A 72,089-nucleotide genomic window follows, 5' to 3' on the forward strand; every position below is an offset into this window, starting at 1 on the left:
GTCTTGACTGGGCGCCGTCATTTTGTTTGAAGCCAGTGCAAGAGATAGGAGAGGTGGAATATGATTGGTCAGTAGTGGGGACAAAGAAAGTACATAACTCATAAAAGCCACTGATGGCCCTACAATCGAGCCTGGAAATTCCATCCTGGTTCAAGGGTGGAAACTTGACTTTTAAAGTCAGTTAACTCCCTTACCTCAGGAAGATGTCAAGCAACATAAAAAAGTTGAAACATTATTGTGCAGATTTTGAAAACTTTGTGTACTACTGCACTAATACCTTCTAATATTGGTAATAAAACTCTGAATTTAAAACTTGAATTATTGATACTGAAGTTTGTGTTCTTTGGTGAAGTTGTCCACGTTTGACAAACACAGTTCATAATATGACTGTCACTTCAATACACATTTGGTGTATCGATGCAAGACAGAAATGGTGTGTATGTATGATTGCAGAATGGTGCATGGACACCCGCAATGATCACACCTGCATGATGACACCCCAAACAGTGTAGACTGCTTTCTGTAGTAGATCTTGTATGTATATCTAGTCAAGGAATGAAAGCCATTACCAGGTTTGTTTATTTATAATTGTATTTTTCTTTTTATTGCTTGTACCACCATGTTGGATTGTATTTTTGCTGTAGATGTTACTCTACAAAATGTAATAAATTATGGCTTGATGGCCTCAAGCTAAAAAATAAAATATCTTTCCACATTCTTGTTGTTTCATTCTCTTGAGGAGTTGAGGAATGTTGTTGAATGCAGCAGTCACAATGTTCCGGTCGGGGCCAGGCAAACCTGTGGTCAATATCAGGAGCAACGATCATATTGTCTGGGTATGATATATGAGGCATGTTCAACATCATGATGCCCCACTACGAGGATAAATACCTTTCTTATTTTTCTTATTTTCTTATTTGACAGAAAATCTGTCTTTGTATTTTTCTAATATTCTCTGTTTCATAACTTTCTGATTATTGGCTAAAGTTAAATGTTCAAGCTTAAATTATTCAAATGTGACCAAAGGTTGGGTGGTCGGGTAACCTAGTGGTTAAAGTGTTCGCTCGTCACGCTGAAGACCAGGGTTCGATTCCCGACATGGTTACAAAGTGTGAAGCCCATTTCTGGTGTCTCCCGCTGTGATATTGCTGGAATATTGCTAAAAGCGGCATAAAACCATACTCACTCACTCACTCCAACCTAACAATCAGTCAAGTGTTACCACAGTGTCTTTATTCTTATTGCTATATGTTGCAAGAGATTTCCCAAACTTTACACGCTAATTGTGCACGAGACAAATGGTGTATCTCTAGTCATGGATCTATGACATCATATGTGATGCGTTCGTGAGCGTCAGTTCACACAACATAACAGTATATTTGTTTGTGCAGTGAACCAATCTAATATATCTTGAATATGAGTAATTCTTCATATATTAACCAATATGTATAGTAGTTTCTTTTGTCAGTGGGTATACTTCTTAAAACTAGTTATGGGTCAAACAATATACTGATATAAGGCCAAACATAAAAGATCTGTTGATGCTAAAAAGAAGTGTAGAAAAAACATGATCTGAAAAGCACAATTGTTTTGTTCCCCACCATCTGAATGATCTGAAAACTGTCGTGTACATTGTACTGCAACAGAATTGTGCATACAGTATGTTGAGCTGTAAGGCAGACAAAACCTGCTTCACAAACACTCTAGCTTAAGAACAAAAAAGAAACCTGAAATGTCCTTATATTATTTTTTCCCTCCTACCAACCAGGGCTTCTCACAAATATATCCCCCAACGAAATTCTGTGTAAGTCTTGTGTGATTGTGTTGGGTCACAATGATGGGTAGAGAATATATTAATACTCATGACTGTTTAATATTTGTTTGTTTGTTGTTTAACGCTGCACTCAGCAATATTCCAGCTATATGACAGCGGTCTGTAAATAATCAGGTCTGGACCAGACAACCCAGTGATTAATATCATGAGCATCGATCCACGCAATTGGGATCAATGACATGCATCAACCAAGTCAGCGAGCCTGACCACCCGATCCTGTTAGTCACCTCTTACGACAAGCAGGGTCCCCTCTTACGGCAAGCATGGGTTGCTGAAGACCTATTCTACCCTGGAATCTTCACGAGTCGACTGTTTAATAAGTGACTACAGTGGAGTATTGAAGAATAGAGGGCTATTGCTCAAAGAAATGTGGCTATGAGACTGTGTGAATAACAGCATTATCAACAGACTGCGGAATCTGTATCTGGTGACGATTTCCAGTCTTCTACACCTGATTGACTGCATCCAACTGGAATGCAAATACTGACTGCATTTAATGCAAAATCATACACATATGGAACATAAATATGTACGTAGATTACAGCAATCAGTACACTCAGGTCTCCAGTCGGCTTAAAGCAGTTTGCATGGTTCAAGGATACTTCCAATACGAAAAAAAGAGCCTGTTCTGTTTTACCAATATTTGTGCTGCCACTTGTTTACAAAACATGAGTACATATCAACCTTTATCATGTTTATCCTTTAATACTGCAATGTATGCAACTGAACAGACACCTGCTTCACTTGCTACCCTGTATCAGCTTTAGTTCCAATCATCCTTGTCAGGATGTTTTGTAATCATGCAAGCGATGGACCTTGGCAAGCGTGCAACAGCAGCAGAGGACATTCTACAAGCATCACTCAAGGGCAACTCACAATAAACACAGGCTACAAAGAGTTCTGAGTCGCATTGCTTAGGCCTAGTGTTATCCATCGCTGTCCATTGCTGCGCTATACAACACCCCGCTGTGGCACAGTGCTGAAGAGCGAAAGTCAGGATCTTGGGGAGGTGCTTAGCAGTGCTGAGAGACCAAAACAAAAATGGCAACCAAAAGCACTGTAGGGAATAACAACAAAACACACTAAACTTTCTCTCATCTCAGAATGAAGGTGCCAATGTTCAAGCAGGCGAGGCTTACTCATTTATTACAATGCATCTGTTTCTGGTTGCTGTTTCAACTAAAATGTTTCAATAAGGAGTTAATAAAAGCAAAATATCCATCACTGATCAGCCCAGAAGATGCATATTGCTGTAGCCTACTTGTTTCACATCATCAGTGCGGTAAAATTATTTACATTTAATACACCAAAACATAACTATAAAAGGTCAAATGCTAAGTCCTGTATGGTATTCTGCTTCGTAACATACGCTGTACATCACGTATCTCTATGTGTGCAGATACAGCGAAATGAAACGTACTGGTGCATAGACTGCTTCCCAGCACTTCCAAGCACTGCCTAGCGCAAACCTCAGTTGCTGGCATAAACAATGATCCTCAGGTTTTTTAAAAATATTTTCCACTCAAGAATGTTTTTCTCAAAGTAGGGGTTTATCTTCGTAACTCTGAATTCCTTAAAAATAATTGGCCTCATCTCCATTATTTCTAAGAAATCTAGAGTTACTCGGACATTCGCCTCTCTACATAAATATATTATCATTTGATATTTTCCACAACTTGTCAATTACCTGCCATAAAACTTTATCTGACAACAGCCTGGGAACCTCGGACAGATAGCCTTAATATACCAAGCAAGATAAGCAAGAAAGAATCGCAAAATAGTATTTTGGAACCTTAACATGTTTTAAGTAGCATAATTGTATAAAACCTCTTACACCATACCCAGTAACACATGAAAAATAAATTCTATCCTGATTCTAAACACTCAATGACAAAGCAGGATCTCTGATATTTTGAAAATATTTTAATCATCATGATCATAATTGTCATAAGATAAGTGGCAATCCAGGCATGAACACAATCTTAGAATGATTTGTTGGCAAAGCTGAGAGGCAGATTCCATAACTTCCACTTAAAACCCAGAAGTGATGACACCGCCTTTTCCAACTGGGCTTCATTTTGCCCACTTTCTTTAAGCCACTGTACAAAGTCAGGTGTCATTGTGCTCTCTGCTCTCTTCCAGTCAAATTCATAAGACACATCATCTCTTATCACTCGCAGTTCTTGGAACTTCCTTGCATGCGCTAATAACAATACTGTTGTGCTTGACAGAGGAACATCAAAATGTATCCTTTGGAGTTTTAAACATTTCTTTGCAAAGCTTACCAAAGCAAATGGAAGTCTGGTATCTGAAGTTCGAGTTTGTTCATGTAGGAGATTTGTGTACTTAAAAACTTCCAGTGTATTCCAGTAATTGTTGGTAAAATGGTCCATCATTCCCTTTGTTAGACTGTTGGATATATCATTCAGTGATAGCTGTTTCAATGGTACTCGGGACGGAAACATAGTTTTCACAAGTATGATTCCATCAAATGTGATATTCACTTTCATGTCTGGTTTCAGTTTTAGAATCCTTTCCCAGTCATTATCATTAGGCTGGGAGATGTCAACATCAAACATTTCTTTTTCTTGGAAAATGTTTAGCTGTACCAAACTCTGCTTGGCTAAACCCAGAACAAGGGTCGAGTCAACATTACATTTCTGTAAACTCAGTTCTCTCAGATTAGGAAAATTAAGCAAACTGGACATTTGTCTTTCACTCATCGTCCAACTGATACTTGACAAATCTAAGGCTGTGACAAAGCTTGTCACACCCAGATTAATCAGCTGTAGCAACAGGAAGGGTTTGGGCTGAATCTCAGTCTCGCACGGGAGGAACAGGCTTACATTCTTCAAATCCTTACATGTCGTCAATATGGTCAGTGCTTCTTCCATGTCGCGGTTTGAAGTTGAATGTTGTCCATGACAAAAGCCATCACTACCTTGCTCCATGTGAAAACCACGCAGATGACGACAGTTTTCACCAACAAGTTTAAACATACTTGCATGTTCATTTGTCACTGAGTTGGTCTCCATGCAAGTCAAAGAACGAAATGTTCTAAAGAACTGTCCATATTCCTTGACACAGTTTTCTGCAGTCGTGGTGTAATCAGACTTTGTGACAGCGCTAGGTGCAAACTCAAAACAGGGCCATGCAGCAGACGTTCTAAGGTGATTCTCTATACAAGGAATGGCGCTTGTTAGAATAAGTTTATCTTCCCATTCAAGGTATGAAAGTACCTTAACAAGGACAACATCCGGTAGGTCTGTAATAAGCATGGTGCGCAAACAAGCTGATTGGTCTCAAGAATGTAAGTTTTCATAAAGCGCAAGCCTCTCCACTGACGAATGAGGCAGTGATGGAAGGACTTCAAGTTATAACAATGTGTATATCTAGTGGTAGACATTCAAACAAGTGCTCTTGGGTTACGTCCATCCCATAACGGCTCCTTTGCATTTACTTCATATCAAATAACTGGACAGTTATTAAAAAAAACAGACGTGACAACACTGTTCAACAAAAAGCCTCAAACAGAACTTCGCAGGAAAAGTGAAAATCCGGAAGTAGACACATCACAATCCTTGTACGGAAAACGTTCCACTTCATAACATAAACCGGCTTTCTACCTTGGTGAAATCTGCCACTTGCATTATTATTGGTATATTATTGAGTTATATTCTTTTGCAGTCATAATTTCCACTACATGGAAATAAAGAGAACGATAAATCTAACAGCGAAAATAATGTTGAACAAGGGGCGCATTTGATTGACGCCGTGTACGAACGGATCGGGGGTGGGAGCTAACAGAGTTGCGTCCCTTTCCATTTCGACACAACTGTGGACATGGATTAGACTTGGTCAAAGCAGAGACCATATATACCGATATATGGTCTCTGGTCAAAGTATAACGAATGTATTTTTCACTGAAGATTAGCCCTTATTCTGCGTGTAACGAAAGCATAATGGTGCCATTTTGGTAGCATTTATTTCTCGCTACTTCTAATTGTTCTCGTTACTTTGATTATTTTCATGTTATTTCAATTATTTTCTCAAAACAGAGACCATATACCGGTATATGGTCTCTGCTCAAAATAATTGAAATTATGAAAATATAATTGGTTGGTTTTAACCCGGGTCTTCACGGGTCTCTTAGTATTCTGTATTGAATGTGTTGCATAGGGCATTTTGAAGTAATTATTTTGTATTGAATACAACCATCTGAACGCAGTCTGTTTCAAATATTGGGTGTTCGAATACTTTTTAAATGAGCACATTACGTATAACTATACCTGTAGTCACTCATATATGTGTTGATTGATTGATCATTGCAAATCTTATAGGTTTTCGGGCAACTAGGCCCATTTACACCTTACCATAATAAAGGTTTGCTAACTTACTAGATTGCGTGAGTTGAGATTTAAAGTCATTAGGTACTAAGAATTGTCATAAAGTATAGCACAACTGCCACACGCTTTAATATAAGCAAGAATTACATTCTAAACTTCATGTCGAACGATATATTCCTAGACCACAATAGTCCAGCCAATGAGAGTTCAATGTGGAGAACTATACGCGACTCCACCACTGCCTTTCGTTGATTTACATATTTTGGAAATGTAGTAAATAATGGAGAAATTGTCTAGCTGACTACACACTGTACGATGTGCAGAAATGTCTTTATTAATAATATTAAGATATGCACCAAGACCACAAAGCCCAAGACGAAGTCTGTTTAAGAGAACCTCTTCTCTGTGATTGGTTCGTGATATTTTTAATTTAGTAATAAAAGGCTCGATAGGGAAGGTGATGCCCATCTCTGTGGTATCATTGTGTTTGTGGATGGATCTTACTGACAGTGCCTAATTCTGCAGGAGAAGGTAATAATGTCACATCTTGTTCTGAGTCACCAAAGTCTAATGCAGCCTTTGCCGATTTATCAGCCTTTTCATTTCTACGTACAACATGGACATCTACGCGTTGGTCAAGAATAGAAATACCTAAACAAATGCGCCCCGTGAACTACTTTCATGGTTAACGCACCGGTATTGTATTCTTACATCCATACACAACCAAGATGGGGGCTGGCGAGTATCCACCGGAGTACAATCCAAGAGTACATGGGCCTTATGTCCCTGGTCGCTTCTACGGGAAAAGTATGTTTACTGCAATATTACTGTATGTGTACATAATAATGCGTTTAAATGTGATCTTCTCGAATTTGTTGATGAAATTAAGTGCAGCACATGCAAGGTCATGCCGGTCGTCTTGTTTTGAGCCTAACCACATTCACCTTATAGCTAAACGTTGATGCATAGATGGAACTATTTGAGCGTATAAGCTGATTATCACGAATAAATTATTTGATATTCATGCTATTAACCATTTATCAGCGCATATGGTTTAGAAATGTACGTGAACCCCTTCTTTATATGTTGTCTAATGATGTTTGGAATCTAGAGACTAGACTAAGGAATGTTCCAAGTCTGTATGAATGAATGTCGGTAAGATCATTTCGTTGTCAACCGATCCCTCGTGGCATATGGTGAGAGGTAGCCTACCCTGTGTGTGAGCCTATGTACTCTGAGCGATTAGGCTCCGAGTAAATAGGCTCATTCATACACAATACCTCTGTGTGAGTCCATGTACCTAGGTTGGTTGACAACTTATAGTTTCCTACTGTGCACTAAGGGACTGTTGCAAAAAAATAATAGAAACAGTCATGCACTCATTTTCATACGTGGTGAAGGGGGCACGGGTGGCCCAGTCGTATATGGCGCCGCAGTTCGCTGTGCAGAGTTGCGTCCCTTGGCCACGCCAGAAACCTATGATCTTGAGCTCGAATCCCAGTTCGACCCAATTATGTTTCTAGATTTGTCAGCACCATACCTGTGCTCGTGGGTTTCACCGAAGTGGTAAACGTCTGAGACCTGCATCACTTCGGGCTTTCCTCCCACATTAAGTTGACACGCCGCAATATGACTGTAATACTGTTAAAAGCGGCATTAAACCCAACTCACTCACTCACCCATACGTGGTGAAATCTTCTCCTAGAACTCTTGAAATATATAATTAATGAGTGCACATGTTTAAGATCACTTACCCTTCATTGAGGAAGACACTAACCCTTCATCACATGTTTGCAGAGGATATACCTCTTGGGGATGTAAAGCTTGGAGAGGTTGGATCATGGATCTCCCGTCGCAGCTTCAGCCCACAAGGAATGTTTGCTGCCCTAAGCAGAGGTTGGTACAGTACCACTGGTATACTTTAGGGCTGGGACGGGTAACTCGGGTTCCTGAGTAGGACCCGGATACACACAGGACTACCCGGACCCGTGGTTAGTTACGTGATATATTGTTAAATGGCCAAAATTATCTAGAACTTAAGTGACTAATGTTCGCATCTCTTTCTGACTATGCATGCATTACTTCTGACTTTATATGTTTGAATAGAGATAAAACTTCAGTCAACATCAGTGAATGCCCGACCAGATCGTTCTATATGAGTATCTAAATACATTTTGCCAGGGCTACGATCAAACTATTCCCAATCGGACATTTGTACCTATCTCTTGAGACAAACAGCGGGGCCCCGGGTAGGGTCGGGTAATAGGGGGTTGGGTAAACGGGTAGTAAATGGGTAGTAAATTTGGATAGTCCCAGTCCTAGTAAGGAATGTTTGCTGCCTTAAGCAGAGGTTGGTATATTTCCACGGGTATATATAGAATAAAAAGGCAAATCACACAAACTCACCATGAACTTGCCTTGAAATGATGTTCGAAAATTAGTCATTAGAGATACAAAGTATTTCGGTCTTCCTATTACTGTATTGAAATTTCTTTTTTGTTATGATAACAGCCATGATATTAAGTATTTTAATGACTAAATCACACATTGATCACGTACGAGACGACTTAATGAATCATTCCTCATGGTGTCAATCACTGGATTGTATGGTCCAGACGTGTTTATTTATGGGTTGCCGCCTTTCAATGCAAATATTGATGATCAAGGACTTGATTCAAGGTATGGTTGCAGCCTGACATTTCCCTTAAGTGGAGGTTGTCAGTAGCATCCTACCATCAGATTGTCATGTCAGGGAATAGTACTTCACGGTCTGGTGTTACTATGACTGTATGGATCAAAGAATAAATTCTGTACTTGTACCCTTCTCAGCTGGCCTAGAAATAATCATATTGATAAAGTTTCAATATTTCTGAAATAGTGTTTTTTATATATAAGTGGAATCTGTCCAATTTAGACTCAGTTGGGACCTTTAAAAAAATTATGGTTTATGGCGAAGTCCGGATTACACAGTCTATTTGAGACACAAGTGATTTCAAGAGCAGCTTATGAAACTGTGCTTTGAACGCTGTAATAACTCATACAGTTATTGGCTGCATTACAGAGATGTAGTTGGGAGCTAAAATTCAATCTTCACGTTGCTCAATAGGGTGTTTGGATGAGATGGAGCATTATCTGTAAACAGAAGAATGTACTTTCTCTGTCTATGCATGTCTGTTCAAGTCATTCAGCAAATCAGACATTCAGTTTTATCCTAGCCTTCCAACTATTCGTCCACGTAACTGGGAGCAAATGATAATAACAAGCTGTGTTTACCACTCTTTATTGACGTGCTCATGACACTTGAGTTAATCTAATTAAGCTAGTTTCTCATGAACAAGTGAGTACTTGACAAAGTAGACAACGGTATAAGGATCTATACCTAAACATCGTCTTCACAGTAAATAAAGAAGTTGTAATCCATAAATTGTCTCTACTTTGAATTGTTTGATAGGCATTACTTAGAAGTTGACGGATGACAAAGTGTTACTTACTAGTATTACTGACCCGTGAAGATCGGGGGTAGAATAGGTAGGTCTTCATCAACCGATGCTTGCTGTAAAAAGCGACTTTGCTTGTCGTAAGAGGGGACAAACGGGATCAGGTGGTCAGGCTCGCGGACTTGGTTGATGAATGTCATCTTATCCCAATTGCCTAGATTGATGCTAATGATATCACTGGATTGTCTGGTCCAGACTTGATTATGTTCAAACCACCGTCATATAGCTGGAATATTGCTGATTGCGGCATTAAACAACAAACAATACTAGTTCTACTACATCGACCCCAGCACAAAAATGTCATTGTCTCAAGTTCATGTATTCCCCTTCCTCTTCAATACCAAACTTCAATTCAAAAGTGTTCTTGTCATTTGTGAAGCTACATTGAACCCCATCCTCAATACCAAACATGCTAAAGTATACATATCGTTTCTCCCTTCACTCCTAGATCTACTGATGGGAGGATTGATGGGGAGTTTGTTTCTTTTAATAGTTAGATGTTTTGTTAATTTTCATTTGGGGTGATTTTGACTGAAACAAGTATCAGTGATGTACATTTTAAGGGCAGACAAATGTGAACGTGTTGGAGAAGTGGTGCATTTTGATGATTAGACAGTTTAAAGGTTTTAAAGTTAAGAGCTGTTGTATCCATGACAATTAGAGAAAGATTGTTGGCCTGTTTTTATACTTTGCATGCTGCCAGTGGATATAGTAGTTGTTCCAATTCGTAAATTTAATCAAGGCAATGTTTAGGTATTAATATCAATGATTTTATCCTGATAGTGTTCCATATTTGTTGATTAGCTAACTGGCGCTGGGCTGAGAAGTACCTGCTTGTCAAGAGGGGTTCCGTGGCCCCATTGGTGCAAGTGTGTGTAGGGTTGTCTGTTTTCTACTACTTTCTACAGTACAGAGGCCACAGTGAGTATTGCATTTCTCACAATCGTCTTTCCATAGAAATATTGGGAATATATCTTTTTCTTGATGATGATATTGAGAATGTTCTGAAGAGAATGTCAGTCATCCTTGTTCATGCATCACTGCAAGTGTGAGATGTCAATTTGTGGAATTTAAGCAATTCCATGCATATTTGAAATATATTTTGATTTTATGCCTCCTTTTTTTCTTTAAAATTTTAAAATAACATGATTTAGTGTTAATTTTACACAGTGTATGCTAACAAATGTTATATTTTGGATAACACTTTCTTCGTAAAGTACAGATTTTAGCACTTCTTAGGGTTGAGTCCCATCCAGGATTCGAACCCCCACTGCCAGAGTGAGGCACCTATTCTTGTCTAGATCACATACTTTATGTAGCCCTCTGACGAGTGTAAATTGGCACGGCTCCCATGGCTGAAAGCTATGAACACATGAATGCCATTTAGAATGCGGTCAAATGTAACCAACCGCTAGTGTACACACAAGCCCACTCATCTGAAATTGATGATTAGCCCACGATGAGGACATAAATCTGCTTGAATATTTCATGATCTTAGTTTTAAAAATGTCCTTTGTTTCAGCAAATCACCGCCACACCAAGTACCATTAACTTCAAATGGCCCTAGCCCCATTGTGTGTTGAGAGGATATACTTGTAGCAGCCATGTTGGACAACAGTTCATTATTTCGGATGGCCTCAGTGTTATACAGTTGACCAAATGTAACTATAAAAAATAAATTTAAACTTTGATCTGATTTGTTTTCTTTTTTTCAATTCTTATAGAACTGGACCCGGTTGTATCAAAGCTCATTAACTAATGGCTACATCAAACCCTAATGATACATTAAATGCTTAATGCACCATTAATTAATGGCATCATTAAAATCGGTTGTATCAAACGTTTAACAGCATATCATTATCTAATGATGCCTTAATGTAAGTGTCTTCATTAACCTGTCATTAAATTCGGTGTTTCCCCTAAATATTTCCCATAATTCCTTGACGTAAACACGTACGCGTTACTTCCGGTCGTCTGTCAAAATGGCATCATATCCACCTAAACCTAGGAATAGAAACAAGAATTTCGACAGCTCCGAAATTCAGCTATTAGCCGAGTTGGTGGAGAAACACATCTCCATACTTAACAGTAAGTTGTGCAGCACCGTTACCCACGAAAGAAAGAAGGCTATTTGGGCAGAGATAACTTCCAAAGTTAGCGCTCTCGGTGTTTGTCATTAAGTAAAGTGTTAATGATTGAATATAAGAGGTGCATGCTTTAATTAATTAAAAGGTTCTTTTGGCAAGAATCGAACACGCAAAACTGTTCTCTTTAGTGTGCATGACACATTTAGTTTAAAGGGGAAGTGTACACGCAAAAAACACTTTGTCTTTTTCTAAACAAAACGCAATCTTAGAATTAGTTAGTATCTGTGTTTGAAAATATACACTCATTTTTTTTCTCAGTGAAAGTAGGAAGCTCACAATAGTGTGAAAGTGATATGCCGTTATGAGGCCTTCGTTTTACGAGCGAAATAGGCCTGAGTTATCCCCCTTAGATTATGACGTAATTGGTGCCAATTCAACTGGGTCCCTGTCTATTCTCAACGCAAAAGATATCAAGGACCAGTTTGCGGTAAAACAACATGGTCTACGACACACTCCGGGGCAGTGGTGACTCAGCATAACACAATTCTGGCTGGCATCTGAGATGCTAGAATCACAAAACTGTACCTACACCACGTGAAGCGGCTCTAACAAAGCATGATGACGTCATAATGTTTATCAATTGGCACCAATGACGTCATATTGCAAGGGACATAAGCCATGGTGTTTTTGTAATGGAAATAGAACACTTGGTAAATGTGAAAAATATAAATCGTTTTAGTGCAAAAAATATGTTAATTAAATATGATGTTTTTATATTTTTGTCTATGACACTTCTATGTTAACACTTTTAATGTGGAAAAAGTACAAGAAAAAAAGGTTCATTTCCGTGTGAACTTGCCCTTTAAGTCATTAGAGTAACTCCCCCTTATGAAATTGATCATGGCTGCCAATGCCAAGTTGAAAACGTATCTTTCAGTAGGCTGCATATATGACTTTACCAACACAGACCAGTGAGCTGACCCACGCAGAAGTGTGTATCATTCATTGTAAAGATTGCCGCTATAAATTTGCCCGTTGTGGCGCTATAATTATATGTTTATTTCAAACTAGCTGAGTTTCTAGTGACAACGTGTCAATTATCAAACTGTTACCTGTAGTTCAACACTAAGTGTGTGCGATCTTGTAGATTTGGGCTGTAATTCATCTCACAAGATCGCAGACATATCTGATGCTTGCCTTCCCAAAACAGTAGCGTGCCCTTACTTCTTATTCGCTCATGGATTGGAGGTGTTGAGTTCGTTTTCTGAAAACACGGACTTTCCTTGTGCGTCCTAAGTGTTCAAACAATATGTTCGCTGCCATGTTTGTTTTTAATGACACGCTAATGATGCCCCAGAACCTTCATTAAGTTAATGACGCGCTAATGACACCACAACATCATTAAAACGTTAGTACAACTGGATTTAATGATACATTAGTTAATGAAGGTTTAATGACATGTTAATGCATCATTAAAGTTTGATCCCCCTGGGTCCTGGTATTAGACCTCTTTAGTCAGGTTGTTTGTGTGTCATACTTCTCGAGTTATAAGTGATTTATTCTGCCTCTCAGAAATCCATGAGCAGCCTCTCTTGTCCGTGGCAGGGTATAAAGGATTTATTGATTTATTCTCCAGCTGAGAAATTTATTCCCCTCCAAGATGGGATACACAGTATTTTATTAAGATCAAATGGACCAATCAGATCTCATTATTCTGACATTGAGAGGGGGCACCACTGCAGTACTTTCCTGATGTGCATACATTCATAAAGAAATACTGAAAGTTATTACTAAAGCTCCAGAAACACAAACCCATTTATACTTAATATTAATGTGTTGCCATGGAAATGCAAAAATTAGTTTCTAAAAATTCTGATCAGCCAAGGGCACAGTTCAGAAGTTGCCTAATATGCATACAACATATCATGAGAAACAACAGTTTGAGTTTTGCGAGAGGAAGCAACATAGGACTGACAGAGTCAGTGTCGGATAAAGACCACTAGACACCAGCACGTCACATTGAATTTTATTGAGTCATTGAATAAAGATAAGAAAATATATTGCATTTTTATATAGGACCATACTTCACAAAATAAAGTTTCAGTATTGTTTACTTTGTCTTTGTTTACCTTGTCTACCTTGACAGAGTTGAAAATAGCAGCTTTGAACATGAAAGTCACATTATGTAAAGCTATTAAAATACTGCATAACTGGCTAAAATTGTGCAAATAGAAATATATTCACAAATTACACCAGACCATAATCACTTTATAGCCATCGTGTTCAACAAGCCCATGCTACCTGCGATTCAGGTTTATTCCCACCGGCCCATAGTACCACCACATCAAAGCCATGACAAGCATGTACGGTTGCAGGATGCCTTCTTCCAGTTGGCTTGGATGTTGTCCGGTTCTAACACTGAAGATGTCAGTAATATTAATAAAGTGTCCAACACTTCACACCTACCTTGAAAACACTTTTATGTTTAACTGTGAAGTCAATGGGCATTGTTGAATAGGGCTGTTACGATTCACTCGCGTATTTGGTGAATCAAACCATATCCATTCATGAATTGAATTTGTTATTCGTGGCCACTAGAATCGAATATTTATGAATATGCAATCATGTACATTTACATACCCTGTACCTAAAAATATCTATAAGAACATATTATTTGCATAGATTTCTCCAAAGACAACACTCTTATAATATATAATATGACAGTATTGTGGTCACTGGTCATTGTCATTTGAGCAGAAACTAGCACCTGGATAAGCTGAGTATATAAATGTATATTATATTAATAATTAACAAACCAAGTCAAATAATTATGTTGTTATTACTGTATTTCACTGAATATAACAATAATACATCAACTGTTGACTTCTTCTTGTATTCGTAAATTAATATACATATTCGTTACCCTATATTCGTGATATGAATTGTATTCGCCTCATAGTGTATTCGTTACAGCCCTATTGTTTGCCATGTATGTGAAGTCGGCTCAGATGATACATATTTGTACAAACTGGTAAAATGGTGCCCTGATTAACAAAATTGTAATTAACTTTATGACATCTTTTTCTACGATACTGCAGTGTAGAAGGTCATGACTTACAGTACCAGTGTTGACAGCAAGTACTATTCCTGTTATGGGGAAAAGGGGAAATTTTCAGAACATATTTGAACAAGTTCCTGCTTGTGAAGTGGCAGGTGACTATTTTGAACACTTTGATTACTATGTACATTTGTGAAACACAAAACATCAACAGCACATGGACAGCTATTTACACCAGTGTACAAGACAGTGAGGGACTGTAGGCAGGTTCATGTACAGTATATACATGCAGGTACATTGTAAGTTGTAGGAGACATGATACGATACGAAATATGTGCAAAAATATCTGAAACCCTGTTTGTTCGGACTGTATTATAATGCTTGAAATTGTGTGAATTAATCATTCTAACCATGACCAGACGTTACTGGTAGTGATTTCCTGGAAGGTGTTGTTTCGGTATTAACATATTAACTGTGTCCGGACAAACTAGGTTCCTCTGTATCATCAACAATTGGGGGTATTTTTCTTAAAACCCATCCACATTCATCCACAGTAAACTACGGTTGTAACGAACTCAAAGGAACACTAATTTTAGTTCATTATAACTGTAGTTCGTTATAAGCATTTCGACTGAATTTACTTACTGTAGGCGTCACATTTCAAATATTTTAGTCCAATCACTGTTTTACTGTTGTTAATTGAGGGTGTAAATTGATAACAAGGTGTCTGTACTTAATCCAGTTAATCACTTGCCTTAAGTTGTTAATTGCTGCTTTGATAGGCTGATTGGTGAGCAGTTTGTATCAACATAAACATTGTCGTTGACAGAGTACACACAAAGTGACTTTGCTATATCCGTTATTTCCTTATAAGCATGTTTGTTATTTTATATGATGAAATATACAGTTGGGACTGACAACACAGTTACATCCGCCAGTTCGTTATAAGCGAGTTAGTTATGAACGTAGTTTACTGTAGTAGCAAAGAGTAGCCGTCAAGTGCTTTGTTCCACAACTGGTGTAGTGCAATTACCTACAACTTCAGCTTGTACATGCTTGCTTGATGCACAGGTACACTCAAATAGTCACTCATGAAAATTGCAAGAACGGATTCATTATTAACATCAAATGCATTGTGATTTCCTTTGCCCGATGCTCACCAGAAATCACATCGATTTGCCACACTTATTCTATTATTCCTTGACAAACAATTTCCTGAAAGAGGTGTGGAGATGGAAAATGACACAAAATATTCATCTATGAAAAACAATTGAACTTATTAAATGAAATTATTCATATCTTTAGAAATTTGAAACAGCTAAAAGGTGAAATGATTATATCCACCATGAGAGAACGGAGGCTTTCTTGAATTTTTCTTGACTACTTTTCCAAATAATGGCATAAAATAAGTTGATGATATTGCTCCCATTTGCAACTATAACACTAAGACCTTTCATAGATCTTCACACACACGAGATGGACAAACTGAGCATATTTACATTACAAATATACACTGACTACAATGAAGATTCAGTAAGCTTACTTGTCATGAGAAGCATCACCATGGACGTAACAAACAGATCAGATCAACATCGACCCTTTCTAACAAACCATGAATCTCATACAACAAGTGCTCATACTTAAGACATGATACGAATAGATTGTGGTACAATACTGAAAACTGTTTAGCCAGAATCACAGGGTTGACACAAAAATCTCCCTTACCCATTAATAATTATAAATAGTACCCTTGCCAATTGATAATAGTAAACAAACTGCCCTTGCCCTGTAATTATACATACAATTTTATCTATGTTGATAAATATTCACTGAAAGAAAGCATTGCTCTGATGGCAAGAAAACAAGAATTGTACTATTTCTTATTCTATCGTTATCGCAAGAGGCAATGTCTGGAAATTGACAGTATTTGGTGGATGTCTTCCTTTGCCATACGATGAAACCTATTTGCAATATATATTTGTCTGCCTTGCATGAGCGGAGCAAAACTTTGCTAAGAGGACATGACCTAATCAAGGACTTAATTTCCAAAATATTTTTCAAAGATGGGTATGTTTTTGTCCTAAATATACGATGCCTCAATCATAACATGATTAATATTCAAACTTTGATGTCCCTGTTGTAACAAAACTACCCTTATTCAAACATCCCTATTAACCTATGTTTCTAAGTAAAACATCATTGGAATGTTTTGTATTGATAAATTGTGTTGACAAATTATGAAGATGGTTAGCAGGCATCATCATGTCATGTTACATACATTTGTAAGTGTCGTTAATCACTTCCAAGTACTTCAAAAACACCTTTCATAACACTGAAAAATACTGATGAAAACATTTTCCACTGACAACTGCACTGTTTACGGATCTGATCTTCTATTATTTGTTCATACGTCCCTGCATTAATAATTTTCTCAAAGATGTCACTCTGGTACTCAACTCAAGCCCTCATGGTATTCATTCTTTTGGAAGTTCTAACATCTAAGACCAAGAAGTAAATGGTTCCTGTTTCCTTAAGTTTTCATACTAGTAAATACCGACTTATGTCATAACAGAAGAAACACTGAGTACCTAGCAGTGACCTCTGGGATGAGAACATGCTGAGATCATGGGTATGACAATCTCTGTAAGTAGTATCAGCTGACAAGTGTTTGGTAAATCACTATCGTCTCTTGGACACCTTGTTGATGGCCACCAGTCTGTCGGCTAGCGCTTCATTCATCACTTCCCTCTTGTCCAATCTTCGACCATCAAGGGTTTCCACTTCTTTGAGAATTTTGTCCACAGACGGATCTACCTCTCGCTTGTTCCTCTTAAGGATCCCATCATTCACCAGACCCTGGTTAACAGGGACGTTCTGAGCATCTCCAACATTGTTCAGGTTCTGGACAGGCACGACCACATCGCCCTGTTGCCCAGCAACCTGCTTGACCTTGACCTTAGCCTGCTGTCCTTGTGACTGGATGTTCCCTGGTGCCTGCTGACCTTGACCTTGCTGGCCTTCTATGCCAAGGTTGTTTTGAGCCAGCTGTTGTCCCTGTAGCTGTTTACCTTGCAATGGCTGCTTTACAACTTGTTTTACACTTTGTTGGATGTTTTTAGCTGGCTGTAAAGCTGGTTGTTGTCCTGCTTGTCCACCCTGAACTGGTTGCTGTAAGCCTTGTCCACCCTGAACTGGTTGCTGTAAGCCTTGTCCACCCTGAACTGGTTGCTGTAAGCCTTGTCCACCCTGAACTGGTTGCTGTAAGCCTTGTCCACCCTGAACTGGTTGCTGTAAGCCTTGTCCACCCTGAACTGGTTGCTTTAAGCCTTGTCCTCCCTGAACTGGTTGCTGTAAGCCTTGTCCTCCCTGAACTGGTTGTTGTCCTGCTTGTCCACCTTGAACTGGTTGCTGTACTGCTTGTCCAACCTGAACTGGTTGCTGTACTGCTTGTCCACCCTGAACTGGCTGCTGTACTGCTTGTCCAACCTGAACTGGCTGCTGTACTGCTTGTCCACCCTGAACTGGTTGCTTTAAGCCTTGTCCACCCTGAACTGGTTGCTGTAAGCCTTGTCCACCCTGAACTGGTTGCTGTAAGCCTTGTCCACCCTGAACTGGTTGCTGTAAGCCTTGTCCACCCTGAACTGGTTGCTGTAAGCCTTGTACACCCTGAACTGGTTGCTGTAAGCCTTGTCCACCCTGAACTGGTTGCTGTAAGCCCTGTATTCCTTGTCCATCCGGAAATGGCTGTTGTGCACCCTGAGCAGGATTATTGACATCTTGTCCTTCCTGATCTGCACCATCAGTATCCTGAATCAAATCAAATAAAAGGTGACACTGTGGTGAAAAACATCCATTATTGTATTACCATTATGGCATTTCTATATGAAACATACAGGTATTAGGCTTAATTTACAGAACACACAATTCTAGGAAGAACCATATGCTGACACTCTCTAAGGATTCCCTTCATCCACCCTGATCTACATCTCCAGCTCCATGACCCACCTTGTGCTCCTTGTCCTTGTGCTCCTTGAGCTCCTGCAGGATCTGCTTCTGCTCCTTGATCAGTTCCTTCTGTTCCTCCTGCTGCTCCACCAGCCGCTCCAGCAACACCTGCTGCTTCTGCTCATTCTCCTCGATCTTCTTCTCCCTCTCCTTCAGCACCTCTTCCTTGACCTTGACCTTGACTTCCTCCCCCTTCTTCTCCACAGCAGCAGCAGCAGCAGCATCCTCCCCTCCTGCTGCTTTGACCTCCTGACTCAGGTCCTTCTCCCGGCCCATCTCCTTACCCTTGCCCTCAACCGGTCCATCCTTGTCAGGAACTTTAGCATCACCAAGGCCATCTTTTTTGGGCAGTTCCTCGGACTTCTTTTCCTTGGGCTTCTCTTCTTTCTGTGTACAGAGTGAGTGAGTTGGGTTCATGTCAAGTAATATCATGGTTTGTCATCTAAATGTAGGGGAGATGTGCCCAGTGTGACATGGGTTGTAACAAGCTCATGTGTTGAACTTACAGAACAAGGATTATAATCATAATCAAATCAAACATTGTATACAAAACCATGTCCGCCTTCTCTTGGCATGGCTTAGTGACACAACTCTGCACAACAAATTGCTTTAGAAACAGTACTAGGCAAAGTGACTCATCTTTGTAAATGCATCACACAATGTGGGCTCTTATTAGGAAAGGATGTCACAAAACCTGGCGAATAGTTTTCATAAAACTGCTGAGACTCTATACCCAATACAAACCCACCTTGTCAACACTTTCTATAGGAGCATCAGGTACCGGAGGCTCAACTCTTTTCTCATTCTTATTGTCAGCATCTAAAACAAGAACCACTGTACACTTTCACACACCTTCAATACATAATCATCTTGTGTATGTGAAACATTTTTTTGTATCAAAAAATAGTTTCAGTCATAGACATTTACAATCAATCATTAATCATAATCATCACTAACTAGAATTGCCTAGTCTCTAACTAGACTGTACGTACCCCCAGGCGGCAGGTCGACAGGCTTGTTCAGGACAGGGTTCTCCAGGTTGGCCGCAAGGTCCTCGGTCACTTTTGGGGCGACAGGATGGGTGTGGCCCTTGTCCTGGGTGTACAGCGTGGCGAAGGTGCTGACCAACAGGATTGTGATACCCAGCAGCATCACCAGCTGTAATGTAATCAACTCGGTTGTGCATTGAGCATGTCCCTCAGTGATGTGGATTTTATTATTATTATTATTATTATTAACATGGATAACATGGATCCAAAACACATATACATCACCTGCTGTAATATAATCCACTCATTCAACAGGGACATAATTTCATATATCACCTGCTGTAATATACTCATCTTTCCGAGGCAAGGGAGTTAACTGAGTAAAAGAGTAAAAAAACATTCCAGGATCGATCGTAGCGCCACTAGTGGCTATTACGAGTTATGTCCCTTCTAACCAATAACATTCCATCACTCATATAACTTGCATTTGGTTCAAAAGAAATGGCGGGCGCCCAGTCAAATTGATCTGATCGATAACTAAGATCTATATTGTAATAAAACATATCTTGCGCTGCGAAAAGCATCAAATCACTTGAGTACCTTGATTAAAACCTTGATTCGCAAAATATCCGTCAATGCCCAATTGGCGGTACACATGTTTTGCAAATCCTGCAGTCGACCCAAAGCTGGCCTTGAAATCCATGTAGTTTCATTACACGATTTTGATTGGACTATGCACAGACTCGTCAATTCAGCCAAAATGCAACTCCGGAATTCCAGCCTAGTTTGGCAAGGGTGGAAACTGACTTTCACAGACAGTTAACGCCCTTGCCTCGGGAAGGTGTAATATACTCAACTGGATCAACAGGACATAATCTCATATATCCCCAGCTGTTATACACTCCTTTTAAAGTAGATACAAAATAAATTCAGTAGTTAGTGAACAGTCTTGCTTGACATAAGTATATGGATCTATACCATAAGATCGCTATAACAGAATGATAAAGAAGTTGTTATCCATATTTGTTTGTCTGCTTTCTCATCTTTCAACTTCTAAGAAAGCAGCTGCCTCATACCTAACTAATTCTGTAACAACAAGACACGGTGACTACCTGCAGACACACACATGGCCAGTCTGACCGAGTACACACCTGTGCTATGTGTTTACCCTCGGCCTTGTTGGCCATGACGCGGACAAAGAAGAGAGCTGGGAAGATGTAGCAGATCAGTGTACCCATCGTGGCACCGTTCATCCCGAGGATAAACTCAACTGCAAGTACAAACACAGGCATTTACATCTTTGTATCTGAAAGTTACACAACTGAAAATATATCTCTTTCAGTCTCAGGCCCGGCTTGTGTTGCAGGGTGAATGGTCATGTTCAATTACAGTTTTCCTGTATGGGCATATATAGAAGAGCCTCGTTATGATCAGACAAAGAATCTTGAGTAACTGGTGCTGTCAAGCTACTTCATATGACTTATATCTAGTGTGAAAAAATATCTGACCATTGAGTAACTGGTGCTGTCAAGCTACTTCATATGACTTATATCTAGTGTGAAATAATATCTGACCATTGAGTAACTGGTGCTGTCAAGCTACTTCATATGACTTATATCTAGTGTGAAATAATATCTGACCATTGGGTAACTGGTGCTGTCAAGCTACTTCATATGACTCATATCTAGTGTGAAATAATATCTGACCATTGGGCACGAGAATGCCAGTGATCATGGAGCAGACGACGATGGTGACGGTGATGAACTTGAAATGGATTTCCGGCATGCGGTTCTCCTCCTGAATGTCTTCATAGGACTTCTGTTTCTGCTGCAACAAAACATTGATGTGTCTGTTCAGAACAGGATCACACTGAGGCACTGTGTGTGAGAGAGTGTGTGTGTCTGTCTGTTTGTCTGTCTGCTTTTTGTGTGTGTATGTGTGTTAGTGTATGAGAGTGTGTGTGTGTGTCTGTCCCATCCCCCTTCTCTCTCCAATCCCCCTTCTCTCACCCACCTCACCCCCCCCATCCCTCCACCAAAAAATAATAATTGATCAGTTCCTTACAGGATGAAATAGTGTAGATTATCTAGGTAGACATAGACCAGAGACCTACCATTATGACATGATCTGGTCTCATTTGAGAGTCAGTCTTTCTTGGTGGCCATCCACCATCCATCAAAGAGCTCAGAAGCAATAACCAGCAAATGCATCAAACTCCCTTTATCTCAGAAAATGAAATACTCTGTACCTGGGGGAAGAGCAGCGTGTAGAGGCTGGCTCTGCAGGGGAAGATGATGAGGGGGAAGGTGACGGCAATGGAGACCACAAACAGCAGCTTCATCATGTCTGCCGCAAATGTGGCAGGGAACAGAGTGATGATGTCACCGCTGATGTCTTTGTCGTAGAAGGCAATGTAACCAAAGAAACCAACCTGGAGATATAATAGTTATCCAATGATGTCACAATTTCAAGATAAGAAATGTATTGAAAAAAAATGCACTTGTTGATTAAGATTTTCAAATGATTACCCCACCAACCCTGAAATATTTTTACTAGAACATGACAAATAATACTCACTCTATCTTAACCAAGTAGCCATACAAACTGACAAGTGTTGGTATCAACTAAACCTAAATATTCGAGCCATGTAATTGTAACTATTGAATTAGAGTAGGTGATGCTTTAATATCCTACGATGAAATAACATGATTCATATGACATCTTTTGAGTATGACCTGTGAAGATCCGGGTTAGAATAGGTCTTCAGCAACCCATGCTTGCCGTTAAAGGTGACTATGCTTGTCGTAAGAGGCGACTAATGGAATCGGATGGTCAGGCTCGCTGACTTGGTTGATCCATGTCATCGTATCCCAGTTGCGTGGATCAATGCTCATGATGTCAACCACTGGATTGTCTGGTCCAGACTCAATTATTTACAGACTGCCATCACAGAGCTGGAATATTGCTGAGTGTGGTGTTAAACAACAAATAACCTAACCTAACTTGTGTATGTTTTTTTTATTGGCATAGGTTGTATTTTAAAGACAACATAAAGATGCCTGTTCCTACCAATAAATAGGCCACGGCACAGAGGTTGACAGCGCTGCTGGTGACACCATTGATGGATTTGAGTGTTGGCTCCGGCAGGGAGTCATACAGGAGGAACAGTTGACTGCAACAACCAGGAAACATGGTAACATTGTTGCACTTTGAAACACATAACACTAAATACTTAATAGTTGCACATGCAAATATACATGTCTGATCAAGTGGTAACATTGTTGCACTGTGAAACACATAACACTAAATACTTAATAGTTGCACATGCAAATATACATGTCTGATCAAGTGGTAACATTGTTGCACTTTGAAACACATAACACTAAATACTTAATAGTTACACATGCAAATATACATGTCTGATCAAGTGGTAACATTGTTGCACTGTGAAACACATAACACTAAATACTTCATAGTTGCACATGCAAATAAACATGACTGATCAAGTGGTAACATTGTTGCACTGTGAAACACATAACACTAAATACTTCATAGTTGCACATGCAAATATACATGTCTGATCAAGTGGTAACATTGTTGCACTGTGAAACACATAACACTAAATACTTAATAGTTGCACATGCAAATATACATGTCTGATCAAGTGGTAACATTGTTGCACTGTGAAACACATAACACTAAATACTTAATAGTTACACATGCAAATATACATGACTGATCAAGTGGTAACATTGTTGCACTTTGAAACACATAACACTAAATACTTAATAGTTACACATGCAAATAAACATGTCTGATCAAGTGGTAACATTGTTGCACTGTGAAACACATAACACTAAATACTTCATAGTTGCACATGCAAATATACATGTCTGATCAAGTGGTAACATTGTTGCACTTTGAAACACATAACACTAAATACTTCATAGTTGCACATGCAAATAAACATGACTGATCAAGTGGTAACATTGTTGCATTGTGCAGCATAAAACTTGCACCAGTGGTAACAATGTTGCACTGTACAACATAAAACTTGATCTAGTTGTAACATAGTTGCACTGTGCAACATACAACTTAATCTTTAGGCTCAACCAATGAAAAAGTTCTACTGGTCTACAGTAGACCAATAGAGGAATAAGATTGCATGCAATGTCTGACCCAGGGAAAGGTGTGAGGATGTTGTAAGGAAGGTAGGATCAGAGTAGTGAACGGGACAAGCTCCTCACAGCGCATTGTTCGTGGAGCTCTCCATACTATTGCTGTCACATGTCACAGCTCCCCACTCTACTAGGTAGCAACAACTATGCATGGAGCTGAACTCTGACTGGCCGTTATGTTTACATACAAATGCAGATTGTCATGACACCAAATATTCTTACCCCAGCTAAAATGTTTTGTTTGTTTGTCAATTTGAATTTCTATTTCCTTTCAACTATCATGTTATTAGTTTAGTGAGAATGCAAGTGTTAGTCCTCTATCTCGGGCCGATTTGCAATCTTGAACCAATCTGATTAAACAAAAGTAAATTATTCTTAGAAATAGTGACAGTAATAGTTTCCCGATTAACTAGAATAGCATTCTTAAAGACATACACAAAATTATAAATGTCACTACATATGTAGTTAGGGGTAAAATATTCAAGATTCTTGTAATGGCCGCTTGCATACTGGTGGCAGCGATGATACCAGGGCCCACTTGCACAAAGCGATCTTAGCGCTAAGATGATCGTAACTCCCATTCTTTAACATAGGCTTAAGATAGTCTTAGCGCTAAGATTGCTTTGTGCAAGTGGGTCCTGGAGGGTGACAAGAATATAAATGTCACTACATTTGGGTTAAAGGGAAAATATTCAAGATTCTTGTAATGGCTGTTTGCAGTGCACGCTGGTGGCAGCGATGATACCTGGAGGGTGACATAGGTGTTACTTGCAGGGAAGGAGCTAGTACGGGGAGATGTGTAGGGGTGATCCTCATGCTGACCAGATCACCAGACAGCATCTTCCCAAAGCAAGGGTGTTAATTGACTATATAAATAGCCACTGGTGGCAATACAATCGAGCCCAGAAACTCCAGCCTTGTTCGGCAAGGGTGGAAACTGGACTTTTACAGTCAGTTACCTCCCTTGCCTCGGGAAGATGCAGACACAGTTACTCACGTCTGACAGCCGAATGACAGAGAGAATATGGGTAGAGTCTGAAAAAGACCCTCTGGTCTCCAGAATGCCACCTTATGGTACCAGCTTCCTGTCCACAGGTTTGAACCCGATAATGTCAGCACCTGGGGAGAAATGATACAGTTAGTTGTCGAGGAGAAGTACTTACGTCTGACACCCGAAAGAGAAGGAGAATATTGGAAGAGTTTGGAAAAGTCCCTGGGGCCTCCAGAACCGCACTGAAGAATACCACTCTCCAGACCACAAGTTGGGTTTGGACAGGGTCAACACCTGCCAGGAAGAAACAGTAGGCGACATGCAACAAAAAAAAGACATCCATCAAAGCTGAAGACGGAAGTCACCCTTCACCATTAAACAATATTACATTGAAATATTTTCCGGCCACCATTCAAGGATAACTCTTCCCATGGGTGTAAATGTACATTTCATCGACACATGCAGAAGTTACAACATGTAAAGAGATGGAAACAGATGGTTGATACCCACCACTGATAAACTCGCCGACAAAAGAAACACAAATACCATACATGTTGGTTAATATATGAAGAATTATGCACATTCAAGAGACATTAGATTGGTGTTTAGCGTGTAAAGGAAAGCGTATGCAGCATATCGTTATAAGAACAAAGACTGTGGTAACACTTGACTCATCGTTAGTTTTGTCATTAATTGGTACACATCGGACACACCACTTCTTTACGTGCATACTTCTCTATATATTTCTATGGGTCTCGTTTCTTTTGGCGGTAAGTGCAAGCGCACGCACACACGCATGCACACACACACCATTGCCTGATAAAACAAGAACCTATCAACATTGATGGTTTCCTTGACAACCAATGAGTAAAGTGACACATTGTGACCATCTGATCCTCATGAGTCAGCTCATATCACAAGCAAATAGTAAAGTTGTTACCATGGTAACGACAGCCACCCTATAGCAACCATGTCCACTGGCAGAGTACACACAATTACAACACTGAGACTGTCAATAAGGTTACCAACTATAACTACTCACATAGAAGACAAAGACGGTGTAGAAGCAGATGCAGATGGTGCTGGCGTTGCTGACGCTGCGGAGGTCTTTGAGCAGTCCGAGAGGCAACCCCACGCACAGACACAGGAACACAATGAGGTATGTGCGCAGGTGGGGTGTGTTCTGGAACATCAACACAAAATAAATAATATCTGTTCAACTTATCCTTCCCACGTTTATGACTTTTTAATTGAGCCTTGCATGATTAAACAAACCCTGTACATCTGTCACTGATAAAGGAGGACTATGTTGGATGGTCCAGTACCCATGTCCATGTTGATATAAACTAATCAGGACCTGTTTAGACTTTAAATATGACATGTACCAAGCGGACAAATACATGCTTCTCAAGTTAACAGATAGACAAACTTTCCTTGACGGTATGACCTTGAAGTAGACATTAACCACTGACATTACCGAACAAGTCCACGGCCCTATAAAAGAGACATAGTTTATTTGATACCTCTGAGACGTCCATGCACTCAGAGGTTAAATTCCGACATAACTTTAAAGCACAACCATTTACATGGGGCTTCTTAATTAGCATGAAAATGGATTTGGTAACAGCTACCTACACCCTTGAACTGCTTTACGTGACACATCACCATCACGATCACCAAACTCTGAGTGTCACTGAACAAACTTCCTGTTTACATGTTTTGCTTGAAGTGAAAGTTTGGAGAGGATGTATGAATAATAATTACTACATGAAATGTTACCTACCTCCACCCCCAACACCTTGGACACAATGGCTGGCCCAAGGTCCCCAATGACCACGATCTGCGCAATGAGTGTCCCGATCTGCAGCCCTATCATGCTGTGGAGAGAAGCAGTCATGCATCACTGGTTTCAGAAACCTGACTTGTTTGTAACTGTTATCAGAGCCATTTGATGCACAGAAACAGACGCTACTTGAATGAAATCAGCGGAAATATGTACAAGGTCATTACACATATATAGCGATGTGCAAGTGTGTGTGCGGGTGTGTCGGCATGTACTAGTATGGATAAAAGCTGGTTTTATAGTGCTAGTGTAACCTTAGGTTCCGGGTACTTTACCCTTCTACCTATGGTCACTTGTCCTTATCAACTACTCCTTGGTTCTAGGGATGATGTAGCTCTCTTTCAAAATCACAAGTCTGATGGTTTGCTCCAGTCCTTTTTATTTATGATAGAGTTAATCATAAATACACACACAAGGTCCTCAGATATATTCTTGTTGTTGCCTGATATAGATACAACACATACCTAGATGATGGTTGAAGAGCCTGATGGTTTTTCTGATGAACGTTAACTCTACTTCTTTTCTGACTCGGGATCCCAAAACCTACAGAGAACCGTTCTGTTCAGCTGTATGCTCCCGACTCCCTGCACCACTCTCGGACAACTAACAAAATACTATCGATGATAATTTTAGCTCCTCCCTCCAAAATCACCTTTGACATCATGAGAAATGAGTCATAATGGTCATTCCCCAATTTCCATAGTAATTATTTTTATCATCAAGCCCTTCGGTCTAACCAATTTGATTACCTCTCTAGGGTCATTGGTCAACTCGGACATACTCATATAATCAAATACCCTCAAGTACTCTGCTAGACTGGAAAGATACTTAATCATGTTATTTTGACATTCCAATCAAGCAGTAGTATTCAGAAATATTTGATCACCACCAATCTAACGATTTTGTTCCATCCATCTATCTCCCTTCTAACATTTTCATTGCAAGACCGAATTCTACTAATCTCACACTAGTGACTAATAAAAGCAAAATCCATAATCACTTGCCCTGGGGGTTATGCCCTCACCCTGTTCAATCACTTCTCTCATATGCGTCTATATGTTACCCTAAAGCTTAGTTTAGTAAACTACATTTCAAGTAAATACTAAAAAAAAACTTTTTCCAAAATACCCTGGTTATACTAGCCCACTGAGATACCATGCCGCATTTTAACATGGATAACCACTCAGACACATGTACTCTGAGCCGACCAGGCCTTGTTTTATTGCCTTCATGCCAAACGTCAGGCAAGGAAACAAGAACCATGTTTAACGTCTCGTGGCATGACACACCCGGGGATCAAACCCCCGACCTTACACTCTCCAGGTATAAATTGTTTCTCAAGCATTACTTAGAAGTTGATGGATGACAAAGTAGACACAATTTATGGATAACAACTTCTTTATTTACTGTAAAGGCATATTAATTCTGATTATAGCTAAAATGGATAGAGTTATCATAAAACCGCCTACATGTTATCAGAAATGAGCGGGCTACTGTAACTTGATAATGCCCTCATATTGCTTGACAACGGGCCACGCCTGTTGCTAGGTGACGTCATAGAATAGGGATAGGTGACATCACGTTTAATAGTGACGTCATCTGGTTTGTTCTATGACATTTCCATATTTGTAAAAGTGGGTCAGTGACATTTGTGTTGATTGCAGTAAAAGTTCCAAAACCGGCAATGGTTTTTCTTTTTATTTGATAACAAATTCCATCCATTTTTTAGATATAATAACAGTAACACCATTTTTCAGGGCATTATCATTTACAGAAGCCTCCTTCGTTGGGCAGTTAATGGAAGACCTCGGGCTTCTGCAAATGGTAATGCCCTGAAAAATAGCGTTACCCTTATATTATCAGTCCAGGTGTGCTTTCTATCCACTGGACTAAGAGGACTTTCACATGTGTAAAGACAACATCAAGCCTCGTGAACCATTTGAGTGGAGTTCATCTAATTACAATATATTATTGTTATTATCATCATCATACTCTAACTGTCTGTTAGTGACACTTACCCGACTTCAATGACAAACTTGCCGGCAGCACCGAAAGTGTAGTATGCTGCAAGAAACATGTCACACTTAGTCATACTCCTACTGAGATATCATACTGACATCAAAACATGATTTCAGACCATCAAGCAGAACCTTGAAAAAATATTCAGGCTACAATCTCAACTATTACTCCAGTTACAAAACTGACTGACGGAATCAGCCATAGTGAATCACCCAGACAATCAAAGCTTAACTTTAACCTACACAATATTGATCAGAGAAAACAACATTGATTTCAAGCACATAAAAATAAAAAAATAAACATTTTCTGTTACCATGGTTACTGTATTTTTAACATTAATGTTTTTGTAAGAACTAGTTCCTACTGATAAAAATATGTTGCATAAAATATGACTCATCAAAAGAATGGATATAAGTATTTTTTTTGTTAAAATCCCATCAAATATGCAGGAATCAAGAGAAACCCTGCTCTGTTTGTTTGTTTGTTAGACATGGCAACCATGGAAACATTATTGTAAAACATTATTTTGTAAATCCCATTTCCCCAGACATTGTCCCCATACACAGGTAGTAACTACCAGTTGTTTGTTTGTTCTTCAGCAACATTCATGGCATTAATGAAGGCGTTCTGTAAATTATCATGTCTGGACCAGACAATCCAGTGATTGACATCATGAGCATCGATCCACGCAATTGGGATACAATGACATGCATCAACCAAATCAGCGAGCCTGATAACCCGACCCCTTTAGTCGCCTCCTACGACACGCATAGTCGCCTTTTACGGCAAGCATGGGTTGCCGAAGACCTATTCTACCACAGATCTTAATGGGTTTACTTCTTAAGACAAGCACAGGTTGCTGGGAATATATATTATCACCAGAAAATCTCCACAGTTATCACAGAAATTAAGTTGGTCAATAAGTAATAATACCTCAATATTATTATAAACATGTTATTTAAATGGCCTGATCTACAACAGTCTAGTCTACAACTGAGGTAAATCAGACTGCTGTGTTGCCAAGTTTAAAACATCTCAACATTCAGTTTGTGATTCAACCATACCTAGAAACTCATACGACCTCTTCCTGCTGACGGCTGCAGCCTTCATGAGAAGCTGACATGACACCAGGGTCAGCCAGGTACAGAAGAGCAGCAGAACAATACCAAGAACAATGCCACACTGAAAGGAACAAACGTCAAGGATTTACAGTGGGTGGGTACAGTTTTCCAATCTTACCAGGGTTTACAGAATCATTGAGGAGCTAATTTATGAGGGACTTTGCTCCACAGTCTCTGTAATTAGTGACACATGTGAAACTGAGACATTGTTTCTGTGTAACTGGGTAATTATTAAATGTAGGATTGATATACAACAAAAAGACAGCCCCAGTGGACTTTGAAAGACTGAAATGTAACTTGCTAGAACTGCCAATTTGACTGAACAAAGTCACCCTTAAACCACTATTGTTTAACAACAAGGCTACTGGGCTGCAGGTTTTAGAGAATAAAAGTTACCTCATGGGCGAGAAAGTGATATCACTGTCCCTGGGTAAGTAATTTACCCGGGCAAACTATTCAACATTAAGTTAGAAGGATAAAAAATTATCAGGTTTCGGGGATCAAGTCAGACTGACCTTCACCAAATGCGCAGAAATAAATGCTGTGCAGAATTACAATAATTTACATTCCTGTTACAGCTGATAGCAAGAATCACATAAATAATAAGATAGTAACGAAAGTGTTTACCTGTTTGAAGCAGAAGGGCATTGCTAGGACAGCCACCCCAATGATGCTGTTTCCTAGGTTGAGGATGTAAGGCCAGTTTCCTGAAGACATTTTGATATTGTGCTCTGAGGTGCCACCTTCTACATCAGTAATTTTGATTTCTTGAAAATATCACCCTAAAAGTAAAAACATAGAGAAGGTAAAATATTGAATACTGTGTCTCACAACGTGTAATATTGCATACATTAGCACCATCATTTCCTATTCGTGTTAAAAGGCAGGAGTGAATCTCATGAAGAGACCATTTTTTAGAAGTTTTATAAGAACTATTATAGATGAAGCACATGAACTTGGTGCAGAACTTCGCTTACAAGTCACATTTTCAAACACGATATTAAGATTTATAAACACTTGCAAACAAATGCCACATCATCGATATAAATATCATACAATCATTTATCATTTTCTACTTAGGCGTACTACTGTCTGTTAATAGAATTTCGAAATTGATCAAATTATTTCCTAGGATGTTCAAATGGTGCCATCGGCATGGCATGCCATCGGTTTGGCGTTTCTGGTCCGGTGTTTCTTATAGACTCGTGTAATTATTTCCTGTCATATTAATCATGGCAATAATTACACTTTGTACATGTGTTCTTTTCACATTCACAGTTTTCAATTAAATTAAAAGGTAAATCATACTTGCGACAAGTGTTGTTTATTAACGGGAGCGGGTAAACAAAAACAAATACGTGTCATGCTCCATCTTACATAAGGGAGATAATCCACAGTTTGTTTGTACTTCCGGTTTCATCTTATACCGTAAGTACCATAAAGAACCACAGGGCCACGGATAGCCATACCAAACTGACTGTACTGATTACATTAAAAAACATCTTTTTTTAATGTAATCAGTACAGTCAGTTTGGTATGGCTATCCGTGGCCCTGTGTAAAGAACAACCCAGTTACCGTATTCGACGTAATAAGCGCCCCGCTCTAATAAACGCCCACGGCGATATTTGCTAATATATTGGCTAGTGAACAATCCCAGTTAGCACCCTTTCCGATTGATCAATGTACACAAGACTTATTTATTCGTGTATAATATGCACTCGTTTGTTATATGCACCCTTAATTACGGGCAATTAAATTCTCAAAAACATATCTATCGTGTATAATACACACACATTCTTCTTTTTTATCATTTCAGGCTGTCAGCATAAACAACAAAATTTACAATCTTTCAACCTCGTTTTTAATCTCACCAAAATTATATTCTAATAACAGCCCCTTATTTCTAATTTTGAGAGCGCCCTGAGCGCTAATTAGGTCGAATACGGTATTAACAAACTGACAGTTGTAATAAAAAAATAAATTTTTAATTATAATAAAATGGTAAGAGAATTATTCTCAGATTTTATGTAATTTGAATTAGATCTAGAATTCTAGATTCTACATGACTGCCAGATGGAAGCAGGGAACTTTGTCATTTACTGCCTTCCCCTAATAATTTTGTCACTAATCTTCCCTATCCCTAAAATAAAATAACCCCTCAATGCAAATAAGCTCTCCAATTGTACATTGACAGTTAATGATTTATAGAGACCAATTCTCACCATGCTCATCCAGGTGTTTTATCACATCCTAATATTTCAAGGGCCTCAATAACCAAACTGTCGAGGGCCTAAGTGCCCCACCTCTCAGTGCCCTCACTGCCCCATCTTTCACCTTTCAAGGGCCTCCCTACCTAACCTCTCAAGGCCACCCCACAAGGGCCACATTGACCCACCTCAAGGGCCTCAATGACAACCTCTCAAGGGCCTCATTGACCACCTCACAAGGGCCTCACTGACCACCTCACAAGGGCCTCACTGACCACCTCACAAGGGTCTCAATGACCCACCTCAAGGGCCTCACTGACCACCTCACAAGGGCCTCGCTGACCCACCTCAAGGGCCTCACTGACCACCTCACAAGGGCCTCACTGACCAACCTAAAAAGGGCCTCACTGACCACCTCAAGGGCCTCACTGACCACCTCACAAGGCCCTGACTGTGTCTGTGTACAAACAAGACTTCACTCTGTACCTCCAAGTGTCTGTGCAATAGAGATCCTAGCTTTGATATTACACTCATCAGTTGAAATATGACACTGACAAAAACCAAGGCAGATGAAAAGGGAAAAATATATTTATTACAAATTCAAACTGTAGGTTTATTCACACCAAGATACATGTGTAAACGGTGGGACTGATATGGCGACATCATCACAGGGTGTTCATAGACAGCAGATAAAGTTGACAAACAAAAAATACTGTTTTGAACAAAAATAACGAATAGAACAAAAATATTATCAATATGTTCTTTAAAATGGCAAGTAACATTTGCTTCAATGGATGACAGTGTAACCACACAGGAAACACACACAGGGACTTATTAAATAGACTAACTAAAATCTTGCAAAATATTATGGAAATATGTCATGTCTTGTGGTGAAAAATAAGAATTGCTAGAAACATCCATATACATTGTGTACACTAGCTAACAATATTTTCATGGAAACAGGTGGACATATAAAAAAAAAATATTGTTGTCTTTTTATAACATTAAAAAACAGAAATGATTTAATTCAGTTAACATTATTAGTGCATTCATATATTTTCAAATAAATTATGATACATGTAGTCCTAAAGATAAAAGATTTAGACTTTGGGCACATATTAAGTGACATTAAATTGATATAGGATTTAGCTGACATTTTTATGGTCATACAAACTTGCACTCTATGCCTTGGTATTTCCAGTAAACATACACTTGATTATTACAACATTACTGAGACCATTGAAACCACGCATAGCACGTACAGGCAGGAGCCTTTATATGTCCCATTCCTTAATTCAGGACAAAGACATCAAAAATGCCAATTGTGATTGTTATGAAACCTTTCTTTGAAGTACACTGACAAACAAATAACTGCCTAACATAAAAAGTCACTGTGTCAGTTTCTTAACAATGAATGCCAATTGTAGAACAAAATGGAGTATTTAGGAAACCCACAGGTTAGCAGGCCCATCACCATCACTATCAGATCATAAGTTAAATTATTCACAACAAAATCACTTCCCCTCCGTTAATACTTCCCATCGAAGAATCTGGTGTAGAATACAATCTCATTAAAATCAGATCCTAGTTCTCGCTACCGCTAAACAAAGATCTGAGGACATCCCATTACGGGTCACGTCAGACCCACCTTGCACGAACTTTGACCGACCAATGGAATGACCAATCAGAAGGCAGCTTTCTCGTGCTTTACGGCACTAATTTCAAATTGGCGACTATACGCTTCTAAACATATTTTGACACATTGTCGATTACAAATTTGAAACCTGAACAAAAGAACATTCTGGAATGGCAAATAGATGGTCTAGATTGTATGGATACAGTCGTTAAACCCGTAACTATCATTCGGAGTTAAAGTTTTCGAGGCTGCAAGATCAGAAATCCCATTCTGACTGTCACTTTCATAATCAGGTAAGCGATGCTCTGATTGGTCGTGTGAAAGGTTGTTCTGACGTGACCCGTAATGGGATGTCCTCAGATCTTTGTTTAGCGGTAGCGAGAACTGAGGTCTGATTTTAATGAGATTGGGGTAGACTATGTCCCCAGCATAACCACACTTGTCATAAGAGTTGACTATAAGGATCGGATGGTGACAAAGTGTGACCTAGATGACTGTGCGCCACTCGGACTTGAATATGTCTGTTAACCACTGATTGACACAGCCAAGATTTGATTACTTACAGATTGCTGTAATATAGGTGGAATATTGCAGCCTCAGAATAAAACAACATTCACTCACTCAGTTGATTATTTACAGATTGCTGTAATACAGGTAAAATATTGCAGCCTCAGAATAAAACAACATTCACTCACTTAGTTGATTGCCATAGTATCGGTGGAATGTTCCTGCTTGCAGCATTAAACAGCATAATAATATATTTAATAACTTTGTTTGCCCTTTGTCATGACTCAGTGGACATGTGAACTACAAATCAAAGTCAACAGTGTAGGTGTTTTTTGGATGTGTTGCTGAATATAACATGACATATTATTTTCATTTCTTGCACAAAACCTTTTTTATCAATAATCTCTAACAGTATGATCATAAAGCTTTCAAACATTATTGGAAGGTCATTGTCAAACAGGTCCAACAGAAGCAGTTTGATGATGAGGAATTATCTCTAATTACCAGTAACTTCACCGCCTCCTTTTCATCAATTCCACTTATACCACACAACTTTTGAGGTGTACGAAGATACTGCATACTAGTTACATATGAGGTACTGGTTTGGCATAACATGGAATAATATAAGTAACTCTTTCAAAAGTTGAGTAGTACATAAGAACAATGCCGGCATGGATCACCATCATCATCATCATCATCATCATCATCATCATCATTGGGGGCACATGTGGCCCCGTCATCTAATGTGTCACAATTTGCTGTGTGCAGATTTGCAGCCCTTAGGCGTGCCAGAAACCTATGATCATGTGTTTGACTCCCAGATTCCCCTGATCATTGTTCTCGGTTTGCCCATACCACACTCATGCATTTTTTCAAAGTGGAAAACAACCAGGGCCTGCATCACTTCAGGCTTTCCTCCCAGATGTCCCAATGGACACATCATGATATAACTGAAACACTGTTTCAAGTGGCGTTAAATCCAACACACTGACTCGTCATCGTCCTCCTCTCCGTCCTAGGGCCTAAACATGCCGTTGCAGTGTCCCAGCTTCTGATGCCAGTCCCCCACAAAACACAGAGCCCAGGTGAACAGCGGCAGCACCGCCAGCGTCACCGACATGAGGACCAGGGCATTCATCAGTGACCGGTTCATGGCAGTCGTGTGAGGCCTGCGCAATATACATACATAGAGAGGTTAATATGATGCTTTGTTCAACACGTTCTCAGGAGTAAGGTTTAACTTACTGGGATATGTGGATTTATTTAAGAATTGACTTCAAAGTATTTTGCATTTATGGAACATAAACACTGGTGTGCACACAAGATTTAGAAGATTTACGCAAATTGTACACACTATTTTTAAGTTGATAATTCCATAAACACAAAAAGCACATTGAAGTCAATTCTTGTGAATAAATTAATCATTAACACCAAAATACTGTAGAAAAACATCAAACCAGTGACATCATTCATCCCACAATGCAACACTCGCCCAGCCCACTCTATTATCAGCCAACCAGCTAGCCTTAACAGTAGTCCTTTGTTTTCAGTTTATTGAAACATAAACTGAAAAGAAGTGGCTTAGTTAGCCACAGAATCACTTGTAATTTATTGACCTGCAGGTAGGGCTGAAACGGGTAGAGAAAATGATACTCGAGTACTCATACCCAACTACTCATGAGTTCCTCGAGTATTCGTCAAGGCCGCAAAGCGACCAAGATTGCTAGGGGGGTCTGGGGGCATGGCCCCTCTGAAAATTTTGAAAATCCAACCCACGGCGCGGGGAAGTTCAACACACGCACCCTGCATGTCAGATACCTTGGGTTTGCTTGTTGGTGAACACCTGAGGTTCTAATTGGGAAATATTATGGCATCAGCCGTGCTGGGGTTAAGAGCTGATTGTTTCTCCGAGATAGTTTGTCCAGCTGCAGGAAAGGCTCTCTTTGAACTCAAGCTTGTACCTGGTATTGCAAGGTATTTTCTTGCTAGTTTTTGCATCTTCAGTTCTGGCAACTACCACTAATCAAAGCGGCTACCACTAGTCAAGCAGCTACCACTAGTTAAAGTGGTTATCACTGGTCAAAGCAGCTACCACTAGTCAAAGCAGCTACCACTAGTCAAAGCAGCCACCACTAATCAAAGCGGCTACCATGAGTCAAGGCGGCTACCACGAGTCAAGGAGGCTACCACGAGTCAAAGTGGCTATCACTTGTCAAAGCGGCTACCACAAGTCAAGGTGGCTACTACGAGTCAAAGCTGTCACAAGATGTAATGATACAGGGAAACAGTGTACTAGTGGAGTGACGGCACACACATACCTCCCTAGTGATGTGAATCTGCAGATCCCCAACCATGCAATGATGATCAGCAAACCTCCCATCTCTCTGTAACCATGACAACACGATAAGGAGATATTCCAGCACAAACCTTCTATAATGAAACTATTAAAATTCACCAAGTTTTTTTGGTTGATTTCAAAATGACAGATAAATAATATAAATGACAATAAAATGATTGTTTATATTCAATTTTCAAAACTAACATCTCCTATTGTTTGATATGGTTTCATATTTCCCTGTCGGTGTATATATGAAGGTGCTCGGCCCACCTGCCCTCCTCGTGTTGAAGCGGGTTCTCGATGCGGCCGCTAATGACTTGGATCATGGTGATGATCTGGTACCCGGAGTAGGCTAGACACAGCGTGAAGTGCACCACCGACATCCATCCTACTATCTTATTTTCTGTAAAACAAACACATACTTTCAATCCGGCGACTGGTTCAAATAACTTGATCCAAAGCAACAACAAAAAATAGTTTATGTTTTCATTATTTTCACCACCACTCTATCTTTTTTGGATTAGAAAGGTTAAAGGGTAAATGGGACCTTGTTAAACAGTTGAGCAAATGCAGGTAAGGAGACAAAGGCCTTCTCTGACAGAAGCAAATACAATGATGTAACTGTTAAAATATCTAACATCCTGCAAAGAATAAGCAGTTACTTTCCACCTCTTTGCCAACTTACCAAAATAACTTTATAAGAAATAAAATAGAAACAATGAGATTTGCACACACAAAAAATGTATCCGCCAATCTATGCTAATCAGGGAACAAAAAGATCTGGAACCACACACAGTAAATGAACACATTATACTTTCACTGTTAGTCCCAAGAGGTCAACATATTGATACAATGTTGATCAGTGTATTACAGAAGGTAACAGTCGTGGGAAATATGGCACAGATTATGTTGAATATATATACCATATTCTTTATACAGTCCCTTCTCTTGACATGAGTTGCCATGATGACTGGATGGAACGTAAATTTTATATACTCTTTTACTATTTTAATTTTGTCTGTTTGCCACATCAGTTACTGGAGTTCATGTGACACACACCAACTTAACATGCAAAATGAAATAGAAAACACACACTCACCAGACAAGCTTGGTTTTGCAATGATTGGAAGACATAGCACAGCGGGGATAACATATATTGGCTGAAACAAATACAAGACTTTAACACAAATCTTATCAAATTCTCATGTCATAGCACTATCGAGCCATCCTCTCTTCCCCTGCTACGATAAAAGAGAGAATGACGTGTATACCGATTTGGTCACCTGTTTCCAGTGCGCTTGCGCAGACCAAGGATGCATTTGGTGAGCTTTTTTTACTGCTCTCCGGGAACACAGTTTACAACGTTTCCAATTCTTGGAAATGAGTAGAGATAAGCAATAGTATGAGTCAGGCTAAGGTGAAATGTGACACAACGGTTAATCAGCACAGCCTCTATACCATATGATGCAATACCCACCAGTCACTGCCATTCAGACTGATTCTTTGTCTGTGTGATGAAATAACACAATAATCCAATAGCGGTGTTGATATTACATTTAAAGTACAAGGTTCAATACTCACCACCCACAGGTACCAGTCACTGTCATTCAACTGGAAAACAATTGATACTATTTGTCTTTGACTCAGTGACAATATACAAAATACATTATAAATGGTAGATTGTCATGAAAGCTAAAGAGACACATACATTTTTACTATTTTAAGGCTTGTGTTCTCGATGCGATAAACCAGTCCCATACACTTAGTTTTATAGTCTGATAAATATGCAAATGATGCAGTATCTTCTTCCAAGCTCAATAGGCTTTCTTTCTCAATAAACTATTAACATTCCCAATATGATTTGATACAAGTTTCCCAATGTGTTGCCAAAACATGATACAACAATGGCTGCAAGTCAAACGGCACTGTAACATCTATGAAAAAATGGGCACTTCATTCAAACATTGCATTCATACAGAGTTTCTAATGCTACTTCATATGAAATTATGTCTTGAACATGCAAAAATCACATATTTCTTCCTAATACATGATATTTACAATATGGAAACACATTTGGCTTATAATCTGTGTCCCAAAGTACATTCAACTACTGGTACACTGTAAATGTAAATAAATAATCTGCAAGTGATTCCATGGCATTTGATTGGCGAACCAAGTTTTGTATTTGTTTCCTTAAACCTGAGACTATAAAATAGATTAAGTATCATCTACAGTTTTTTGTGTTCATGATAAAGTGTGTCTGTGAATTTATTGAAAAGTATCAATCAGTTTATGATGAAACCAACACACTCACATTGTAAAAGGCTGCTAATGAAAAGAACAGAAGCATGAAGATGTTGATGGCACGCCAGACATGTTCCCACATCCCGGACTGTATCTTAGGGGTGTCCCCGGCCGACGTCGTAACACGCTCATAATCCATCACTGTAAATATGGAATCAGACTGATATATATATATATATGTCAGTTCAAAAGCTCACCACTTTCACACAGAATGAAAGGGATTGAAATACCGAAAATGGTTCTTGTTTGATCAGAGTAACTATATTGGCATAGACATTCTGTGACAGCACCGTACACACTAACACATGCTGAATCTACATCATGTGTTGATTCTTAATGCTATCTGAGATCATGTTTTGTTGGTAATCTACATTAGCCGAGGGCACTGCTGGGGTCCAACAGTCAAGACGTCACAATACATCATAAAACATTTACTGTTGACATGGATTTGGCCAAATCAACACTATTACAGCTGTAGCTTATAAATAGAAAAATTGATTAAAAAAAATAATTTTTATTTCACATTTGAAAAAACGTCACACTCAATATTCCAGGCATATGACGGCAGTCTATAAATAATCGACTCTGGGCCAGACAATCCAGTGATTGACATCATGAGCACCGATCCACACGATTAGGATACGATGACATGCATCAACCAAGTCAGCGAGCCTGTCCACCCGATCCCGTAAGTCGCCTCTTACGACAAGCAGAGTCACCTTTTACGGCAAGAATGGGTTGCTAAAGACCTATTCTACCCCGGAATCTTCACAGGTCGACTGTTTAATAAGTGACCACAGTGGAGTACTAACAAGCATAGTCGCCTATTCTAACCCGGATCTTCACGGGTAAAGAAAAACGATCTCAAAACAATTGGAAATCACACACAATTTAACAGATAAAACTGTGGAATTGTTGTACTAGCTACTTCACTACATCATAACTTCAGAACATGTAAAACTATTTAATATTTACCTGTTTACCAGCAGTAAACTGCCTTTCCTCACGTCCAAGTTTTTTCTGGGCAAGTACGGTAATAGATACCGGGCAGTCGAATATTTCTTTCTTTTTTGCTACTACTGCTTTGTCACTCTGTTCGTGTGAATTTACGTGATAGACAGACTCACCCGTCAGTGAATGTTCGCACTGATTTTCATAATAATAATTCAAAATGCTGTGCACGCTGGAAATCTGTCACAGACGTGTGTGACGATTACCGATGTGTGTGTATGATACATAGACTCCACACAGCGCACATGTACGACACACTTACATTGCGCGCACACGCGATGCCCCGAGTTTATAGAATTATGATTCGGAGCTATCCGGCAAACCTCGGCGACAAGGCGACCATTGATTATTCCCGCTGATCATGATAGACTGTATTCAAGATGGAGCTACCAGTGTTCGTCTTGCTTGGTCTAAATGCGATCAGATATATAGTCGCCACTTCTCCAATAATGGTGATGCGCAAAGAACCGCAGCAGTTTTGTTCATTCTTTGACAACCGAGCACCAAAAGTACAGCCTGGGTTAAAGAACTGTACGTGGTTTAAGGATAAAAGTTGCTGTGGTCAGGAGGAGATCGATGCGACGTTTGGGAGGGTGAAGCCTTTGAGAGGGGCGTCCCAGGCATGCCAGAAGTACACCAACTATTTAATGTGCTACATATGTGCACCAAATCAGAATATATTCTATTTCCGAGAGAGACTGACAGTGTGCCATGAGTTCTGTGATGCCTGGTACCGTGCTTGCAAGACCGCCATCTTGAAAGGATCGATAATGGGAGACTTGTTTGCAAACGGGGACGATTTCTGTACCAGTTGTCGATTCCAAGTTAGCCAAAGAGAGAAAAACGACTGTTTCTTCTTCGACGTTCGACTTGATACAACGTCTGGGACAACATCACTTCACGGCTTCCCCATGTTTTTGGTTGAGTGTTTGGTACTATTGTTAGGCACCCTTCTCTGGCACTGAGACAGACGTGGTGTTACGTATTCAACATTAACCATTATGTTGCAATCAAAAGTCAAAGCAATTATTCCCAGGCAATCATCCAGGCTGGGACGTTGTGCGAGTATTTAGCTGCATGTAGACGAAGAATATGTGCCAAGAAGATCAACGTCTATCGGGGTACGATTGCTCAACGAAGAAATACATATGGCAGTTATATAAATGTTATTGATTAGATCATTTTCAAGTTGAGGAAATGACCCCGTGTGGTTTCAGTGATTATACCCATGCGTCTGCATGAAATGTGGATGAAGCCACAAGTTTGTACCATTACGAAGGACAGATGAAAATAGATCTATACATTAGCATGGAAGATGACTGTTCGACAAGAAAACGAAGCATGGAACGAAGTCAAGTTAATGGGCTGTTATTAACGGGGGAGCTAAGACTTTTGGGGACATGGTGCCATGGATTAATATCACCGCCGCCCGGCAATCTCTAATGTTTTCATACACCAACGTGTCCAAGAACTCTCCCGACTTAAATATACGTTTACATTGACATCCTGATTGACTTTTCTTGGGATGTTTTCAGTGTGTAATTTTGTTTTGTTTTGATTACAAGGTTCATGCCTGTTTAACATGCATTTCTATCACTAATTTATGTTTGTATAACGCAAAACATCGAAATTCCATTGTGTATGTTTGACGCGTCGTTCAGCAATATTTCAGCGATATGACAGCGGTCCGTAAATAAGAGAGTCTGGACCAGACAATCCAGTGATTGACATTATAAGCATCGATCAACGAAATTGGGATATGTTGACATGCAATCAACCAAATCACCGAGCCGATCTATTTACTCGTCTGTGACAAGCATAGATAGTTTTATTGAAGGGGTCACGGAGTACTGAATTTTGAAAATAATATAACATGTCCATAGAAAAATGTTAGGGTGTATCGTCGATATTGTTAATTCTATGGCAATATTCTGTTGACATGATGAACTTTGATATCCATATTTATTTCTTCCTACAATAATGTTGTCCATCATATGTTATCCCACCCATAACCCCTACCCCCGCCAGGTTCAACGTAACGGGACGTTACAAGCAATAATGTCCGAGGCTATGAATGTGCATCACTGTGGTGATTGTTTGCTATGTGTATTAGGATCACCATTGGTTGACAGTCTCAACATACTGACCTTTGAACTATACGGTTGTTATTTAACTCCTGTGGATCATAGGGATGAAGTTGATATCTTACTGTGATAGGCACTGACGCGTTAGAAGGTCTCAGAAGTGTATATATGTTATAGTGTTTAACGTGCAGCACAACTAATCATATATATTTTACTGCTCACTCTTAAACAAAATTAACATCTATTTTTTTGTAGTTCAAGACAAGAAGAGACAAGACGATTTATTCAATAGAGGCCAATGGCCCAAAATATAGACATATAGAAGTAACATTTTTAGGCGCTACACTTTATATATATGTAGACACCACTCATGTTCAAGTACCCTAGGACAGATGCACTGGACATTTTGCCATGTAGATATACTGCGTATTGTTATGATGAAATATAGTTAATTAATGTGTCTGATTTGTATAACACATCATATGTTGTTGAAACATTAAATAAGAACACTTGATCCCCGTGTTTGTTGTGTCTTCATGGAACGCTACTCCGATGGTGCGATTGGGAAACACTATGAATAGCTATTGGGGGGGGGGGGGGGGAGGGTATATTGGCGAGGATAGGATTGCTACGTCACACCATGCCTGGATTCACAGGACAAAAGGTACCAAATAAAGAAAAGTTACGGGAATGTTGTATACGTGAACCATTATGACTAAAGCAGGTGCGACGCTGTCCCTCACGATACGACGCTAATGTCCAATATCAACAATCTGGATTCCCTGAAATCGTTTATTTTTTTAAGGGCAAATATTTATGTTTTGCAATATTCAAACAGCTGTTACCCAACAGAGAGCCATTAGAGTCATGAAATATTAATTTACAAAACACAACTTTTTTAAGTTAAGTGAAAAAATAGAAGTTTTGTGACTCTTGTAATGTTTGAACTGCTGACTGGCGTTAAGCAACATTCACTCACTTACATTACAGAAGATTAGGAAGACGTGCATACCTGTTAACGTCCGATCATTCTACTGATGAAGGTTGACTTCTATAGAACATGAATATTTATCAATCGCGATCTACAGCATAAGTTATATTACTTGGTAATTTTGGAAAATATTTGTGGGAATATATGTAGAAAAGACCTTTATCTAAATGTTTTCTGTCTGCTGTTAGATTCTTTTACACAACATATTTGCATTATATTTCTTTAATGAGTTCTGTCTGATTGAAATTTAAAGGGTTATATGGAAACTATGGCATAACAAACTAATTTAACCTTGACCTTGGCTCAACCATTGGCAATGACCTTGATTTATAACGGCTTTCATACTGATTGCCTGTTCCTAAAAGTCGATGTTGTCATCCTTATGCTGATAGTTTTTAGTTAACATTTGAAAATCTATCATTTTCCGGGTCGCCATTGTAATTATAACGCCTTTGTGATTTCTATCAAATTTGTGATAAGATCAAAAACCATGTACTTAAAGTTCTGCAAACACGTTTATCATACTGGGTGCACTGTTCAGTATTCGATCATACCCGCAGAATCGACGTCGATCTCTTTTAAAGTCCCGTGCTACACACATGGCTCATTATCGGATATGACCCCCTCCAGTAACGATGCACGATGTTTAATGTTAGACAGGGTTTTTTCCTAGATTGATTTGAAAAAAACCGATTCTCTTTGTTGGCGTCTTCAACAAAGAAAACCATTTTTCCTCGAATAAAGAATTCGTGCGTGTCGTAAAATAACAGTCCTAACCTCGTTCCACAAGCGATATTATAACCCATAACTGTCGCAACACGCGCTATAATCCTCCAGTGACCTCACACTATTGTCTTGACAGGGGCTTCTACCAGAAATATACTGAACCGCAAAAGAAACGTAACCCAAATAACATTGCATGAAAAGTTGTCATTTAAATATCTGGCTAATTTTGTCAAAGTTTCTAAAATTTAACATTACCTTGTCCGGAAAAATGAAATTTGATGATAAAAAAACAAAGCAGATGACAATAAAACCGATCGCCCAAACGCATCACGGCAACGGACATGGTAACCCGATGCACGTGGGTTCCGTGCAAATTGAAATGCACATGCGTTCCTCCATTTCTTGCCCTATAAAAGTCCACCCAGATCGGATAACATTTATTCGTTATTGAATTGCAACGACATGCCAAGTTTGACAAGAAATCAGCGACACCGTGCCCTTGGTTGGCAAACCGCCCGGCAAGTAGTCAATGCATTTCAAGTCCTCGTAAGAACCATATACAGGTTCCAGCAAAGGCACCAGATCACCACCACTACAGATGACCGACCACGTAGTGGAAGACCAAGGGTCACCACCCGACGTCAGGATCGTCAGATTGTGCGACAGCATCTTCAAGATCGCTTTGTTACTGCTGCGGAAACTGCTCGACAGACCATGGGGACACACCAGGGCCACATAAGTGCGGACACTGTGTGTTGATTGACGAGCAGACTCCTCCACTGTCACAGGCCACACCGAGGACCCATTCTGACACCACGTCATCGCCGGGACCGTCTTCAGTGGGTAACACAGCCTTGGCGCCACCAGCAGTGGAGAAGAGTCCCCTTCTCAGACGAAAGCCGTTACTGTATCTCAACAGCAGATGGCAGAGAGAGAGAGAGAGAGTGTGTGTGTGTGTGTGTGTGTGTGGCGACGCCGTGGGGAACATTATTCGGATGCTTTGGTTGTTGAGAGATTCGTGGGGTGGTCCGAGCATCATGATGTGGGGTAGAATTGGTCTTGCAAAGAGGGTAGGCCCTGTGGTCTTCCAGAACATCGGTCCAGGGAGAGGAAATGGTGTCACAGCAGCTCGATACATTGATCAAGTCTTGAGACCACACGCCATACCTCATTTGGCACGTCGCCGCAACAACGAGTTTCAGCATGATAACGCCCGTGCCCACACTGCGAGAGACTTCCTCCAGCAGAATGGCATCATCCCATTGAGCCCCTGTGGGACGAGATTTAAAGACGGCTGAATGACGTCCGACCAAGGTCGACAACTGCAGCTGAACTGCGTCAGACGTTCCTCTGACAAAGTGTTGGCTCAAGCGCCTATGGCCTTCATCAACCGCCTCATCCATTGCATGTATCGACGTTGCACGGCAGTCATCAATGCACATGGCGGACACACGAGATAATGATTTGTGATGCTATTTTCCCAGAGACTAGTGTTGTGTTTCACTTTAAGAACATTTGACACTTTAACTTCAACCTTGATGATCAGTTTTGCCAAGTTTCATCTTTTTAATATGTCTCAAAGTATGTTTACAGTGTTTGGACAAATAAGGTTTGTCATATCTATCCACATCTTCCCGAGGCAAGAGAGTTAACTGACTTTAAAAGTCCAGTTTCCACAAGAGCAAAAGAGCGGTGAAAATAATATGAAAGGATCACTGACGATACCAGGTGTTAGGGAGAAAGGTAAGCATATCCCGCCCTACTGCTAGCGCTAAGATAATAAAAGGCAACAAGGTCTGAAATCAGCTGAGTATATAACCTATTAAGAAGATTATGTTGCCAGCTGTTTCTGGGAACGTTTGTGGCGGCCACCTTGGAATTCAAAATGGTCGTCATTTCTATCCGTAATCGGTCATATTTCTAAAGTATATGTGTCTTTGATATTGACCCATAGGTATGATGCATATCATATGGGAGTCCCTTTTTATGCCCCTTCTATTGATACATAATAGTTTTCTATATCATAAGTCAAAAGAAGATTATCAGGGCAGATTAGGACTGATTCTACAATACATGACTGTTTGCACTAAATTGTTTATTATGAGTAAAGAATCACTTTTAATTGTTGAATTACACATATCATTTAACAAAGAGACATAATAATATGATGGCGAGTCAGTAGATTAGTGAGGTGAAATGGTTTTTAACGTTGTGTTCAAGATTGTTGCGCTTGTGAAGCGACGTGCTTGCGTGCGTGTGGCTGCCTGTACTAGTCCGGATTAAAACAAGTCACTACTATCTTTTAACATCTTTTGGTATGACGCGTCCGGGGATCGAACCCCGTACCTCCTGCAATTAATGGGCTGGTGCAACCTGGGACAGCACAGGCGTTAGTCTGCCGTGTAAAACCAGATCGAGATGGATGTACAACCAGATCAAGGCGCCAGGTGCTTGCCTGCAGATGGGAACACTGTGCTCTCTCCATCATTTCGAGGCAAGGGAGTTAACAGACTGTAAAAGGCCAGTTTCCACTTTTATTGTCAGTTGACTCCCCTGCCTCGGGAAGATATGCTTTCTCCAACTTCAGGGGTAGGTGGTAGTTTTTCCACGTCTTGGTCAGCCTTGAGCTTTTGAAACAGGTACCATCTGAAATTTATTATATTTGCTTTTTATTTTTTCTTTGAGAGGCATTTTGATGTTAGAGTACTAAATTAGGATAAGATATATGGATGAACCACTTTTTTTATTACAATTAGAAGTGTTTCGATGTAGGTTCTAATACCGTTATCTAATTGTAATGAAGAAGTTGTTCATCCAAATTTCTCATTCTTGCTTCTTATTTGTTTCGGATGTTTTCCTATTTCTTGAATATGTCCTGTTGTGTCACAACCAGACAGCGCAGGCCAGATGATTGGTGATGCTGCGTTTGGTTCACCAAGTGGGTCATAGATAGGCTGCAACATAACTGGCACTGGGATCCATTGTTATTGCTTAATCTCACCCAAGTTCTAGCGGGGGGCACGGGCGGCCCGGTCGTCTAAGGCGCCGCAATTCGCTGTTTCAATTAGCATAGTGTGTTCTATGTTTGCAAGAAAGTAAAACAAGATGGATCCGATTCTTGTGGTTACTGCATGCAATGAAACGTTTGACAAGTTTTCCTCCATCATAAGTTACTCTTTTAACGCACACGAGCGAGCATGAAATACTAATGATAAGAAAACAGATACTGTTCAACAGTAGGCATATACCGAATCAATTTAAAACAATAAATGTTTCTGCAACTTGTGCTGAAAACATTCTGCTGGTCCAGCCAATACATACCGCCATTCAAAATTCATTACATCGCAAAACATAGAACATATAAGTTAGGTCCCACTACAACTACACCATTGCCAAATGTGATATATTTTGGAAAGAAACCCATGACGGAGCAATAGCCATTAACGAGTTTCTACGTGTGGCTGCTGTAGTGGTCATGTTATAATTGGACTGAAATAATGTGAGCACTTTTAGCACCATGACGGCTGAGATTATTCATGCAAAGTTTCAGCTGAATCCACACCTTGTCAATGTTCATTTAAACCCACCAACACATGCAGGTACTTTATCGACACACAATAACATCAAGGCTAATCAGTGGCTAAGAGATGCAATTCATATGGCGACAACAAACCTACCCACACTCATCTAAAACCAAAATCTAAATACAATGTATGTAAGTGGTGACCTGATATTGAGCCAATGGTTAGCCACAGTAGTCAATGCTTTCTTGCCTTTGACATATCAGTAAACTGAATTTGGCTGAAGTCTATCAGACTCAACAACTGTCAAAGAATGACTAACAGCTGAAATGAGTGAGTGAGTTGGGTTTAACGCCGCTTTTATCAGTATTCCAGTTATATCATGACGTGTCAGCTTAATGTGGGAGAAAGCCTGAAGTGAAGCAGGTCTCAGCCGTTTACCATTTGGGTGAAACCCACGAGCACGGGTATGGTGCTGACAAACCTAGAAACATAATCGGGGCGAACCGGGATTCGAACCCTCAATCATGGGTTTTGGCATGCCCAAGGGACGCAACTCTGCACAGCGAATCGCGTCGCCTTAGACGACTGGGCCACCCGTGCCCCCAACAACTGAAATGACGCATATAATTACATTACTGTTGACAAGTTGACATCTTCTATGACTAACTAGAGCTAAGAATTAAATCACAAAGCTATGAAACTTTCATTTTTGTAAAATCGCTACGGGTTAATTATTACAAATTCTAAAATATGAAGGCACGACAACAACACATTTCATATTTGATTGTTGGCTAAAGAATATCATATTTTTGTTGGTGATGATGTAGAAGGGTTTTGAAAAGTATTTATTCTTGATTCAGATTCTTGAGCCCCAAATGGATGATGCATTGTAAACTAGATGTATAAACAGTTATGTCCATACATATTCACTCTCATTATCAGGGTGGTTCTTAGATTCAAACCCATGATCTAAGGGTTCTGGCACATTTAAGTGACACAATTCTGCATAGCAGGTTGTGACGCGTGGGACCCTCTTGCCCTCGACAGTATACAGTCACACACCAGTCAGTAGAGATAGGTCTCACCATATTAGGCAAGGGAATTTCAACATTCTCGTACAGAACAAGTGTACACTGACTTTTCAGTTGGCTAAAATATAATTTACTTGATCATAAGAATCGTGAAGATCCGGGGTAGAAAAGGTCTTTAGCAACCCATGCTTGCCGTAAAGGGCGACTAAACTTGTCGTAAGAGGCGACTAACAGGATCGAGCGGTCAGGCTCACTGTCTTGGTTCATGATGCATGTCATTGTATCCCAACTGCATCTATAGATCGATGCACGTGATGTCAATCACTGGATTGTCTGGTCCAGACTCGGTTATTTACGGACCGCCGTCTTACAGCTGGAATGTTGCTGCGTGCGGCGTTAAACAACAAACAAACAAAACAGGATCACAAAACCCTTTGATTCCTATCCAAACAGCCGCGGGTGTGTTTTATTGTCAACACACATTGTTTATAAAGGTCTTTCATCTAAATTTGGCGTAAACCCCAAGTGATGAAAGTTTTATAGAGATGTTTACCACTTTGAAACGATTTGTGAAACCCACAAACACAAATTGAATCGGTACTAATTTACAGTTATTCAGTGTTTTGTCAGTGTCCCTCGTGGAAGTAACCGGTATCGTAAACATCAACCAAGAAATGTACTCCCCTCCCCTCCCTTCCCCTCCCCTCCCCTACCCAACCTGCTCATTACGAGGGCAGTGGATTTCCTCTCCTAGGCAAAGTTCTACAGATGACGGACGTTTTTTTTTATAATATTAGACTTTTAAATGTATTACAACACACAATATGAACAGTTTAGAAAGCTACACTACCTGATTCTCGGAAAGCGTTCCCCCACAAACCTTGTTACGTTGTGGAAAGAGTTTGATAATTTCATAAAAGTTAAATATTGAAACTTCATACTTCGTAAAAGTATTCTTGAGTGACTTATGTTAAAGTCTTAACACACTTTGAATGCTAAAGGTTTGTATGAATTGGCGAATAATGATTCTATGATTCAATCACTTTAGTTTCTCAGACATATTTTTCTTCCGATTTTTCTGACGGCTATCAGTTGTTTACAGAGTGATCGGGTAGAATATATTCTTCAAAAAAAGTTCTCATTTATTTTATTTACTGTTTGGGGTCTTTCCGGGGTGGGGGATTGATCGGGACCGGTGTGGGTGTGGTAGGGAAGGTGTATGGGTGTCGGGGAATTTTAAGTTTTTCAAAATAACTGTTGTTAAACATGATGTTTTAATATTGACTTATTTGCAAAGGGAACAAACATTCGCCAAACTCGCCAGATATCGCATGTTGACCATGTAAGTTGTTGTGATCGAAACGTGTTTCTACATTTTGTACATTTATGAGATGATAAAGAACCAAATCTAACAGTCGCCGATGGTGATTGTGGCGTGTCACAATTCAATGGGGAATTCCCATCAGGTGTCCTGACGTCACTTCCGTCTTTCTAAAAATAAAACAAGGGGATTCTGATGCCTCTGTGAGAAGGCATGAACACGGAAGTAAACGAAAGGGCCACGGTTGGAATCGAGACATGTGAGTAGTGAACTGTATCAATGTGAAATGTGTGTGCATTCTTGGGTCTTGGGCACATGTTTTTGCCCACACAAATCCGTTCTATTCAATTTAGATTCTATGTTAAAAATTGTAGATCTACTGCCCCTGTTACGGTGAACACAGTCTCGACTAGTTGCGACTCTCGGCTATCTGGTCTCGTGCATGTGACCTGGTTTATGACTTGGCCTTGTTTAGTTTCTGGACTGTACTATTTGATGTCACATTTCACAAAAGTGTATAGGAGTAGTATGATGATAATGCCGTTATCAGTTGATAATCAGCTGGTAATAGGCCATTAATTCATTCTACCCTAGACCTATAGACTAATGTCTTACGTGAAAGAAAAATCCACTATAAATAAACCTTTCACACACTTACGAAAATAATTCTTAATTTCATCATTCTGTTTTATAATTCTGTAAGCAAATGGATACCAGTTTAGAATTAACCAGGGGTTCCTGTTGCAGGATGACAACCACACTATCATGTATGGATCATTGCAGATCAAATACTTTCACATGAATGGAGACTAATCACTAATTATTGATTATTCTGTAAGTGATTACATCATGAATTTGCGAGGACAGATGTCTTTGATAATCAATAATAACAGAAAATCCCAATATTTGTGACTTTTGCTATGAGAGCTCTGTCACAATGATTGCTACTTGAGTGTTGTGGGACACTGTGCTGTTGTAGGCTAGAGGTAGGGTGGGACACTGTGATGTTGTAGGCTAGAGTTAGGGTGGGACACTGTGATGTTGTAGGCTAGAGTTAGGATGGGACACTGTGATGTTGTAGGCTAGAGGTAGGGTGGGACACTGTGATGTTGTAGGCTAGAGGTAGGGTGGGACACTGTGATGTTGTAGGCTAGAGTTAGGGTGGGACACTGTGATGTTGTAGGCTAGAGGTAGGGTGGGACACTGTCATGTTGTGCTGTAGGCTAGAGGTAGGGTGGGACACTGTCATGTTGTGTTGTAGGCTAGAGGTAGGGTGGGACACTGTCATGTTGTGTTGTAGGCTAGAGGTAGGGTGGGACACTGTGATGTTGTAGGCTAGAGGTAGGGTGGGACACTGTGATGTTGTAGGCTAGAGGTAGGGTGGGACACTGTGATGTTGACGACTACAGGTAGGGTGGGACACTGTGATGTTGTAGGCTAGAGGTAGGGTGGGATACTGTGATGTTGTAGGCTAGAGGTAGGGTGGGACACTGTGATGTTGTGTTGTTGGCTAGAGGTAGGGTCGGACACTGTCATGTTGTGTTGTAGGCTAGAGGTAGGGTGGGACACTGTCATGTTGTGTTGTAGGCTAGAGGTAGGGTGGGACACTGTGATGCTGTGTTGTAGGCTAGAGGTTGGGTTGGAGACTTGTCTTGCTACATTGAGTGGGTTGCAGGAAACAGTAGGGATGTCATTTATTGAACATTATTGTATCAATGTATATACCCACTCAAAAGTATCATGCAATAGCGATATAATATTTGATTGATATACAGTAAATTACAGTTGTAACAAACTCGAAGGGACCAGTTATTGTAGTTTGTTATGACCGTAGTTCGTTATGAGGATATACAGCAAATGTCCGGGATAAAAAAATAAGAATGTTATATCTGCCAGCTCGTTAACATCTGTGTTCGTTATCAAAGTAGTTTACTGTATACAATAAATAAAATATATTATTCTGTATGTGTGTGGATAAAATATTTCCTCTATGGTCCTGCAATTTACTGCTAAATATGGACTAGATTGATCCAGATGTTTAAAATTATATTTACTGCCTTTTCATGGTCTATGTTGATCATTATTGATACATGCATTTTTTGTGGCAGTGAATTATTAATAAAATATCAATATTGATACATCAATACAGTAATATATGATGACATCGCTAGGAAACAGGTAGGGGTGGAAGGCTGAGGAGACTTGGTAGGTTGATTAGGGTGTAGGGAACAGGTAGGTGGGAGGTGGGTTGATTAGGGTGTTGTGAACAGGTAGGTGGCAGGTCAGACTTGGTATGTTGATTAGGGCGTAGGAGGTTAGACTTGGTATGTTGATTTGGGTGTAGGGAACAGGTAGATATGTTGATTAGGGTGTAGGGAACAGGTAGGTATGTTGATTAGGGTGTAGGGAACAGGTAGATATGTTGATTAGGGTGTAGGGAACAGGTAGGTGGCAGGTCAGACTTGGTATGTTGATTTGGGTGTAGGGAACAGGTAGATATGTTGATTAGGGTGTAGGGAACAGGTAGATATGTTGATTAGGGTGTAGGGAACAGGTAGATATGTTGATTAGGGTGTAGGGAACAGGTAGATATGTTGATTAGGGTGTAGGGAACAGGTAGATATGTTGATTAGGGTGTAGGGAACAGGTAGATATGTTGATTAGGGCATAGGGAACAGGTAGGTATATTGATTAGGGTGTAGGGAACAGGTAGGTATGTTGATTAGGGTGTAGGGAACAGGTAGGTATGTTGATTAGGGTGTAGGGAACAGGTAGATATGTTGATGGTTGAACAGTAATTTTATGTGATAATGAAACGCTCAAAATATGCAAAAGTTAAAAGAAACTTATAATCTTTTTTTGCAATTAAAAAGCTCGTTTAAATTACAGGCAACCCCTGTCTTGTGCCAGTCAGGCTATATCCGGCTTTTCTGCACGGCGGAGAAACTAATTTATAGAATAGCCCCACCAACCAACTAACCAACCCCTCTACCCCCCACACCCACCCCACCCCCCATATTCTTCTAATGGTCCGTGAGGCATGTGAGTCCGTGAGGCATGTGATCAGCATGAACGGGATGATGGTGAAAGACTCATTTTCCAAAACCAAAGGGAACCAAGAGACCCATCCACATACTTAGTAAATTTGAGTCATTTCAGTTCTTTATATTATTCTATATTCAATGAGAAAGAACTTGTTAATTCCCCCCCCCCCCCCCATCGTGATATTGACGGAGTATTGCTAAAAGCAGCTTTAAACAGTATCTACTCACTCACTTGTGGCACAGTGCATCAGTACATTGATTTGTGACAGCTCTAGTCATATCTAGTTCAGCTTTAGAGACCTCCTTATTCATGTTGTTGATGTAATCTGATGCGTTTCTTGTTGTTGTCAGAGCACCTGTAGCCAGCCATGAGCCAGGACACCAGCTCTGGGGCCATGCCGGACGACGGGTGGCCAGGCCAGTTGCTTCACCAGGCAGCACTGTTTGACAATGTCGGCTTGTTGAGGTCGTTGTTAGAGGGTGATGAGCTCAGCAACATCAATGTCTGTGACCGCATGGGCCGCAGCGTTGTCTACACTGCTGTCAGCAACAACAGCCTCAAGTGCCTCAAACTCCTGCTGTCAAATGGAGGTACATGTTCAGAGCTACAGATAAGCAGCGTATTTGCGTAAAACGCCCCCCCAAACTATTCAAAACCCAATTACTTTCAATTAACTTGCCTACAGAAACGCATCCATTAAATGGAAAACTCAAATATTTGAAAACAGCACACGTAAATACCCAATGAAGCTTTTTCAGCATGCATACAATGGATCTAGTTTCCAAAACCCAATTACGAGCTAATTTACTTTCCAAGTCAAGCCTATGTTTAGAACCCAATTAAAATAGAAACCTTCGAGTAAAAACTCAATTGCTCAAAAATGATCTGGACCTCCGCATGTTTTATCACTGAATGAGTTCTCCCTATGGCAGGGTAATGTTTCGGCAGGACAGTACTACACCTGCAGCAAGGCTTCTTGAATAAGTGTGGGTGTCACAGTCGACTAAGGAGCTGCAATTCACTATGCAGAGTTAAGTCCCTTGGGCATTCCAGAAACCTATGACTGTGGGTTTGAATCCATTTGCCCTGATTATGTTTGTAGGTTTGTCAGCAGCAGACTCCCATGCTCGTGGGCTTCACCTTAGTGGTAAACATCTGACAACTGCTTCCTTTCTTGGGATTTCATCCCACAGTAAGCTGACGTGTCGTGATATAACTGGAATACTGTTAAAAGCGGCATTAAACCAAACTCACTCGCCCAATCACCCACCCTTGAATAAGCCCAAATAATGACATCAGCTTGGCAGTTAGACATCCTTCCCATATACACAATATCATTTAAAACTATGTTTATAACAAACACCCTTACACTGCTTACAGCGAACTGACTGATATAACGAACTGTTTTGGGGTCCCATCTATTTGCTGTATATATGCTGCATATATGCTGTATATATGCTGTATATATGCTTATGACGAACTACAGTTATAGCAAATTAAAATAAGTTCCCTTAGTGATCCCTTAGAGTTTGTTATAACTGTAGTTTACTGTATATAATATACAAATTAATATTGAGTCTCTGAACAGCTGACAGGAAAATATTATCTTAAAGATTCATTTTGTTACAAATTTTGTGGGCAATTGCTAGATCCGATGAAAGAATTTCTTTGAGTCAGTACAGAAACAATAATTAAATACTAAGCTCATATCCTAAATATAATAAATCAAAGTTTGGGACCATTATTAACCAATATTTTGTTACCTCCAGTCTTCTAAACATTGGCAGATGGCTCATGTTGTAGTTCTGTCTTTCAGCCAACCCAAACATAGCTGCTGGTGAGAGGTACAACAGAATGGTGAGTTGTGTGGTCCACAGTATGGTTTCTTCATCTTCTTTTCTCTTAACATGGTCAATATTTGCATTATTCCAGGAAATGTGTATTTTTGTTAACATGTTGAACGCAGGCCAGTGTTATCCATGTTAAAATGTGGCATGGTATCTCAGTGGGCTGGCATTATAACACTGGCGTTAGTTCGGCCTAGTACAAGCAGCCCCATACACACATTTCTATATAATCTTGAACGCGATGGTAAACCCCATTTCACCTCACGCAAACCTTCCTAGCTCGTGGTGCTAGGGGTAGCAACATGCATCATAACCAAATCTCACAGACATTGCAGTTTATTTACTTGTTTAGCCATGTTAACTACAGTCAAGTTTTGTTAATCCAACAATCGCCTTTATCCGACAATTATTATGGGAACCAATTAAATCAGTGCTATTTAGACCTGTTAACCTCACAATTTGCACTCCGACTCAGACACACCTAATTTGAAACAAATTACCAAAATCCCTCATTAATCAGCCTCGTTAATTCTCTGACACAGTCATCTGTCCATGAGTCCACATCCAGTTGGTATCATTATCTAGGGTGTAGTTGTCCAAATTTGGATCACGAACGTTCATACTACTTAATTTCTTTTAACCGACATACCCGTCAATCCGACATAATCATATGCAACCAACCATGTTGGATTAATGGGACTGGACTGTATTGCAAAATGAAACACTATATAACCAGAATTAAAGGCTTCACTGCCAAAGAAGAAAGATTATGCTCCAACTTAAAAAGAGATAGATTCTGTGTGTCTTTCCCCCGTCAGTAGGGGTGCATATTATATACGAGTGTGTTATACATGAATAAATATGGTAACTGTTAGTCCTTTTAGGTGTTTCCAACTCTGTAACAATTTGTACTATTTCAGTCCCCACTGCATAGTGCCATCTGTGACAACAAGGAAGATGCAGTTCGGATTTTACTGATAAATAATGCTGACCTTGAACTTGTGGACATGTCTGGATTGACCCCTGTGGAAGTGGCCAGGAGCGTAAATAACCGAATCCTCATCTCCCTCATCGAGGCTGAAGTTGGTGAGTTCACATCTTATACATGTTATAGCAACAGAGAAAATAGTGAACAATTGACTTCACTTTGTGTGAGTTCACATCTTATACATGTTATAGCAACAGAGAAAATAGTGAACAATTGACTTCACTTTGTGTGTTTACATCTTATACATGTTATAGCAACAGAGAAAATAGTGAACAATTGACTTCACTTTGTGTGTTTACATCTTATACATGTTATAGCAACAGAGAAAATAGTGAACAATTGACTTCACTTTGTGTGAGTTCTTTGGGGAATGAACCTTAATAGACTGGAGTTCATACTGTATGAACGTTATGGCTAGCAATGACATTCATACAACTTTACAGCCTCACTCTCTAGAGGTTCATACTGTGTGAACATCGTAGCTAGCAATGACATTCATACAACATTACAGCCTTACTCTCTGGAGATTCATACTGTATGAGCGTTGTGATACTCACTCTTTCATACAGTATGAACGTCGTAGCTAGCAATGACGTTCATACAACATTACAGCCTCACTCTCTGGAGGTTCATACAGTATGAACATCGTAGCTATCAATGACATTCATACAACGTTACAGCCTCACTCTCTGGAGGTTCATACTGTGTGAACATCGTAGCTAGCAATGACATTCATACAACGTTACAGCCTCACTCTCTGGAGGTTCATACTGTATGAACATCGTAGCTAGCAATGACATTCATACAACGTTACAGCCTCACTCTCTGGAGGTTCATACTGTATGAACATCGTAGCTAGCAATGACATTCATACAACTTTACAGCCTCACTCTCTGGAAGTTCATACTGTGTGAACATCGTAGCTAGCAATGACATTCATACAACGTTACAGCCTCACTCTCTGGAGGTTCATACTGTGTGAACATCGTAGCTAGCAATGACATTCATACAACATTACAGCCTCACTCTCTGGAGGTTCATACTGTGTGAACATCGTAGCTAGCAATGACATTCATACAACGTTACAGCCTCACTCTCTGGAGGTTCATACCTTGTGAACATCGTAGCTAGCAATGAAATTCATACAACGTTACAGCCTCACTCTCTGGAGGTTCATACTATGTGAACATCGTAGCTAGCAATGACATTCATACAACTTTACAGCCTCACTCTCTGAAGGTTCATACTGTGTGAACATCGTAGCTAGCAATGACATTCATACAACTTTACAGCCTCACTCTCTGGAGGTTCATACTGTGTAAACATCGTAGCTAGCAATGACATTCATACAACATTACAGCCTTACTCTCTGGAGATTCATACTGTATGAGCGTTGTGATACTCACTCTTTCATACAGTATGAACGTCGTAGCTAGCAATGATGTTCATACAACATTACAGCCTCACTCCCTGGAGGTTCATACTGTATGAACATCGTAGCTAGCAATGACATTCATACAACGTTACAGCCTCACTCTCTGGAGGTTCATACTGTGTGAACGTTGTAGCTAGCAATGAAATTCATACAACGTTACAGCCTCACTCTCTGGAGGTTCATACTATGTGAACATCGTAGCTAGCAATGACATTCATACAACTTTACAGCCTCACTCTCTGAAGGTTCATACTGTGTGAACATCGTAGCTAGCAATGACATTCATACAACGTTACAGCCTCACTCTCTGGAGGTTCATACTGTATGAACATCGTAGCTAGCAATGACATTCATACAACATTACAGCCTCACCCTCTGGAGGTTCATACTGTGTGAACATCGTAGCTAGCAATGACATTCATACAACGTTACAGCCTCACTCTCTGGGGGTTCATACTGTATGAACATCGTAGCTAGCAATGATGTTCATACAACATTACAGCCTCACTCCCTGGAGGTTCATACTGTATGAACATCGTAGCTAGCAATGACATTCATACAACGTTACAGCGTCACTCTCTGGAGGTTCATACTGTGTGAACGTTGTAGCTAGCAATGACATTCATACAACGTTACAGCCTCACTCTCTGGAGGTTCATACCTTGTGAACATCGTAGCTAGCAATGACATTCATACAACATTACAGCCTCACTCTCTGGAGGTTCATGCTGTGTGAACATCGTAGCTAGCAATGACATTCATACAACATTACAGCCTCACTCTCTGGAGGTTCATACTGTGTGAACATCGTAGCTAGCAATGACATTCATACAACGTTAAAGCCTCACTCTCTGGAGGTTCATACTGTATGAACGTCGTAGCTAGCAATGATGTTCATTCAACATTACAGCCTCACTCCCTGGAGGTTCATACTGTATGAACATCGTAGCTAGCAATGACATTCATACAACGTTACAGCCTCACTCTCTGGAGGTTCATACTGTGTGAACGTTGTAGCTAGCAATGACATTCATACAACGTTACAGCCTCACTCTCTGGAGGTCCATACTGTGTGAAGATCGTAGCTAGCAATGACATTCATACAACGTTACAGCCTCACTCTCTGGAGGTCCATACTGTGTGAAGATCGTAGCTAGCAATGACATTCATACAACGTTACAGCCTCACTCTCTGGAGATTCATACTGTGTGAACATCGTAGCTAGCAATGACATTCATACAACGTTACAGCCTCACTCTCTGGGGGTTCATACTGTATGAACATCGTAGCTAGCAATGACATTCATACAACTTTACAGCCTCACTCTCTGGAAGTTCATATTATGTGAACATCGTAGCTAGCAATGACATTCATACAACGTTAAAGCGTCACTCTCTGGAGGTTCATACTGTATGAACATCGTAGCTAGCAATGACATTCATACAACGTTACAGCCTCACTCTCTGGAGGTTCATACTGTGTGAACGTCGTAGCTAGCAATGACATTCATACAACATAACCACCTCACTCTCTGTAGGTTCTTACTCCGATGAACTCACACAAAGTGAAAGGGCATCAACTTAGCCATGTTAGCATCAACAGATATTTTCCAAGTCTTTTCATGTTTGTAATCAAGGTGATTTGATGCACTTCACGATGTAAGACCCATTTTATTACAATAGATCGTCTTCACACTGCCAGGAAATGCAAGTAATATGAGAGGTGGAATCTGATTGGTCAATAGGAGGGACATAGAAGAGACATAATAATAATAGACGTAATAGAAATGTAATAATAATGGATGTAATAGAAACTGGTGGCACTAAGATAGAGCCCAGAAATTCCAGCCTAGATCGGCCATGGTGGAAACTGGACTTGTACAGTCAGTTACCTCCCTTGCTTCGAGAAGATGATGTCCTGGAGGAACATATTTACTCTAGTATGTGTGACTTCACATGTTTACACTGATAGGCATACAATAACTAGCTGTTTGTCAGGAATATATTGTAATAGATGCAACACACTCAGATTAGTATTGTAATGGTTTCAACAGTGTTGGAATAATATTGTGATAGTTGCTGGACTGTTTAATAAATATCAAAATTTGTGTCTGACTAATCCTCACTTGTCTACACAACAACGATCTTTGAACACACTTAATGCCTGTATGTTTTATTTACCATACTACATCACTAATCCCTGTGTTATGTGTAATTCATTACATGTCACACAGTCGTCAGTGATCTGGGATTGTACTAATATTGAATAGTTGCAACACATTTGGGACCATTTTGTAATAGTTGCAATACTTTTGGGATATTATAATTGTTGCAACACTGTAGGAATAATATTGTAATGGCTGCAACACTGTAGGAATAATATTGTAATAGTTACAACACTGTAGGAATAATATTGTAATGGCTGCAACACTGTAGGAATAATATTGTAATGGCTGCAACACTGTAGGAATAATATTGTAATGGCTGCAACACTGTAGGAATAATATTGTAATGGCTGCAACACTGTAGGAATAATATTGTAATGGCTGCACCACTGTAGGAATAATATTGTAATGGCTACAACACTGTAGGAATAATATTGTAATGGCTGCAACACTGTAGAAATAATATTGTTATGACTGCAACACTGTAGGAATAATATTGTAATAGTTGCAACACTGTAGGAATAATAGTTTTAAGACCCAGTCCAATTTAGACAACCCTGGTATTTGTTTGTTTTGTTTATTGTTTAACGCCGCACTCAACAACATTCAAGCTATGTAACTGCGGTCTGTAAATAATCAAGTCTGGACCAGACAGTCCAGCAATTGACATCATGAGCATCAATCCTCTCAATTAGGATACAATGACATGCATCAACCAAGGTGAGCCTGACCACCCGTTAGTCGCTTCTTACGACAAGCATAGTCGCCTTGTTTAGCAAGCATGTGTTGCTGAAGACCATGTGACAAGCAATAGTGCTCTGGACCTCTTCCAATACATCGGGCAGGGCCTGGATTGTTCTTATCAGGTGTCAATTAAATGATTTGAAAATATTATTAACAGATCTACAGCAGCTGTGACACAATAACAATGTTATCAATATCATATCTAGTATCTATAAGCAGGGATCGAGTAAACATAGTAATATTAGTTTTCAGTATCAGCTAAAGCCCTTATCCATTCTCATGTTTTATACAGTGTGTAATTGAAGACCATGGGTGGGGTGATATTGGACACATCAGACACAACAGGGGTGATATGGAGGCTGAATAACCATGTCAGATATACTGATAACAGGCAAGTCGATGTACCCCACTTGTAAGATCAGTGTTCGACACACCAACTTTGAGTAGGTCATGGTGTGGGTCAAAGGTCACCAGATATTACCCAGGTATGTGTGACCTCCTTTTGGTCCTGTCCGGCACTGACATGGCAGGATCAGATGCCCTGGTAATTCAACCTTTCAATGCTTCTGTCATGAGCAGTTTAAATTGTCAAATATAGTGTTTAGTTCTAGGGATGTAGTGATGCTGTGTACCCTTGATATACAGCTTGTTTGGCTGAAAGCTGAGATCATGTTACGACAGGATGAGGAGACATTTCAGTTCTCATCTGTATCATATATATCTCACATTGTGTCTGTGGTGTCGCTCTTCACTGTGTTCAGGGGGATCCACATACCATGGTACCTCACAGTTATACCAGGCTTAAAAAAAACAGTAAGTCAAAACAATATAGCACAATGTTAAACATACTTATCTTGTAACTTTCTTGAGGATTGACATTAATCAGTAGATATCAAACATTTCTTTGTGTTGGTTAAAGACTTCATATTTTAGAGATACATACCAGTCTGTTCATCAATGTGTAAGGGTGATCAGGTAGCCTAGTGGTTTAAGCGTTCGCTTGTTACGCCGAAAACCTGGGTTCGATTCCCCACATGGGTACAATGTGTGAAGCCCATTGCTGGTGTCCCCTGCCATGATATTGCTGGAATATTGCTAAAAGAGGCATAAAACCATACTCACTCACTCACTCACTCACTCACTCATTGATGCATCAACAATTTTCAATGTTTTGTTAATTCAACATCAGTGAAAAATATGATTGGTTTGCTGTGACAAAATCATTATCACCATTTCTTCAGCTAGTACGTGATAAATCTGCATTAAACTTCGAGTACATCTCAGTAGAATACATCTCAGTAGAGTACATCTCAGTAGAATACATCTCAGTAGAATACATCTCAGTAGAGTACATCTCAGTAGAATACATCTCAGTTGAGTACATCTCAGTAGAATACATCTCAGTAGAATACATCTCAGTAGAGTACATCTCAGTAGAATACATCTCAGTTGAGTACATCTCAGTAGAGTACATCTCAGTAGAGTACATCTCAGTTGAATACATCTCAGTAGAATACATCTCAGTAGAATACATCTCAGTAGAGTACATCTCAGTTGAATACATCTCAGTAGAATACATCTCAGTAGAATATATCTCAGTAGAGTTCATCCCAGTAGAGTACATCTCAGTAGAATACATCTCAGTAGAATATATCTCAGTAGAATACATTTCAGTAGAGAACATCTCAGTAGAATACATCTCAGTAGAGTGCATCTCAGAGTGCATCTCAGTAGAATTCATCTCAGTAGAGTACATCTCAGTAGAATGCATCTTAGTAGAGTACATCTCAGTAGAGTACATCTCAGAGTGCATCTCAGTAGAATTCATCTCAGTAGAGTACATCTCAGTAGAGTACATCTCAGTAGAATTCATCTTAGTAGAATACATCTCAGTAGAGTACATCTCAGTAGAATGCATCTCAGTAGAATACATCTCAGTAGAGTGCATCTCAGAGTGCATCTCAGTAGAATTCATCTCAGTAGAGTACATCTCAGTAGAATGCATCTTAGTAGAGTACATCTCAGTAGAGTACATCTCAGAGTGCATCTCAGTAGAATTCATCTCAGTAGAGTACATCTCAGTAGAGTACATCTCAGTAGAGTACATCTCAGTAGAATACATCTCAGTAGAGTACATCTCAGTAGAGTACATCTCAGTAGAGTACATCTCAGTGTGTTATGTCACCTCCTCTATTGGTGTTTATTTACTCACGTGACTTTCTTAGGCCATGTGCTGGTGAAACATAATAGCAGAAGGAAGTAGTTTTCATGTGACAGTACTGTGTAATTTGATATGCACGCTTTTTGTGGGATGGATCTCGTCTCTGTGGGAAACATGTTGTAAGGCAAATATGACATGGCATTGAACCGACTTGTCATGTGATGGGTTTCATGATTGAACAATTGTGTTTATCTGTTATTTACAACTTTTTTCCTGACATACTGGTTGATGAGCTGATTGCATTTGAAATTTTGTAATATCTAAGAGTTACCATGGTTACAGACATACAAAGTAACTTGTCGATGTTCTGGTTGATAAGTGGCCTTTATGAAATTGTTTTATTGAATAAGGAAATGAGGGCACTACTCTGCAACAAATATATATTACATAGAAAGAATATTTCATCTGCATCCATCATTCAACCTTTCTTTCTGTCCTACTGAGTAGTGTTTAATCCAGATGGTTAAACAAGTTGTAATGAAAATAAATTGATCCCCAAACATATTTGCTGATCTCTTAAAGGCATGGTCAGTTGGGTAACATAAAATAAAATTAAGACTAAATTAATTTTTCCCCTTCAAATATCAACCTGTGGACATAAGCCTTAGTCTTGCAGCACAACTGGGCCTCATCTGTGGAATAATCTTCCTTTTCATATCAGACTTTCAAAACTTTGGAATCGTTTAAATCACAATTCAAGACACATTTTTTCCGTGATAACTCAAAAGGACCACTAATTTTAGTTCATAATAAAAAAACGTAGTTCGTTATAAGCATGTATACAGCATATATACAACAAATGTCTGGGACTAAGACATAAGTCATTGTATCAGTCAGTTTGTTATAAGTGTGTTCATTATAAATGTAGTTTACTGTAAAGTGATTGTTATTGTTCAGCTGTCATGCTTTTAGCATTCACCCAGTGTATGGAGGCTAGCGCAATAGAAGTACACATTATTATAATGGTTAACTATTGGCCTTTTCGTTCCCCAATACTCGCCAAGTGATTAACTAATACTGGCCTTAAGGTAACCTATTACTGGCCTAATGATTAGCTAATACTGGCCTGAAGATTGACTAATACTAGCCTGAAGATTAACTAATACTGGTATAATGATTAACTAATCCTGGCCTAATCATTAACTTATGCTGGCCTAATGAGTTTGTTTTGGTCTAGTTTCTCCTATCAAAGACAAGCTGGTCCCTTGTCTGATGGTGACAATGTTCCACATGACACTAGAGGACGGTGATATATATAGCTCACTGTGGGCTATTCCTAGAACATCACGCATGACAACATACTTCACAGTATTCACATAGCTGGCTGTGGTGGAAAGACAAGTGAATGTGTCATAGCACAGGCGTATGACACAGGGTGTCACATGATGTGGTGAAGTCACTAAAACTGGGCTTATTCCCAGTACAGGGTGTCACATGATGTGGTGTAGTCACTAACACTGGGCTTATGCCCAGTACAGGGTGTCACATGATGTGGTGTAGTCACTAAAACTGGGCTTATTCCCAGTACAGGGTGTCACATGATGTGGTGAAGTCACTAAAACTGGGCTTATTCCCAGTACAGGGTGTCACATGATGTGGTGTAGTCACTAACACTGGGCTTATTCCCAGAACAGGGTGTCACATGATATGGTGTAGTCACTAACACTGGGCTTATTCCAGTACCATGTGATGTGGTGAAGTCACCAACACTGGGCTTATTCCCAGTACAGGGTGTCACATGATGTGATGTAGTCACTAACACTGGGCTTATTCCCAGTACAGGGTGTCACATGATGTGGTGAAGTCACTAAAACTGCGCTTATTCTCAGTACATGGTGTCACATGATTTGGTGAAGTCACTAACACTGGGCTTATTCCCAGTACTGGGTGTCACATGAAGTGATGTAGTCACTAACACTGGGCTTATTCCCAGTACTGGGAGTCACATGAAGTGATGTAGTCACTAACACTGGGCGTATTCCCGGTACTGGGTGTCACACGGTGTGGTCTAGTCACTAACACTATTAACACTACAGGCAGGACTGGGTATAGTCATGTTATCTATAAATTGAGATTACAATATATACAATGGTAGTTTATTGCTATGGAAATAACCCATGTCCAGATTTAGAATCTGCAGTCAGCTCTACATTTACTGCTGCTTATCTATGTTTCAGAACGCCGGAAGATTAGAATGTACAAGATCTTCAAAAGTGAGTTTTCTTTTTGTTTTCCATACACATTGAATGTTTAATGTCTTATGTGTTTATTTTGTTTGTTTTATTTTCTTGTATTTATAAATTTGCTTCTAGAGTTGTTTCCCCTTGTTGTCTATACATTGCTAGCGTCGATGTCGTGTGCTAGTATTCAGGCATAATTCATAGACAGAGCTGTTTGGAGACACAAACACATGAAACCTGACCACATGGACTAGGACCCGGTCAGTCTTAGCTTTGTAAAAGGGAGATGATTTGAGGTGGTTTTCAATTTGACCATTTCCATGGCTTTTTTAAAAACCTTGGCCATCTCAGGGAAATCATTGTGTTTTCTCTCCTGGATATATGTGAGGTCAAGGCGACCCATGTCATGTCATGTCATATCTCCTTGACACATTGATCAATCATGAAGTTGAAATTCACTTTCAGAGTCATGCACTCAAACATGAATTTATTTATGATAGCTCACAAAGTGTTTGTGGTTGTAGGATAATAAAATTTGGTACATATCTCCCTTTGATTAATTTCATCTATTAAACAGTTGTAGTAGGTATGTAGTTCACCAAACTGAACTTTACCGAAGGCAATGGCAGCACACTGGAAATATGTGGTGGTATGTAACCATTTCTGGGGCCTTCTAGAAATAGCAGTTAAGGGTAGCGTTTTTTTAGTACACTACCATATTTCCTCAATTAAATGCCCAGGCATATCTTTCTTTCAGACATTCAGCATTTAATTGAGAATATAATGTACTCAAAAGAAGTTAAAGATGGCCGATTAATTCATGTTACTGTAGATACTCCTTTTTTAGAAAATAGTTTTGGAGTAGTATACTTGCAAACCCTTTTTGTAGTTTTCCTCACAGTTTTCAAGTTGACCTAATGAGACTGCTGGTCTTGAATACATGGTGCAATGTTATAAAGACAATCCTGCTGAAATAGTTCTGCTGTGATAGAAAATACTGAAAAGCCGCTTGAACAAGATAGTAAGCAAGTAAAAGATTTGATTGAGTTTAAACAACACTGGCAAAGCTATTTGTATGGAAACAATACACAGAAGGATGGGCGATGATACCCAGCCCTTGTTGATCATGTAATCTAAGCCTCTCTGACCTTCCGTGTCTATTCCCGCAGCCTTCTCAGAGTTGTGTGCTAATGGGGAGACGGAGAAGGTCCGCGATCTGCTGTCCAACAACTGGACAGACCTGCGCAGGATCCTCGGCTGTGTCCCTAAAGGTGGATTCCCAGCCCTTTCCAGGTAACTAGGGGCTGCACGCGTTGATGATGTTGTATATTCCCAGCCCTTTCCAGGTAACTAGGGGCTGCACACACTGATGGTGTTGTATCTTCCCAGCTCTTTCAAGGTAACTGTAAATTCCACACACACTGATGGTGTTGTATATTCCCATCCCTTTCCAGGTAACTAGGGGCCGCACACACTGATGGTGTTGTATATTCCCAGCCCTTTCCAGGTAACTAGGGGCCGCACACACTGATGGTGTTGTATATTCCCAGCCCTTTCCAGGTAACTAGGGGCCGCACATACTGATGGTGTTGTATATTCCCAGCCCTTTCCAGGTAACTAGGGGCTGCACACACTGATGGTGTTGTATCTTCCCAGCTCTTTCCAGGTAACTAGGGGCCGCACACACTGATGGTGTTGTATATTCCCAGCCCTTTCCAGGTAACTAGGGGCCGCACACACTGATGGTGTTGTATATTCCCAGCCCTTTCCAGGTTACTAGGGGCTGCACACACTGATGGTGTTGTATATTCCCAGCCCTTTCCAGGTAACTAGGGGCCGCACATACTGATGGTGTTGTATATTCCCAGCCCTTTCCAGGTAACTAGGGGCTGCACACACTGATGGTGTTGTATCTTCCCAGCTCTTTCCAGGTAACTGTAAATTCCACACACACTGATGGTGTTGTATATTCCCAGCCCTTTCCAGGTAACTAGGGGCCGCACACACTGATGGTGTTGTATATTCCCAGCCCTTTCCAGGTAACTAGGGGCCGCACATACTGATGGTGTTGTATATTCCCAGCCCTTTCCAGGTTACTAGGGGCTGCACACACTGATGGTGTTGTATCTTCCCAGCTCTTTCCAGGTAACTGTAAATTCCACACACACTGATGGTGTTGTATATTCCCAGCCCTTTCCAGGTAACTAGGCGCTGCACACACTGATGGTGTTGTATATTCCCAGCCCTTTCCAGGTAACTAGGGGCCGCACACACTGATGGTGTTGTATATTCCCTGGCTCTCATTTTGGATTATTGGATATTGTCTGCCGACATAGGACTATGGAGTGATAGGACTATACAGAGATATAAAGTTGGCAGGCATTTCTGGGGTTTGGACCCAGCAAGCAGAAGTAGTACATGTATTTTGGCCTACAGATCACTCAAACAAAATTAATATACTGGGCTGGGAGTTATCACATAAGCGCTATGATCGCTTTGTGGAAGGGACCCCTGAATGTCTAAGGAAACTACAGTCAAGTCTCGTTTATCCGACACTCGTTAATCCGACAATTGGCTTTATCCGACACAAATGATGGGAACCGATTAAATCAGTGCTGTTTAGACCCGTTAATCTGACAGTCTCGCACTCCGACTCCGACACACCTAATTTGCAACGATTTGCTGAAATCACTCATTAATCAGTCTCGTTAATCCGACACGGTGATCAGCGTACTCCGTGGTCATCTGCCTATGAGTACACAGCCCCGTGTTTTGATGCGAGATGAGTCAGTGAGTAGCTGCATATTTAAACGGCTGCAGAGATAAACTTTATGTTTTGTGTTAAACTTTAGAGGTTGCATGATTAGAAAACATATTCCGCGAACAATGTAACACAACAATATGAGTATTTCCTTTTTCCTTTTTTTATTACAACATGTTGGAATCGTTATCTATCGTGTAGTTGTCCAATTTTCGATCACGAACGTTGATAATACCTAATTTTGTTTATCCGACATACTCGTTAATCCGACATAATCATATGCAACCAACAATGACAGATTAACGGGACTTGACTGTATGTTAGTGTGTAACATCCTTGCTTCTGAGAATGACTGTAATGAGAAATGTTATGTAAGTTTAATATCAAAATTTTAGAGTAACAAGCTTTTATGTTATGTTATGTTTTCAGTGCTGTGAAGTCTGGCAGCTTTGATTTGGTTGAGCTTTTGCTGGAGCTTGGAGCAAAGCCCATTCCCCACACAGAGAATGGACTCACCCCGCTCCATCTGGCTTGTGAGACAGGGACAGTTGAGGTTGTCTCCATTCTTATGAAGGTAGGGATGTCCTTATGTTAAGGAATATTTTCATTGCTTATTGAATTGAAGGGGACTGTTTTCATTGCATTGAATTGAAATGTAGCTGACATTTCAGCAAATAATTCAAGTGTCATTCATACACTCCCATAAAAAGTATAAACATCCCTCATCTGCCAAGTTTGTGTGGAACATGTGTATTATATTTCTGTCATTTGAAAAGAATAAAATAAGAAGAATGTAAGGAGTATGGGTTTCTCACCAGTGGTGTATTTAGGTTCTGGTTTACGTAAATACTAATGGCATCTGCGTTTCCCCTTCAGAAGTTCACCGACCTCTGTATCATGCGAACCGTGGACCACCAGCTGCCATTCCACCGGGCTGCGGCCTGTGGACGCACAGACATCCTGCAATATCTCCTGGCATTCCCATACTCCGATAACTTTCTCCACTCGTACGTTGACAAGCGCTCTGGCCGCTACTACTACTCCAGCATCGACGTTAACCCCATCGACTCCACCGGCATGACGCCGCTGCATCTGGCAACAGAGACAGGATCTCTGGAGGCAGTGAAGCTTCTCCTGGACCATACGGCCAAGCTGGAAGATGACGAGGAGCCTCTTGAGTCCACTGATCAGACGGGCTATGCCCGGATGACCAGCACGACCTCGGAAGGTCACTCTCTAGACAAGGAGGTAGACCCATACAGGATCCACCCAGTTGACAGGGACATCAAGTCAAACGAAGGCCTGACGGCACTGCATTACGCTATAAAGAACCACCACCCAGACATCGCACAGGTGCTGGTGAAGGGAGGGACAGATCTGAGCACTATGGTAATGGTGGATGAGTCTCCGTTGTCGTACCTAGCGTACACATTAGCGCGAGGGGATCCTGAGGTGTTTGAGCTGCTGCTGAGACATGGAGCTGAAGACACAGACAACATCTCCATGAAGCGAGCGCAGGAGACGAACAACAAGGAGATCATCCAGTTGCTGCTGCAGCACAAGACATCTAAGGATCACATCCACACAATTAACAAGACTGAAATGAAACTGGCATATGCCGAGGCCCATAGCAGCTTTAAGAGTTACCCTGACCGGACAAGTCTGCCTGATGAGTACAGGAGACTGTTTCCATCCTGCCCTGTGTCGGTGAACTGGCACAGGCAACAGCTGGATAGCATAGACAAGCAGTGTCTCATCAGAGCGAGTTTCGTACACAACTTAGCAATGAGACCGATCGATAATAATTTAACAGCGCTCTATGCAATAACAAAGATTGATATTTCACATAACTATTTCACAGAGCTACCCAAAATCATGTTTGAGTTGCCTTCTCTCCAAGTATTGAATGCTGCTGAAAATCGGATCAAAAGGTTCCCACTGGAAAAGGACTTGGAGCGGGCAGTAGAGTGTCTCCAGATCGAGGAGCTGCACCTACAGGTGAACAGTCTGGAGATGCTACCCAACTATCTGTTCCGTCTGCCAGCCCTCAAGTACTTCAACGTGTCCAGGAACTGTCTGAAGAGAGTTCCGATTGACATGTGGACAGCTCCCTCTCTCAACCACTTCAACCTGGCTCAGAATGACCTGACTCAACTCCCCCACTGGGAGATCGGTGAGCCCAATCTGAGCAGACGGTCAACCATTGCTTCTATAGCATCATCGTCAAATTCAGACCATGGAGATTTTGAGAATGACAGTGGATGTGGTTTCTTAAATGAGGGCCCGTATCAGGAGCCACATGAAAACACTGTCAACCATTATAATTGGTGGAGGCAGAGACTAATAGTCAGTGATCTTGATAGGCATAAAATGAATGATAATCAGACAGGTATTCGCCACTTAAACATCGCAGGAAATAAGTTCATTGAGGTGCCTCCATGTCTGGCGTGTTGTGCCCCTTACCTGGAGGTTCTCAACATGACAGACAATCGGCTGGACACCGTCGGACCATTAGGTCATTTGCCCCAAAGTCTCATCGAACTGAATCTGTGCCGAACTGGACTTGAATCACTGTTTCCATGGATACAGAATGCTCTCCAAGACCAGCATTGTTTCGGATTAAGCAAAAGGTAAGCACTGTGTTTGTTGTTATACGTTTGTACATACATTAAGAATGTTTTGTTTGTTTTTCTAATGCTGCCCTCAGCAGTATTCCGGCTATATGGCCGCGACCTGTGAACTATTGAGATGAAATAAACAGCCAATGATTGATATCATGAGCAATGGCCCCTGCCATCAGGGTACAATGACACTCAGAACGTCACCGTGACCACCCAATCCATGTAATTGCCTTGTACGACAAGCATAGATTTCTGGCCACCTATAATCCCAAGGGGTAGTCTGAGCAAGACAAGATCATGACAAAAAGGGCCTTGTAATTGACCCTGTGCAGCATTAGACATGGCACTTGTCTTAAAGTCCTATATTAACTGCCCAATAGTTAGGGTATCATAAGGATGTAGAAATTTGCCCTTTTTAAGGGTTTTGCTGTATGTTATCATTATGAGGACTAGTGGACTAAAACTGTTCTGTGGCAGCTGTGTTCAGACTGTTATAGACACTGTTTTGACAGTGTTTAGTCAGTTTGGGACACTGTCTTGACAGTGTTTAGTCTGTTGTAGACACTGTTGTGACAGTATTCTGACCTTGCAGCGCAAGCTCCCCGACGCAGTTCCGAATGTCCCCTCGAAGTCACTCCCCCTCGATCTCCTCCGTCAGTAGCTTCTCCCCGCTCCAGGCCGCCGCCACCATCAACTGTCCCCACTGTTGTCACGTGCAGCTCCCCCTCCTGGAGAAACTCAACCTGTCTCACAACAAACTGCGAGGTGTTGTCCTCACGAAGATGGCGCGGACCATATCTGCCACGAGCATGGATGTCACAGTCAGTATTGTGCTCTACCTTTCTTGTTGCCATGGTTATATGGATAGGCATATTGATATATAAACTTGAGTTTTACCTTTTGTAGATGCTAAGATTGCTGTTTTGACACAGAAATTATGGTTCTGTAGTAACACTGACTGATTACCCAATGCACTTTGATACGATACATATATAGTCTAAGAGACAGCCTACTAGTATTCATTTGTTTGAGGACAAAAGGTTTGAAAGCCAATCTCTAGATCGAGCTCAGAATCTGAAAAAGACCCAGCTGTGACAAGTATGAAATGGGTTTTCAAATGCAGAGCTATGTGTTGGTTCAAACCTTTTAGCCTCAGACACATTGCTACAAGAGGGCTGGCCCCTGGACCAAACCATCATTCTGTATCATATGGTTCATAAATTGTTTGAATTTTCATGATCATATGGCTGTGTTAGGTGTGGATGTGTATACCTGGTCCCTGTACACTTGGTGTGTTATAGATAATAACGTTTGTGTGACTTCAGGCAGCCAACTTCAGCATGGAGTCGGACGAGATCCAGAGCCGCTTGCTGTTCCCCAACATGAGCGAGTTGGACGTCAGTTACAACAACCTGACTTGTCTTCCTCCAGACATTGGAGAACTCACAAACCTCAAAGTTCTCTCCCTTAGTCGCAATCCACTCAAAGAGGTATGTATATTTGAGAACATGTTTCCACCAGTTGGACCAGTATGTGATACTGTTGTAGTAGGTATCTGTTGTTTCCACAATTCAGTTATCTTGACTTTATTGACTTAGAAAAGTTGGTGCTTGTAATTGAAGAGCCTACTAGGTTAAAAAAAATAATAGTCTTGGTTTTCAGGCACCACCCACATCATCATAAAGTCTGCTGCACGTTTCGTTTTTATTGTCATTTTCAAAAAAATATTAAAATCCTGATACTTTTACACAATGTGATCCAAAATAGCACGCAGATACTTCCCTTTACATGCGCACTGCTTTACAGCACATCTTGTGTTATGGTCATGGTGGCAATAGCAGCTTGTATGCCTGTTCATGTAGGGAGGCCCTTTCCCAGGATGATTGTACACAACTGATTATTTGGTTACATACTAGTTTGAACAAGCAAAAAAACAAAAAACACCGCCCACCCGTCCGCACTATATTTTCAAAAGTCATTGCCTGAGAACCAATTCTGTTACTTTTTAAGCCCAATAGGTAGTATTTGACAAGATAAATTAGTTTAATATTGTGTTACCGTGTTGCAGCTAATCAGTGTCCACGATGTGTTATTGTCTTGCCCGTTATTGTGTGTAGTTATGCTACAGCTGTCTTCCCTTCTCAGCTGCCACCAAAGTTAGGTCTGCTGAAGAAGTTGTGGAAGCTGCAGCTGGAGTTGTCCACGATGTGTTATTGTATTGCCTATTATTGTGTGTAGTTATGCTACAGCTGTCTTCCCTTCTCAGCTGCCACCAAAGTTAGGTCTGTTGAAGAAGTTGTGGAAGCTGGAGCTGGAGTTGTGTCCCCTGGATGGGGTGATCCAGGACATGATCAAGTCCTCCCGCTACCCCACCAAGGACATCCTCGGCTTCCTCCTCTCCGTCCTGGAAGAGTAAGTCTACCGTGCATGGTCT

The 72,089-nt window shown here is 40.3% G+C and overlaps 5 protein-coding genes across 7 annotated transcripts in view; 2 read left to right on the top strand and 3 right to left on the bottom strand.

Annotated features, from left to right (window-relative positions):
* Nucleotides 1-3,796: 3,796 nt before the first annotated feature.
* Nucleotides 3,797-5,381, bottom strand: LOC139468717 (uncharacterized). The gene has a single exon (XM_071250840.1). It carries the CDS (start codon nt 5,110-5,112, stop codon nt 3,817-3,819), a length of 1,296 nt encoding a protein of 431 aa, XP_071106941.1. The 5' UTR covers nt 5,113-5,381; the 3' UTR covers nt 3,797-3,816.
* A 1,521-nt stretch (nt 5,382-6,902) lies between these two features.
* On the top strand, nt 6,903-11,368 carry LOC139468810 (putative ATP synthase subunit f, mitochondrial). Its single transcript, XM_071250951.1, has 4 exons — nt 6,903-6,987; nt 7,978-8,076; nt 10,482-10,598; nt 11,200-11,368. The coding sequence occupies exons 1-4, from the start codon at nt 6,909-6,911 to the stop codon at nt 11,226-11,228; spliced, it is 324 nt and encodes a 107-aa protein (XP_071107052.1). The 5' UTR covers nt 6,903-6,908; the 3' UTR covers nt 11,229-11,368.
* Nucleotides 11,369-13,783: 2,415 nt separating this feature from the next.
* Nucleotides 13,784-31,360, bottom strand: LOC139469478 (solute carrier family 38 member 10-like). Of its 3 annotated transcripts, none has more exons than XM_071251661.1 (15): nt 31,277-31,360; nt 30,596-30,750; nt 29,912-30,029; nt 28,847-28,892; nt 26,769-26,862; nt 26,028-26,168; nt 24,992-25,113; nt 22,886-22,988; nt 22,065-22,247; nt 21,523-21,643; nt 20,968-21,086; nt 19,820-19,985; nt 19,576-19,646; nt 18,828-19,214; nt 13,784-18,629 (listed from the first exon to the last, which is right to left on the bottom strand). In XM_071251661.1, the coding sequence occupies exons 2-15, from the start codon at nt 30,683-30,685 to the stop codon at nt 17,502-17,504; spliced, it is 2,889 nt and encodes a 962-aa protein (XP_071107762.1). In that variant the 5' UTR covers nt 30,686-30,750; nt 31,277-31,360; the 3' UTR covers nt 13,784-17,501. The 3 variants fall into 3 exon arrangements, with proteins under 3 accessions (XP_071107762.1, XP_071107763.1, XP_071107761.1); XM_071251662.1 differs by lacking the exon at nt 24,992-25,113 and adding an exon at nt 25,158-25,279 and having other exon boundaries at nt 21,523-21,640; XM_071251660.1 differs by lacking the exon at nt 24,992-25,113 and adding an exon at nt 25,158-25,279.
* Nucleotides 31,361-34,207: 2,847 nt separating this feature from the next.
* LOC139468624 (transmembrane protein 220-like) lies at nt 34,208-40,170 on the bottom strand. The gene is made up of 7 exons (XM_071250739.1): nt 39,937-40,170; nt 38,972-39,102; nt 38,239-38,268; nt 37,757-37,817; nt 36,928-37,060; nt 36,638-36,703; nt 34,208-35,488 (listed from the first exon to the last, which is right to left on the bottom strand). The coding sequence occupies exons 2-7, from the start codon at nt 39,098-39,100 to the stop codon at nt 35,335-35,337; spliced, it is 573 nt and encodes a 190-aa protein (XP_071106840.1). The 5' UTR covers nt 39,101-39,102; nt 39,937-40,170; the 3' UTR covers nt 34,208-35,334.
* Nucleotides 40,171-53,050: 12,880 nt separating this feature from the next.
* Nucleotides 53,051-72,089, top strand: part of LOC139469483 (leucine-rich repeat serine/threonine-protein kinase 1-like) — a 48,094-nt gene continuing 29,055 nt past the window's right edge. The window contains exons 1-10 of the mRNA XM_071251666.1: nt 53,051-53,284; nt 54,511-54,551; nt 55,462-55,627; nt 64,271-64,306; nt 65,443-65,566; nt 67,464-67,608; nt 67,911-69,664; nt 70,248-70,476; nt 70,981-71,145; nt 71,922-72,067. Of these exons, the coding sequence (XP_071107767.1) occupies nt 53,062-53,284; nt 54,511-54,551; nt 55,462-55,627; nt 64,271-64,306; nt 65,443-65,566; nt 67,464-67,608; nt 67,911-69,664; nt 70,248-70,476; nt 70,981-71,145; nt 71,922-72,067 (3,029 nt within the window). The 5' untranslated portion in view covers nt 53,051-53,061. The remainder of the gene's footprint in view (nt 53,285-54,510; nt 54,552-55,461; nt 55,628-64,270; nt 64,307-65,442; nt 65,567-67,463; nt 67,609-67,910; nt 69,665-70,247; nt 70,477-70,980; nt 71,146-71,921; nt 72,068-72,089) is intronic.

The sequence above is a fragment of the Haliotis cracherodii genome, unplaced genomic scaffold, assembly GCF_022045235.1.
Source record: "Haliotis cracherodii isolate W230 unplaced genomic scaffold, xgHalCrac1.p SCAF_2, whole genome shotgun sequence".
NCBI lineage: Eukaryota > Metazoa > Mollusca > Gastropoda > Lepetellida > Haliotidae > Haliotis > Haliotis cracherodii.

What these genes read in the sequence shown, in the direction of transcription:
- LOC139468624 (XM_071250739.1), bottom strand. Translation starts at nt 39,100, where the DNA reads ATGGATTATGAGCGTGTTACGACGTCGGCCGGGGACACCCCTAAGATA. An exon ending in GTGACTGGTACCTGTGGGTG is followed by an intron (nt 37,818 to 38,238) that starts GTGAGTATTGAA and finishes TATTTGTTTCAG; the next exon opens with CCAATATATGTTATCCCCGC. An exon ending in AGATTCACATCACTAGGGAG is followed by an intron (nt 35,489 to 36,637) that starts GTATGTGTGTGC and finishes TATATTGCGCAG; the next exon opens with GCCTCACACGACTGCCATGA.
- LOC139469478 (XM_071251661.1), bottom strand. Translation starts at nt 30,685, where the DNA reads ATGTCTTCAGGAAACTGGCCTTACATCCTCAACCTAGGAAACAGCATC. An exon ending in TGCCCTTCTGCTTCAAACAG is followed by an intron (nt 30,030 to 30,595) that starts GTAAACACTTTC and finishes TGTTCCTTTCAG; the next exon opens with TGTGGCATTGTTCTTGGTAT. An exon ending in ACAAGGACAAGGAGCACAAG is followed by an intron (nt 18,630 to 18,827) that starts GTGGGTCATGGA and finishes GATTTGATTCAG; the next exon opens with GATACTGATGGTGCAGATCA.
- LOC139468717 (XM_071250840.1), bottom strand. Translation starts at nt 5,112, where the DNA reads ATGCTTATTACAGACCTACCGGATGTTGTCCTTGTTAAGGTACTTTCA.
- LOC139468810 (XM_071250951.1), top strand. Translation starts at nt 6,909, where the DNA reads ATGGGGGCTGGCGAGTATCCACCGGAGTACAATCCAAGAGTACATGGG. An exon ending in TGGTCGCTTCTACGGGAAAA is followed by an intron (nt 6,988 to 7,977) that starts GTATGTTTACTG and finishes ACATGTTTGCAG; the next exon opens with AGGATATACCTCTTGGGGAT. An exon ending in TCTACAGTACAGAGGCCACA is followed by an intron (nt 10,599 to 11,199) that starts GTGAGTATTGCA and finishes CCTTTGTTTCAG; the next exon opens with CAAATCACCGCCACACCAAG.